The following is a 72,089-nucleotide window of genomic DNA, read 5'->3' on the forward strand; positions in this document are numbered from 1 at the left end:
GATATATTGTACAGCCAGTATATTCAAAGTGGATTTATGTGCACACGTGTGCACATATATGCCTCCAGAAACACTCACATGTGTATACAGGGTCAACGTGGAAGGAGGCAGAGTTTTGGATAAATAATGATAATGTGTAGGAATCACATTTTAAGTCAGCCACACTATGCAAAAACACATTAGTCAAACCACATATAGACAATTTTCTCTGCAAAGTATATATCAAACTCCTACCATGGTCAAGCCATGTTTGTTGGTTCTGTTGGTCAAACCTCCCACTAGCTGTGGTTGACCAGTGAGTCAGCCACACACAAGGTGACCAGTTTCCAACAACATCAGCTTTGCACATTTGAAGCTTTAAATTGCAATAAAGAGTAACTGTGTGAACTTGAGCTTGAACTCTAGATCCCAGAAATTGTGTAACACGATGTGAGTAAATTGCAACCAGCTTTCTCCTGTTTACAAAATTTGTAAGTTTACTGTATAAAGGGTGTGCAGAGGTCATATGATACATATTGACAATTTCACAACTGTTGCAGATATGCGTGCAACAGTTAAAACTACAAATTCAAATCAAATTAAATTAAAAAAGAACAACAAAGTGTGTTTAAAGTCACACTCTGGGAATAAATCTTTAATTTTCGGACTCTTAAAGATCCAAATTTGAGCATGCAGATGTGGTTTAAGGTATTGGCAAAGTTGGCTTGAGATCAGTAGTAAGATAATAACATAAGAGTTGAGCTTAGACCACTGTGTAACAGTTGAACATGTGGAAGCTAAGGTTTTATTCACCAGAAGCTTTGTTTGTAGTATGCTTGTAGTCTAGGCTTGTATGTCTCCAAGTAAACAATTATTCTGGAGAACCGTAGGTTCATAGTGCATTTGCAAAAGTTATGGTAATTACCTACTTGAAGATCTAAAAATTGTGATAGTTTCTAGCTTAATTTTGAAGTTGCTAGCTATATTGTTGTGGTACATTCGATAGTACAATCTACATGTGTTTTGTGGACTTGGAGAAGGCATTCGACCGTGTCCCTCGGGGTGTCCTGTGGGAGGTGTTGCGGGAGTATGGGGTGTCTGGCCCATTGCTACGGGCCATTCGATCCCTATACAACCGTTGCAAGAGCTTGGTTCGCATTGCCGGCAATAAGTCGGACTCGTTCCAGGTGGGTGATGGGCTCCGCCAGGGCTGCCCTTTGTCTCCGGTTCTGTTCATAATTTTTATGGACAGGATTTCTAGGCGCAGCCAAGTGGCGGAGGGCTTTCGCTTTGGTGGCCTCAGAATCTCATCTCTGATTTTTGCGGATGATGTGGTTCTGTTGGCTTCATCGGGTGAGGGCCTCCAGCTCGCACTGGAACGGTTCGCAGCCGAGTGTGAAGCAGCGGGAATGAGGATCAGCACCTCCAAATCTGAGGCCATGGTTCTCAGCCGGAAAAGGGTGGAGTGCCCACTCCGGGTCGGGGATGAGTTCCTGCCCCAAGTGGAGGAGTTCAAGTATCTCGGGGTCTTGTTCGCGAGTGATGGGAGAAGGGAGCCGGAGATCGACAGACGGATTGGGGCTGCAGCTGCAGTAATGCAGACACTGCACCGGTCCGTCGTGGTGAAGAGGGAGCTGAGTGTAAAAGCGAAGCTCTCAATTTACCGGTCGATCTACATCCCTACCCTCACCTATCGCCATGAGCTGTGGGTAGTGACCGAAAGAACGAGATCGCGGATATAAGCGGCAGAAATGAGCTTCCTCCGAAGGGTGGCTGGCCTCTCCCTTAGAGATAGGGTGAGAAGTTCGGCCATCCGGGAGGGGCTCAGAGTAGAGCCACTGCTGCTCCACATCGAAAGGAGCCAGCTGAGGTGGTTCGGGCATCTGACAAGGATGCCCCCTGGGCGCCTCCTGGGTGAGGTGTTCCAGGCATGTCCCACTGGGAGGAGGCCCCGGGGCAGACCCAGGACACGCTGGAGAGATTATATCTCTCGGGAACGCCTTGGTATTCCCCCGGATAAGCTGGAGGAGGTGGCTGGGGAGAGGGAGGTCTGGGCCTCTTTGCTTAGGCTGCTGCCCCCGCGACCCGGCCTCGGATAAAGCGGATGAAGATGGATGGACATTTGATAGTGTCTTATAATTCCACCATACAAAATCGTGGACTGTGTTTTTTAATGTATTGACCAGGCCAACTCGGCATGCGGGAAGTGTGTTAAGCAAACAACCTTTAATAAACAGTATGGATCAAAATAAAGGAAATGATTCATCTCGCTTCTTAACTGGATTACGTGAGAAGAGCAGCTCGCATTATTATTGCTTTTGGAGGACTTGTATTTCCCTGTTGCCTGGGAGAATGGAGCCCGTTGACCTGTTGGAGCTAAATCTGTTGACTGCTTGAGTTTGATTGGCACAGATTTCTCATGATACAGGGATAAAGTGCTTATTTTACTCTGATAGTGATTATTGAATGTTGACTAGTGGAGCCTGGTTGGTCTGATTTAATTTATTTGTAACATTTTTTCACCCCACCTCATTTCCTGGTTAAGTCATAACATCACATCTCATCATCATATGACTGAAGAAGACTCAATACCTGGACTAGATTTTGTTAACTGTGTGCGTGTTAATGATTATTACATATCATTGCTCTTGGTTGGTTGTATTTGGTTGGTTGAACCAGACAGAACCATTGTTAAAAATAATCTATGACACAATTATCACTTTGGTATTTACATAGTGTTAATAAATTACTATCTTTTTACCATTCAAGTGTTACCCCTCAGATATTCTGCTTATTACTGGGATATATTATAAAGTGCTACGATTTAGCCTTATAACTGTTTTGGCTAAAATATGTTGTATTACTGCATTAATTCAAATGTTTTCTCAAGAAATAAGGTGAGAATTCAACTACTAAATATAATGTAATGTGATGTATCATTATAATGTTGTTCAGCAGCATGCATGGAAATGCTTACATTGTAGCAGTGCAGGTCTTGTTACCACAGAAAGCAGGCAGCCTGACATGGTGGCCAATAAAATCAAAAGTACAACAACCCCTATTGAGTTTCACGGTCACATTTGACATCAATCACTGATGTCCAGGGTCAGCAGTGTGATTTTATCCACATGACTCCTCTGATCACTCCCTGACACTACTCAGCAATGGGCCTCTACATCAGTTCTTTACTGAAAGGGCACTTACTGGACATAAGGTTGTTATTGCCAGAGGTAGTTTGAAAAAACCCCCACAAAGCGGTAATACCACTGGAGATCTCTTAAACAGTGTTCTTCAGTCTATGAGCGACAAAACCTGTAAGTGTGCTTTTTTTTTTTTCGTCAGAAAGAGAGAAAATTGTGTTGACTTTGGAGTCTCTTTTGTTTCTCCTCATCACAGGAGTGAGGGGTCCAGTGAATTTAATAGGCCAAATGGCTGACATTTTGATTTTGGCAGTGGGCTTTTGACTTTGATGTCAACCCCTACAATTTTTCTTGCAAAACAGGTTGTGATACGTCAGAGCGGTATGTGCAATATTTACTGTATTTCCCTCTCTTTCTCCCGTGAGACCACTTTAAAGTGAGGAATCAGAATGGAAATGATCAATCACAAAATCTCCTAAAATCACATATTTACTGTTCAAATACTGCACGTTGTGTTCACGTATTGGCTTGTCTTCCACTCTCTTACTTAATCTGTTTAGTTATCTGGCTTATGAGCAACTTTTTGAGTCCCCTCACAGTTCTAACACACATTTAAGTTGTTTTTCCTGCCTTCAGTCTCTGTCCACCAAGTTACATGGAAATTCCCACCATGCAACGTGATAGTACAGCAACAAATCGAAAAGGACGCATGAATTCTGCTTACGAACATTAAAATCAAAGGTCACGCTGCAAAATGTTCACTACTGGACATATTGTACTCACGTGTGGTATATTCATAAAAGCAGCTAGTTACTCATTTCTATGCAAAATTAATTCTGATTTGACATGTCATGCTCTGCTGCCAGAATTCTGAAGCCAGATTGTGCCATGTGTTTTTGTTTTTCTTTTCTTGCGCATGTGAAAGACCATTTGGAAGCAATTTTTCTCTGTTAATATGAGTATTATTTTAATTGTGGTAATTATAGGTTAAACTGTTCAACCACTCTTAGGTGCTCAGCAACTTTTGACAACAGGTCAACTCTTTTTAGTCTATTTCATCTTTTGCATTACTTCTTTTTCCCTAAAATATGAGCACACACAATAAAAATCGTAAGACTGGTCATTTTTGATCAGTCTCTAAATACAATTAAAATAGTGGCATTTTTAACATTCCCATAAGAAATCTGTGCTCTGTACTTTTCAGTAATCGTGAACATACATAAAATAACATCTAAAGAATAGGGCTTGTTTTTCAAATAAATAACCTGTCTTTGACACAGATTACCACTGTGACAAATCAGCACAATAAGCAGCGAGAAACTGAGGAGAACGTTTTTAGCAGTTCGGGTGTTTGCTGACTAACTTCTTTGCGGTTTCCTGTTTCCGTGACCCCTAAATCACAAGAAAGATATAGTAGTCTAGCTTAAAGTCTGGCAAAATTTAACCTTGAGCAGACCTTAGTGGTGGGTGGTACAACATATTTCACCTAAATGAAGCCTACTTACAACTGAATTCTGCCAGCGCCTACAGTCTGAAATGTGACAACATCGTCATCGTTGTTTGTCCTTGCTAGTAGAGTAATGTCTGAATTGCAGAGCAGATTCTCTGTTTGTTTGAGCTGGCCCTAGAGCCCGATATAGCTCTTTAAAGTAGAATTTTCAAGAGAATAGTTTATGTAAACTGTATTAAGGTTTTTGTGAGAAAGTGAAAGTGGTAATTGTCCACATTCCAACAGTTTCAATCCATAAACTTTGGGACCATCAGCCGTGAACAATCCAGCTACTAGCAATTTGTGTAGCAGATAATAATCAGGCTACATGCAAAGCAGCGTTCCTTTGACAGGCATTAAGGCTGTGGCCCATGCTGTAAGGGATTTGAGACATTTAAAGGAATGGTTGGTTTAGTTTAAATAACCTTGGACAAGAGGAAAAACTAGACCTCCTCTGGCCACATTAACAATTTCCCTCCAAGAGAAATCCAGATCATTTATCAGGATAAACCAAAGTGTGGATACATTCATACTTTAGTCTACACAAAGAAGATATGTGGCACTCAGCTTGCATTTCATTTATTACCTCTTCTGCACTTCCAATTTTCAGAGGCTACAAGAGACAGCTTGCAGAACCCAAGTGTAATCAGAATAATAACACAAACACATCTAACGACAACTTCTCCGAAGCAGCTATGGCAACAATCTAATGTCTTCACCACATGCAGACACACGCAACAACTGCAGCGTCCTCAGTTGTGATTTATGCCCCTTCTCGCAAGTCTCTCAGGGTCCTCTTCAGCACATGGTCACCTCGTGAACAGCTGGGTGAGATAATTTGACTGGTACTGGTAGACTGGATTGCATGTCCTTTCAATGGGTGCTCTATTCTTAAATGAATGATCTGGTTTCATTTGAGTCAGATGGCTCACTCAGCAACGCTCTTACAGCATCAGGTAAGAGTGTTGCCCTAATCAGGCTGCTCTAATGTTTCCAGAAAAACTACGGGTATTTAGAAATGTGCACCAAATTGCTATAAAATAAAGCTGATGGTGTGTCTATAGATGGAGTAAACATGGTTAAGATGGGATAAACTTAAATTATAGACTGTGTCATTCTAACTTAAATTTTGCAAGCACAAATTTAGTACAAGTGATGTGAATTATATCTATATCTACATATGTCTACATAAAGTTTTAATGGAGTCCATCAGTCATCCTGATGGACCTGACGACTGGTTTTCAAGTAGCTGCCAGCTGATACATCGGGGGAAGTGTATCGGGTCAACAAAGAGCTGCCACTGATCTTGGTATTTTCTTCCTCATCCAGCGCTGCGCCAACAGGTGCTACTTCATTCAAAGAGATTAGGTGATCTCTGTCCTCAGATTCCTGCCCACTTGGAATGTCCCACATGCAGAGGGAGACAGACTTCTCTCTGCTAAGGTGGGAGGAGAAAGCATGAAAAGATCAGCCTTTCGTGCTATAATGCTAGAGCAAAAGCAAAACTTGCTATTCACTGAATCATTTAATTTTAAGGTAAAATAAATATTTCAGCTCATAGCTTAGCTTTTACTGGTTTTCTTTGTCTAACTTGTGATTGCTTTGGATTGCTAGTCACATAAAACTGTCAATCCGGATCAAGATGTTAGATGTTGAAGAAGTTGTCTACTTGCATTTATTTTTCCTGTTGATGGTTTTATTTGTCTTCATGATAATATCCTCGAAATAAAACAAACGAGAAGAACTCAAGCAGATGAACAAATCTGATGGAAAAGAGGTGGCATTAAATAGGAGGTGAAAAGTCAGCAATAAACTTAGACTTACAAGGCAAGGCACAATGTACATTCCAATTCCTTTAATTTTAAATATGTTTATATTGTCTATCCTGTAAAATAGTCAGATATCTATTCATATTAATGTACAGAATTCACCTGCTTGCTGCTACTACTGCACATTCACCCAGTGTATATACTATATGTGTGTGTGTGTGTGTATATATATATATATATATATATATATATATATATATATATATATATATATATATATATATATATATAAAAACACCCAGCACGCCCCTGCGGGCGGTTTATCCTTCAAGCTCGGGTCCTCTACCAGAGGCCTGGGAGCTTGAGGGTCCTGCGCAGTATCTTAGCTGTTCCCAGGACTGCGCTCTTCTGGACAGAGATCTCCGATGTTGTTCCTGGGATCTGCTGGAGCCACTCGCCTAGCTTGGGAGTCACCGCACCTAGTGCTCCGATTACCACGGGGACCACCGTTACCTTCACCCTCCACATCCTCTCGAGCTCTTCTCTGAGCCCTTGGTATTTCTCCAGCTTCTCGTGTTCCTTCTTCCTGATATTGCTGTCATTCGGAACCGCTACATCGATCACTACGGCCATCTTCTTCTGTTTGTCTACCACCACTATGTCCGGTTGGTTAGCCACCACCATTTTGTCCGTCTGTATCTGGAAGTCCCACAGGATCTTAGCTCGGCCATTGTCATTCTCCACCACCCTTGGGGGCATCTCCCATTTATATATATATATATATATATATATATATATATATATATATATATATATATATATATATATATATATATATATATATATATATATATATATATATATATATATATATATATATGTATATATATATATATAATGTTCTTCCTCTACACCCCCCCCAATTTTTGCACATGTCGAGGAGCGTGTCAGGCTACATTTCACTGTGTGTTATACTTGTATAACTATGCATGTGACAAATAATAAAGAACCTTGAACCTTGAAAGAACCTTGAACCTTGAACCTTGAACATGCCGGAGATGGAACATTTTTCCTGTTTCCATCCCGTAGCTTCTGTCTATTATTCTTTTTCTTTCTTTCTTTTTTAGCACAACTGCAATTGTCCCCCATCATCATTATTATTATTATTATTAGTAGTAGTAGTAGTAGTATTAATATTATTATTATTATTATTAGATATGTAACATGGGGGCCTGTCTTGGGGTCTTGGAGCAGGCTGTAACCTCAACTATACTCTACTTTAAAAAAAAATCTGCCTTGTCTGATTAATGGCTAACATAAACCTTTTCAAGTTGTTTTTGCCTATTTTTGATTGAAACACTGAAGAGAAGGGTACAAAATAAAGAGGGAGAGATTATGAAATTTTGGTACATGACTATGCAGTTGACTGCCAGACAATAGCTGGTGAGACAATGTGGCAAGCTCCTTAATTATATTTAATTACAGTGTTTTGATGCTTTCAGTGCTGTTGAGGTGAGAATAGGTGAGTTGTTCTGTGTTACATGTTCACTTCATGCTCTTACTTCCCATATTGCTTCATAAAAGAACCACAGTCCCATGCAAACGTCAGGTAGAGACATAATCACAAGATATACTGGACTTATATGAATTAAATGCTTCATGAAGTTTTATTTTATGTCCACTTTTCCACTTCAGCCAGGCTTAAAAAAATGCATTTAATAACAACACTGTTCAAATTTCCTCTGATATTTCTCTTATTTTTTTTTGGCAAAATCTCAAACTGCAGAAATTACCTGTAATAATCAAAATAAAGTTATCTATTTATTCACGGGCATATTTGGATGTAAAATTAAATGGTATATCTTGATAAATGTTGAAGTATGTCACTACAAATTAAGAATGGGACCATGGTGATACAGTGAGAGTAGTTTGTAGATGGGGTGCAGCCTGGGTAAAAGGAGGTCACACATGCTTTGTGTCCCCCAGGGAGTCTTACTGGGCGAGACATGAGTGCAGTCTGCATTTTAGGTGCAGCTCCTGGGCGCCACACAGATGAGCTCATGAAACGCTATGCTGTCCCCCTAACAGGGGTTGGGGCGGGGAGGGTGAGAGGAGAGGGTATTCTTGCCATCAATCACCCAGGGTGGATCTGAGATCTACTGTTCCTGGATGAGTCCAACAGGCAGGAGGAACATGGGGCCAAGGCCACATTAAAGGCATTGCGTGTCACGCCTCAGCATGAAAGGGTTGGGATGGAGTCAAAGGAGAGAGACCATCAGGATAACAACCAGGAGGTGTGGTGCCACGCAACTGGAGAGGTGTAGCAAAGCAAGGAGACAAAGTGAAGAGTGGAGACTGGGGTAGGGGAGGGACACATCTGAAGGAGAAACTTGTGAAAATTGAAGACTGAGGCAAATGAAAAGGGACAAACACTGTCAGAACACCAGCTTACAGCATAAAGCGGTATAGTCAAAATCTCTATCGTTGGCCAAATTTATATAGTTTCTATCGTATATCGTTTATATCGCTCACCCCTAAAACATTATTTGTGAAAGAATGTGTCATTTTAAATCGCTCACTGAATTTGAGGGTGTTACCAATGCGGAAAGTTTCTTACCTCTTACCATCGACTGTAAGTGGTAATTTTGCAAAGTGGAAGCATTTAGAAGCCACAGCAACTCAGAATGGGCCACCAAGTGCAGACTGCTAGTGTGTAAAAGTCACCAGTGCTGTCCTGGTTCAGTTCCTCTTGCATTCATATCAGCACAAAAACTGTGCAACAAGAGCTTGATGTTATGATTTTCCATGTAGCTCCTGTAGGTGTACTGCGTAGGCGGCCAACTACTTTTTTCCATATAACTTATCTTCTTTTGTTGCACCAGACTATGGCCATCCTGATTTTTGCCTTAAAGTGGGGAATTCTAACATGTCTAACATTCATGTAGCTTCCATAAAATTACCCACTAGATAGTGATGTTCTACTAAAATGCCTAAAGCTCAGTGTTTTCACTGCTGCTATCCTGGTGTTTTGGAACCACGAAGGTGAAAAAAAAAAAGAAAACAACAATTGCTCAGTAAAGAATAACCTGCTCATTTTTCTCAGACATTAGAGAAGCATCTTCTCAACTAACGTTCAGCAAGAAAATGATTGCGTTTCCAAAAATGTCCATGTATTCTTTCAAATCCTCAAGGTATTTTAAAGAGTGCCGTTTATTTGTCTTTATCATCTGTTCTCTGAACCTTACAGGTCATCAAACAGCTGCCTACCCAGTTAGCGTATTGCCGTCCTTCCAGGAAAACATGGCAGCTGCAGCCAACAGTGATAGAGAGAGCGGGAGAGAGAGGAGGAAGACAGCAGGAGAGAGCATAGCTATGTGCAAGGGAACTGGGGAGGCACTGGGGCATAATTTAAACAGGAGACGGCTGTTTCACAGACAGGAAATGAGAGGAAGGCTAGTTCCTGGGATGGGACTGAATTGGATGGTTCAGACCCAGACCGGTATCAGAAGGAGACTTATGTGGTGTTCATAAGGATAACAGTAAGGTCATTGAGAGCAGCATTTCCTTTTCTGATCATTTGGCGAGCTTGTCAGCACCAGTATCTCAGTTCCCACATCCCTCTAGAATCATTTCTATGGGCTGGATTCAAACTCTGAAATTCAGGCCGGAGCTGAATAAGACCTCCTGTTGCTGTGCCTGTTTATAAGTTCAGCTCCAGTTCTTATATGCTGACTACTTTGATTTGAAGTTTCGGGCAGCTTCCATCCGATGGAAGGAAGTCAAGTTGAAAAGGCACAATATTACATAAAAAAACAGTATAAAAATATGCTTACAGCTGAGAATGCCCAATGCGACCTGATCTCTTTGAGACCGCAGTTTTGATTTAAAACAGACACAGTACACCATAGTCAGAACCCCACTCTACCTAACGGTTCTCATGTCAGTGTTCTGGAGGAGCAGGCAGTCCTAAGCTGCTCTGGACTGTGTAACATCCAGCCATCTTGTGAGTTCTCACTGATCAGACTCATGAAGAGCAGAGTCCTGTGCCAGCCCAGCAGATTACTGCCCCTAATCAATCTGATTAGATTGAGAGGGTGGACACCTTGGCTCACATCTGGGCTACATGCTCTAACTCCCCACAGTTTAGTCTGACAGCTAACAGAGCCAAAGCATCCAGCTATGCAGGAAGCTGATCATTCAGTGATACTGGTGGTAGCAAACTTTTTATGCTTATGTGCAGTTCTGCAAGATACAGAGCGTGTGTGCCACTCCGTGGTATTAAGAGACCACCGAGCCGGGCTTTGATAAATGAAGCAGAGTAAATACAGTAATGGAGGAAATTCTCACATGTATTAAATCTTACTTTAGGTTAATATAATGCTTTGTTCTGGTAGATGACAATTTCAGGAACGTGTAGGAAGTGAGGCATCTGAACATATTAACTGCTGTCCCAATCTAGCTGTTCAAACACATCAATTTCTATAGTAACATTTCATAACACTCCCTTGTGAGGTCATTTCAACCACGCTTTAATGATATATGCGCGTAGGCCGAGTTCCTCTCACTTTTCTCTGCTCACAGGCAAGAATAACAGTCACATAAATCATCCCAGGCCTCCTATTTTAAACAGGTGTCACTTTGATGATAAAAAATGACATCTTAATTCAGAGGCGCAATGCTGTGTCAGAACGGATTAACACATCAGAAGCAATTTTTATTTTTTTTGGTTCCAGCATCATTTGGGTGGCGGTTGAGCGTGTCAGTAAATATTGGCCTCCGCTTCTCCTGGGAGGTCGCAGTGGAGTGACACGGTCAGCCTTGATGTCTCTGGAAGAGGAGTCATCTGTCAGGTGATCGCTGTTGGAGGGTCACCTCGAGGAACAGATGAGAACATTTTAAGATGTGTTTTAAATTATGTTGCTTAAGGTTCAATTTAAACAGTCATGCCTGTGCTTAGACTGCAGGACAGTTTGAGCTGCGTATCGTTATTGTCTGCCAGACAAAACTTTATAGTACCACTGTAATTTCAATTGAATGTCATAGAAGAGGTAAAGCTGACAGTATCAGGTTAAAATTACAAATGCGTGTTTGCTGTTCCAAGCTGGCACCAGCTGTGTGAATAGATTGCTAATATATATATATATATATATATATATATATATATATATATATAATATTGCTAATAGGTATCAGCGAAGTGACTGCTAATACAGGCCAAGGCAGTAAGCAAGGCCCATTTTGAGTAACATTGCCTGCTAAATCTAAAAGACTTCCTCATATTTAGTAAGAATATCCCATTTCATGTTCTTTAATGATACAGCAAAATAAATGTCTGGTATTTATATACTCTAACTAAACACTCAAAGTATTTAAATACGACAAACCAGAATAACGTTATTATTGTGGTAACGAGCACGGTAACTAGTTATTATGCCAAAATCAGGAACGCGTTACTCGTTACTGGGATTTAGATAGGGTCGTTACTCGTTACTTCGTGTGGTGGCTATCGCGGAGCTTCCACAGATTCAGTAACATTAGCAAGTGGTGAGGCCAGCAGGTGGATGAAGGAAAAGGGACGCAGACGGAAAAGAGACCGAGGCGGCCGCCGGTCCAAGTGTGAACTGAACTTCAGGTAAGAAGTTATGACCTGCAGTCTCTCTGGGTCAGATATGAACCAAGTTTAGGTGGAGTTTATTTTCGTTATTCTGACTTTTTCCGTACTGCGTGCTAGCTAGCATGACGGAGTTTCTATACAGCTGGGTGGTGCTATGATGTTAACGATGTTAAACTTTATTTTGTTCATAAGTTATTAGAGTTGCCAACCGTCCCGTCTGGTATTCAGAGAAAATATTACGCGTTTCTTATTGAGGTGACAGTTTGTCCCGTAATTCAGCTACAATGGAAAAGGCACAAAGCTGGAGTTATTCTGTGTCTTTACGTTGCACAGCTGCCTCTTCTTCTCTCATTCTCCCCCCTCCCTCTCCCGTTTCTACTTCAATCATGAAAACTGATCAGTGATCAGCTGATCGTCTTTTCTCTCTTGTGTGTTTATTGCCCACTTTGCGCCGAAAGAGGAAACCAGCGGATGTCGCGCTAAACAACAGCAGCACGTTTAAGCTTGATCAGCTGTTGTTAGAATTTATTTAATATTAATTTCTAGTATCAGCTGATGTTTGCTGGAGCCACAGCTGCAAAAAAGCTGCTGGTCATGATATGGTTTGGTTATGTGGTGAGAGGGAAACATGAAGATGAAACCAGGAGATGTCCTTACTGGATCATCAGAGCTGAACAGGTGATGGAGAAACAGGTTTACCTTTTAGGTGACATGAATGAGTTGAAGGGAAGTTATGAACTGTTTCTGAGAGACAAATAACACCAGGATCCTTTTCTAAGTAGCTGACAGCTGGTAACTGTGCAGGGGCGGGTCTAGCAAAGTGTTGCCAGGGGGGCAGGTAGGGCATTAACAGGGAAAGGGGGGCACAAAGAAATACTTTTCTTTCTTATTCTCATTTAAAATGTCTAGCTTTTAAAAAAAAATTATCTGAATCTTACAACAAACGATTGATAGATTGATGCATATATACCATCAGACGGTGTACATCACTGTCACAACAGTGTTTATTTTCATTCAAAGGCTTTATGATTTTTCCTATAATGGTGGGCCAGTCTCTAGTCAAAATGCCCGGGATGATTTTTTTGTCCCAGTCCAGCTCTGTATGCAGCTCATCTGCAGTCTGGTGTTGCCTACATCTTCCTATTCGGAAGGCAGGATTTCCGAGTTCTGAGTACAATCGAAAGCACCACGACTGCAGTTTTTGTGTTGGATGTAAAAGGCGCACATGACACTGTGACGTAGGCTAGAATCATGGCAGCAGTCAATGACGGTCCAGGCGTGGGATTTCTCTCGTGGAAATATGCACATTATCTTTTTCTTTCTATTGGTAGGTGGCACAGTGCACTTGTGGCAAGTAAGCAAGCTAGAAGATTGGCAAAGTTATGGAAGCAACACATTAACAAGAGAATTCTGAGTAAAACCAAAGTTACTTTCCCTAGTAACTAGTTACTTTGAAAGTAACGAGTAACTTGAAGTAACTGAGTTACTTTTGAGAGAAGTAACTAGTAATGTAACTAAGTTACTATTTTAAAGTAACTTACCCAACACTGATTACCACATGCCGATAGGTGCTTAGGGGACAGTTTGAAGTTCGGTATCTTGCCCAGGAATAGTCCAGCATGTGGACATGGAGTACTACCTACACGGCCTCTCAAAGTAAAGTTTAGTGATCTGACAAAAAGGTATTAAAGTAGTCAGTCAAATTAACCATGCTTTGTAAAAATGTGTTTATATCCTAAAAATGATCCTAAGAAATTTGAGTAAATTGAATAGTTCTAGTGAGGATAGTATGAGAGAACTGTATAAATTTTAAAGATATATTTCATCAGTATATGGAACTATGGGCTCACACTAAGTTTGACTTTTTTAAATATATGGTTAATGTTTAAGTCTCCATCATAATAAAAGTGTTGGAATAATCCATCCTTCATCAGCTAATAGCACAAGGGAACTGACATGCAGGGGTCTCTGCAGACTTGCGCTTTCAGTGTTTATGGACACACCCGGTAGTTACCGTCTGTTTCTTATAAAGGATATCAAAGAGGGAGCGCTGCCTGAGCCACAAAGCACCTGTTTCCTGACACTTCCATAACACGTGTTTGCCGCCGTCTTCAAAAAGCTTTCAAAGGATGAAGACACCGGCCGTGCTGCTTTAGCTTACTACATTACATGTTAGATCTAAATCACAGAGCTGCGTTCATTTAGTTGCTGACTGAAAAGTTACATTTGTTCTACGCTGTCACCACACTCTGAAATCTCTCTTAATTTTGCTTTATCTTTGCAATTATCTCCTAAGGTATTCACATGTTATACATTTGGAGTTTTTACTCTTCCATCTGATAAAACTACAGTCACAAATGCAGAGATCAAAAGTACAAAAGGACACAGACGGTGTTGTATGCTTTGATACTGATGGTCAATTTAGTCAGTATTGTGGCCGTGATAATGCCTGAGGACAAACATTAGCAGGAAGACAGGAGGGTTTTTGGTCTTGCTGTATGAATAGATAGTTCCATTTATAAACACACATGTAAAGTGATAAAGTCAAACCCAAAGGAAGGAGAGGAAGCAGTGTTATCTCCCTTGTTGCTGGTAACAACAGGGTGTCTCAGGTAGGATGTGATTGTTTCTCTCTCCATGTTTGTACATGTGTGGTGTTTTTAGAAGATCTGACGCCTTGCCTGCTTGTATTTGATCTAGTGACTGTAATCATGCCTAAATTAACCTTACTTACTACCAGGGGTTAAAGTCGGATTTGGCAGGTGGGGGGAGCCCTATGATAGATTTATAGGGGCACACTCTGAAAGAAGAATTGCTTAGGAATAAATGAGAATAATTTGTTTTGCAAGCTCCAGTGAACATTTCTTTTTGTATGGACTGTGATCAGTGCTGCTCCTATTGTATTGTGTATTTAGCCAAATGAATTCAACAAGATATAAGAATATACCAACCACTAGACACTGTAAAGTTAGTATAAATGTCAGTGTTGGGCAAGTTACTTTGAAAAAAGTAATTAATTATAGTTACTAGTTACTTCTTCAAAAAAGTAACTGAGTTAGTAACTGAGTTACAATATTCTAAAAGTAATTAATTACTTGAAAAGTAACTATTGCGTTACTTTAAAAAAAAAAAAAAACAACCTTTAACCCTCTGGGGTCCAGGGTATAATTGGCCATTTTTAACTACTTTTGATTTTCCCTCCACATTTTACCTTTAAAATCGATTTACTTTGCCTTGTTTGGTATCATCCTTTTCAGCACAACCTCACGTGTCTGAATTTACAGTTATGTTTTCATTTTGACATACTGTATTAACACAACTGATCTAAAATCAGATAAAAAACATAAAATCAGAGTAGAAAAAGTTATATTTTTTACTGTAACAACCACAAACATGTTTAACGAATCATATTTCATAACTTTAAATGCAAATATAAATTGTCAATTTTAAAATCCTATGCTCAAGTTTTGCAAACAACAAAGTTATTTGCATCCATTTACCTTTTACCTTAATTTTTTAAATAACCATTTCAAACTATTTACAGAACAATCAGCTGTTCTGCATTCAATATGATGCCACACAAATTATTTGTGCCACTCCAAATATTTCTGTCCACTATAAAGGAGAACATCACAGCCTGATACCTGCAGGTCTGACAGCAGCAGGTGTATCACTCCTTTTTCTACCTGGAGACAGCAGTCGCCTCATTGTTTTGACACACAACACAAAACTATCCACAACACTACATGCTAACTACACAAGACAACACATTAACTACACACTCCAAACACGCTAAACGTCACAAATCTCTCACATCTTAAACCTCGCTCTCTCTGTCAACTTACATTAAAATTGATGTCTGCTGAACTCGATATAACCAAGTAGTAGATGAAACCAGTGCAACATAGTGCATCCCTGTAAGTTTTATCATAGTACTGCAAATTAACCAGTTTAGCCTGCACTAAAATGAATTAGGACACTGTATTACAGTTTAAATTTCAAATTCATAAAGATCCACTGGCTGAGCAGTGCTTACCTTTCAAAATAATATCTTGTCTTCCTCTCCTTTCCTCTCTTTCTTACATCTTTCCCCATCTTTTAGTGTTGCACACTTTCTCTCTGTCCATGTGAAATACTAGCAGGGAAAAACATGCGCACAGTTGGTGAATTTGGTGATATTTGTTGAGCTGCTTGAAAAGTTGTGTTTAAAATTACCTGTGAATTTTAAAAAACGAACAAGATGTTTAAGTACCATGTCCGCAACTTTACAATTGCATAATGAACACATCCCGGGAATGAGAAGGAAAAAGAACATGTTTAAGGTGTAAGCTCACAATGAAATGTCATTTTTTGGTCTTTTTTTACTGAGCAAATATAACTATGCTGTCATTGGAAGCAACATCAGGCTGCACACGAACAACAAAGTCAACTCATTCAGCAGGAACATGCATGAACCTGCCTATTGGATGTAATAACTCATTAACTGAAGGTGCCAGAATGCTGCTCCCCTGCTTTAACCCCTGCTTACTGCCTTGTGGTTGTGTGCCACTAATAATCAGTCAAGGCGCAGTTTAATTCCATGTTGGACTCATAAAATATGTAGTGAAGACTTTAACAGGTGGACACCAATTCAGTATTTTACCAAATATGAGATATGGTCATAATCTTTCCTTCTGTTCCTGAATAATTTATAACATTGCATAATATTTTTTTGCCAAACAATGTAATTTAAGAACAGCACAGTGGTGAATGAGTTTGCATGTTCTCACTGTGTGTGAGTGGGTTCTCTTTGTATAGACCGTCTTCCTACCACAGTCTAAACAAATTCAGGTTAGTTTAACTGGTGTTTTTAAACTGGCCATGAATAGTCATCCGTCTCACTGTGTTGGCCCTGAATTAGACTGGTGACCTGTCCATGATGACCACACAGTTTCACTTCCATTATATACATAAACTGTTAACACTTTGTAATTGATCAGCATTAACCCAGCAATTCCTGGATTATGGTCAAAACACATTTTGTGAGCTCACAGTTAGCTTAAGTATTTAGCGACAAAAAGTAATCAGTTCCGAATGAGTGTGAAGTTAACCCCTAAGGGTGTTGAAGAGCTATCACATTCCCAAAATTAAGATGGACTGAAGCATGCAAGAATGATGCTGGTGTAGAGGCATAAAAAATCAACACTGTGTTTAGGAAGACATTTCATGATGTGGCAATCCAGCTGTCACATCATTAACATCTACTTGTTAGATCTATTCACACACTGCTATAATGCTTTAAATAAATTCTCCTCATTTTAAATACTAAAGATGGATTTCTGCTGCTTATCCACCTGACTTGTAAAGACCTAACCAAATTACCCCGAGAAAATATCAGACCACATACTTTACATGCTGGTCCCACTAGTAAAGCGTTAAGAACCTTATGTAGACTTTAAGTCTGATGTTTTGATGTCACTGTTTTTGAATCTTTTCATTTTTCCACACTTGTGTCCCATCAAATTCCCCAATCTAAAGTCTAATTTAAAGTTCTTGCATTGCAGTTTCCTGATTTGAAAATGTTCCCAAAATCCAGATACATCAAACAACATGTGGCCACAGTCATTCATGCATATCGAGTGTAATATAAACAAAACTCTGGATTATGTTCAAGCTTTAAGTTAGGCACACTCAGACAGTCTGTAAACATGGCAAAAGCATCTACTTTTGCAAGAAAAAAAATTGGCTGAATTTGCTTTTCAGTAATTCTCCACTCTTAGTTGTGGAAATTGATTTACATATGGGATATTTGAGAAATTAGGTTACATCTGTAGCCCAGTCAGCTATGTGAATGTGTCTGCACTGAGAAACTCACACTTATAGTCACCTGCTCCTTCTTTTCCAGTGAGAGCATGTTTAGCAAAGCAGGGTACTGCATGAAGAGATTTCCCCCCCAGTTTCTGTCTGGCTGTTCAACTGCCAACCCCATCAACAGACATTACCTACCTAACTTTGTAAAAGTCAAAGTATTTCGTCTGAACAACCAACCAAGCCAAGGGAATCAAAGTCAGGCAAACAAAAGGCAACTTGTGGGAGCAAGATCACTTAAAAGTAATTACAAAAAGTAATGAAGCTACATTAAAAGGTGCTATTTGTCTTTGAGCAGTGGTCTTGCTTTAGAAGTGAACTGAAGGGTGTAAGTACATGAACCAGTTCTTTACAAACCAGGTCTGTTGAAAAGTCGGCGGTTCATGAACGAAAGCGGTAAGGTGGTGAGGTCAGGCGAATCAGGAATCAAAGGTTTGTGTACAGTATGTGCATTCTGGTGTGGTTCACAGGCGAATCTTGATTGATGACCACATTATCAGAGTGTTCATACAAAATGCTGCTCTGTAACTGATTCAAACAAGAAGTTGTCCCAGCAGATGGTAAATGGCCTGTATTTGTAGAGCGCTTTTCTAGTCCCTAAGGACCCCAAAGCGCTTTACACAACCTGTCATCCACCCATTCACACACACATTCACACACTGGTGATGGCAAGCTACAATGTAGCCACAGCCACCCTGGGGCGCACTGACAGAGGCGAGGCTGCCGTACACTGGCGCCACCGGGCCCTCTGACCACCACCAGTAGGCAACGGGTGAAGTGTCTTGCCCAAGGACACAACGACCGAGACTGTCCAAGCCGGGGCTCGAACCGGCAACCTTCCGATTACAAGGCGAACTCCCAACTCTTGAGCCACGATCGCCCAGCAGAAACAAAACAGGATGCTTAGTAATGTCACATGAGTTAGCCACAGTTCCTTGATGACAGATAGCTCTGCATAAAGGGTGATGTTTTGTCATCTGGATGTCATCAGCTCTGTCTGTCTTTGTCCTCACAGTCTCTGATCCATCTCCCTACAGGGCTAATGGCAGTACTTGTGTTGACCATTACATACAAAACATATTTACTGTTCACATGCACACACACAGACACACACGCAAAAAATCAGATAAAACATCCACATTAAACTACTACCTCTACTCCCCTTTCTTTTTTTTCTCTGCCCTCCCCCCACCCCTGCCTCTCCAGTAATGAAAACAAGATGTTCTTAGTCTCCATAGACAGAGAGTAGTAGCAAGTTAGGGCTCCAGTCTCCGCTCCACAATTCTCTTAAACCCTCATCTGACTTTCTTAAATATGTGACAAAAATGCATTAACGGAGACTTTAGGGGCAGCACCTTGACTGCTGTAAATAAAAACGTGCTGCTCAATGCGAACTTTCCCTCGCCTGTTAAAGGTGGGGAAGTGGCTGAGCCTCATGGAAGTGGGTACTCTGAAGGACTGAGATGAAGCTCGTTGAATAGAACATGAGAAAATTGGGAGTTTCTCTGCCGGCAGGCATCTCTCTCTCTGCATATTTGTGTGTGTGTGCATACTGTAAGCATCTGAGTGTGCACTTTCCACTAAAAAGAGGTGAGTATTACTACCAGACTCTGCACCTGACTTTCATTTTTCAATTTGTAAACCAATCTTCTCACAATTGGGCACCAAATTAAAGGATAAACACAGAAGATATTCATCGTGTTTACTTCAAAGCCCTAAACATCACTATACCTTCCTTGCTCTGTCCCCTTCACTTAAGCCCCCATCAGCAGCATTCCCACCCAATCACTGCTTCTTTTCCTGCCATACATTAGTCCTAATCACGGTCAGTCCTTTTTTTTTTAAGCCAGTTATCGCTTGTCACTCTGTAGCAAGCGTGTGATGAAGACATATAGTTGTTGGTGCTTTCATTTTACATGTACTTTCTCATAATCAAAGTGTGTGCTTGTGTCCTCCTTCTTTAAGACTATGTGCAATTTAAAATATGTGTTAATTGTGACTGATGCACACTGTTAATGGTTCCGATCAAATATTCCTATATTCCCTGTGTTGCATGTCACTGTTTTTTTTAACATGTTTTTTATATATGTAGCAATGTTGCTTCTTTCATGTGATTTTATCTTAGCAGAGGTTAAAACAAGAGAATGACTGTTATCATGTAGTTGAGTAACCCTGTGTTAGCAAGTTACAGGTATCCATGTTTATCCAATTTTAATACAGGAAATTCGTTTTACTTTACTTATCATTAGCAGTTATTTAAAAATTCACTAACAGCAAAGTTAGCAATGTAATATCCTCAACCCAATGTTTCACTGTGCTACACACGACACTATTTTTCCTTATTTGACACAGTTTAATATAGGCCTGGCCATTTTAAAATTTGATTACACTACAGAAATTGTAGGAAGATATACTACATAACACAAAAGCAAGTTGTGTTATGTCTAGATTGTTTCTGATTTGTGAATGTCTGCATGTTGTTGTTTCCCTGTTTCAGAGCTTTCAAGCTTGAAAGCGCAAAATGTGCGTATGTTTACTTGGACTGACACTTGTGTTTAGTTAGCTGCCCCTCAACACATTTTGGGCAGACTGTGTGAGTGGGTGTCTCAGGCCGCCAGTTTTTCAGAGCTTTCAGACATTTTAGTCTTAAATTAATTTAGTACTAGTTTACATGGTAAAAGTGTTTGGGAGAGACATTGATCTCAGTCAACAGTTCATTATCTTTAGTGGGCAATTATCCACATTGTCACGTTTGCATTTATCCCTGTGACTCTAAGGTCACAGGGGTCTAGTGTAATTCAAGCTGCATGGATGACTCCATGGCCTTAGTCTTTAGGGTAAAGTACACCCAAGGGAACTGTCTCCACAAGCACACAAAAAGCCAGTTTGGCTCAACCCATTTTGATACCTTTGCATTTTTTTTAGTGTAGGTTATTTATCTTGCTTTTGTATTTGCAAATACAGATGTGTTCAAAGTCACCTTCACTGGTGTTTTCCTGTAACTATAATAACTCACCATACCATAAATGTCCATCTATCAATTTATTTTCTGCTCGTCTAGTTCAGGTTGGTGGGATGGGGCTGAAGTGTACCTCAGCTGTCATAGGGTGAGAGGTATAGCACACCCTGGACACATCGCCACTTTGTTGCAGGGATAACACAGAGAAATAGACAACCATCATGCATATTGTGAAGAAGCTGAAGGAGAGAACCCACACAGACACAGGGAGATCATGCAAACTCCACACAGAAAGGACTGGATTCAAACCTAGGACCTTCTTGTTGCAAGGCAGTGGTTATTCCCGTCACACCACCATGCTATCCCGTGCCATAAATAATTTTGTAACTGTTGTTTTACATACTTATCTACAAGTTTAAATACCCAATCTCTACTTGCTAACACTTGTTTTATTATGTGCAAATCATTTGCCAAAAAGAGAGAGGGAGTTAAAATCATTTGATTAAGAACTCATTTAAAAACTTTTTTTTTTTGGCGTAAATACTGAACAGATATTTGATTGATTTGTATACATGATTATAATTAGGACATTATTTGAGTTGCAAGTGCAACCTTTAAAATGAAAACTGTTGTAGCAATACAACATCATAGGAAAATTTATAATAAGCACTGGACTTGTATTTCTAAATCCACCAGATGAGTTACGGATGTATTTAATATAGAAATGCACTTGAATCACATACTTGTTTCTTTTGGCAAGTTATCGAAGATAATATTCGTATGTTGATGATTATGAGCAACCATGTTGTGGTTTTGCCAGGCTAGATGACTCCCCCACCACCACATGTGGCATTTGGCCTTCAGAAACTCCTTAAACAATTTCTCCCTATGACAATACACAATACTTCATACCATAACTGACCCATATGTGTGCAAGTTCTACAGTTGTGTCTGGTAAACAAGATCAGATTTCGATTTCCCTGATTTTGAAGCCAACCATATGTGTTCAGACAGAACGTGCACATTTTCTGATGTGGTTTGATTGCACATGAAGTCAATGAAAATACAAGAGAGGCATAACCAGTTAAGATCAAAACAAAATTAAAATGTTACAGCTTGCAACTCTGGCAGACGCTGGCATGCTGTCAATGCATTTATCTCTACCTCGATCACTTAGTATGCTGGTTGTTCGAGGTAAATATGCTCAAAGGTCAAGCAGTAGACTGTGAACTGCAAGAGGCAATCCTATATAATCAACAAATCTATACACTGGGCCAGCTTTACTGACTACACAGCAAATTTAAGGATAAACAAGTTACTTTAAGCTACATCATGAACCTGAATGCATAACTAAAACTCTGCACAGTATGTATGTGTGAGTTGTAATAGCACAAAAATAATATCTGTGTGTACAAAGCATTTTCTCTAGGTCCAGAAGCAGATTATCCCCAACATTTCCAGTTGTTTTGCAGGTTTTCAAGTGAGATCATACTAACAGCATAAGCTTATGAATGACTCATTTTTAGTTCCAAAGAGACATGAGGGGTACTTACTAAATCTGACATGCACTGACTCTTCAGCACAAACTTCTCAGTTATGTTACATCAGTTGCTGCTGCTGTTTAGTTTATATGGATCCTTATTAGGTACACCGATGCAGCTGCTATTCTTCATATGGTCCACAAATAGCTTCACACTATGACAATATAATAACTTAACAGAGAACACAGAGACATAAATTCTCTGTGTTAAGCCGTTACAGTGCACTGCTGAAACACTAAACTACTAAACTACTGTTAACTGAATAATTAACTTGAGCAGCAATAACTTAACTATAACTTAATTTGCTTACAGCTGTAAATGTATACCAGCAGAACTGAACTCCCTGCCCTGGTCCCTCCCACCTGTAAGTATACATGCACTGGCACGTAACTATCAATCCAATTATTCATCCATCTATCTATCCATCCATCCATTTTCTGATGTAATGTAATTCAGGTTAGTGTTAGAGTAAGGCTGGGGCCTGTCCCAGCTGCCATAGGAGGAGAGGCTGTGCACAGCCTGGACAGGTTGTCAGCCTGTCACATTCTGACACATAGAAACAGACAAGCATTCACGCTCATATTCACACCTATGGCCAGTTTAGAATAACAAATTAACCTAACGCTCGGGTCTTTGGACTTTGGAAGTAAAGCCAGAAATTTCAAATGTAACTTAGTTCAAGGTTAAAATATAGCAGCTGCACCTGAAGGCAAATACAAAGGTATAATTTGCATGTATAACGTTTAAGGTGTTGAATGATGCTTGGTTATGCAGGATGGAAAGGCATTATGCGGTGCACTCTCAGAAAAATCGCTGTGGCTATATTTCATTAAAAATTTCAGGGGAATATTTAAAATAGAGAAAGGCTATCCAGCACAAATATGAATGGCTGACTTTAAACACCTTAATGGCCCTCAGACCAGAACTTGGCAGTCACTGGAGTTGTGAGTAATATCCGTCTGCAGGCAGCTAGTTCATTTAAGAGACGAGCAATAAATGGCTCAAGTGAGGGGGAAGAAAATACTGTGGTTCATTTTAAACAAGGTATGGGCTTGTCCATTTCCTTTGTTTTTCAGTTCCAGAATGGAAATCATAAATAATAAATAATAGCGACTTTTTTTGGTTTTATATATAGTATGGCACAACAAGGGTGCACTAACAAATAATGGCATCAAATAACTTGTAAAAGATTAACCAAATCCAGATTTTAGGTCACAAGTTCAAATATGCATCACTTATTTGAAGCTTTGCATTCCAGCTTTGACCTTCTAAATGACTTAAAAGTCACAATGAGAGAATGAGTCACAGCGTTAGTACTAAGCACCATCTCCCTGCAGTGACACATTTTTTAAGCAGATCCTCATGTTTTCTTAAGCATTGCCTGTCTTAATCTTGGGAAAAAGGCCTATTTCCTTCTGGTTCCAAGTTCTCCCACTGAGGGACAAAGTGTGTCCCTAAGTTCAAGCGGAACCTCGGGCAATGTAAAGGGGTGAGGAGGACAAGAGGTAGACCCATGTTAGAGCCAGGATATACTGTGGGAGTGTGTGGGAGAAAACTGAGAGGTTACTGACCTTACAGGGAAATAAGTAAAGCTTGAGAAAATACACAATAAACAAGAGACAGATTACAATCATCTTAAGTCATGGAACTGAAGAATATAGCCTCCATGACATAGAAAGGTTGCAGCAGAGAAGAAGCAAAGAAGAATATCCTGCACAGATACAGCACTGCCATCACTACTGCCACCATCCCTGGACTGCGTGTTGTTGTAGATTTAACAACATTAAAACACAATAAAAATTGTATGAGTGAAATGTCTACATAACAAAGCTTAACCAAACATTTAAACATGCTAGCTTAAGTAAAGAACTGTTTGCTGGTGTGACTTTAATGACAACATCTCCCAACAAAGAGACCATGCTTCCAGCAAAAATTGATGCTTTTACAAAATCTATTGAACATTTGATTAATAGTTCATCATTACAAGTGTTCATAAGAAAAGCAGTTATTGACGAGGAGATCTTTGCTCTAGTTCACACAAAAATTGTTTTTGTGTCATTTGGATTCTTACTTGAAACAAGCAAACCACAATTTCAAATAAAATTCTAGATAACAAAACAGCTCAGCGCTGTTTCTGATGTAACAAAACCGAAACAGTTTCCTATTAGAGTTTCCAACAATTATGTGTCACCACTTCCCTATACCTCTTATCAGAGCCCATGTACACAATGGAAGTGACTGACCTGTGCAGCTCCGATGACATACAAAATGCTCCCAGAGGCTTTTGGTCATGTAGCAGCACCAACAACCTTAGTGGACGTACTTGGGAGGTTAGCTGAACTCCGCGCAATTATTCAGTATCTCTGGGCATCTGTAAGACATTTTCTATGATATTACACAACTGTAATATTTTCTGTTAGTCGGAACGTGATCAGATATAAATTACACAGACTTCTTACATTTCACAAATTCATGTTTAACCTGATACTTTAAATGAAAAATGTATGATTGTGAAATATAAATGGAATCACTGCAGCACACACAAACACATGCCTGGATGCCCATTAGCAGTTTAGCAAAGGAGATAGCCCCAGTGTGCAGAAGGGTAGAAAGAGAAATGTTGTCACAGGCCAAGATTAGAAGGTAGGTTGATAGATCCTCTCCTGCTTCTAATGAAGCCCTGCCTCATATTAGCCCTGGGTGAAGGAAACAAAAAGGGAGGGTAGCGTAAGAGGCTACAATAGGGGCCAGGAGGAGAGAGTTATCTCATGCTAACTTAGTTAGCTGATAGGCTCCAGGGATACAGGAGAAGAAGGGTCAAGACCCCTACCAACATCCCTCTGGGGACCAAAGCACAGAGAAGTCAACATTCCTGAGAAACTCGGAGACTTTCCTTCCCTGGAGAGATGGAAAGATGAGGGAAAGACTGATTGAAGGGGGAGACACAGTGGGCCTAAGAGAGCAAAAGAATGAGAGAACTTTGCATGTTCTTTCCATTTAGCCTCCTCACAGAATGACTGCACACACAGACACTCACTTCACTTTATGCATCACATACGTTTTCCAAGCCATTTACAATCCCAGGCATTGTTAGTGACTCATAAACTCACATTGACCTATGTACACTCATTCCTGTCATTATTTGTGAAATATTTTTAGGCGAACTCCTAAAATAGTCTTTCTCTCTCTTCTCCCCTTGGGTAAGTAATTTCCAGAGCAGTGGTGAATGGCGCCTGCAGAAGTCTGAGGGCCAGGAGGAATTCGTACTCTTTGGCAGAGAGCCTTTGTTAAAGCGATATATCAGGCTTATCGGTTGCATGTGCATGCAAAAACAATTTGCATGATCTGTACCTGTGTTTGTTTACAGACAATATGGGGACGCAGCTAAAGTACCAAATACCATGCGGGGGGCTGATTTTCACTTAATCATCAGCCTTGTGTTAGACCTCTCTCAGCTGATGTTCAGCTGAGGCATGAACTGCCAAATATGTGAACATTAAATTTTGGAGTTCTTGAAATCAAAAGATTGAAAAGGTTTAAGTTTGAGACTTTCCCCTCTGTTTCCTTAAGCCTTTTTTGTCGATTCAATGAACAGTGAAAACCATTATAATCAGGGGATTATTTTGACCACAACCCCCCCCCCCCCCCCCTTTTTTTTTTTAAAAACAAATTGTAATATTTTAGTCTTTGAAGAAACTACTTAGCATGAATGTGGCCCAGACTGTGTAAACTGTGCCGGAGCCAAGACCTCTAAACACAGCAGATTTCAAGGTCTTACAATGATGCATTTTAATGGCACTTTTTCTGACCTCCCAACTAAATCCCCATCACTCCCCCTACTGTACAGATAGCACACAGAGGAATTTGAATCTCAGCTTCGTGTGGGTTTGATCGTGTTGTGAAATCAGGAACACTTAAGGAGAGTACGCACACTGACACAATGGACATTTGTGTGTGTGTGTGTGTGTGTGTGTGTGTGTGTGTGTGTGTGTACTGTTTTCATGTTTTCAACATTCAGCTGGCAGAGGTGCAGATCAGAAGGCCAGTGCAGAATAACAAAAAACCAATCTTCTGTTTCAGAGTCATTTCCCATTCCAGACTGAGTAAGCACCAAAGAAGGGAACTCCGCCCTGACAGACTGAGTGAGTAAGTCACCGAAAGCAATCATTTGTCTTTGTTCTGCACAGCAGGCATTATTTTTTCCTGTGTGTAAGCATTTGTCTTTCTTCATCATCATCTAATACAGCGAAGCTTTGACAGCCCTCATTCTGCTCTAGAACCCAGCTTGTCGTCTGCATCTCGCTCATGACAGCCCCCACAGCAGAGTCCTATGCAAACATGTAGGAATGTATGAGAAATATACCCTCCTGGAATGCCCCTGGCAATCACTGCTGGCCAGCGAACGAGCAAGAAGGCGGTCACATGTCTTCACAAAGGTCCAGGCAACTTTACAGCATTCTCAATCACTCATCGATGGTCCCTTTTTTTTGCAGTCATCTGTGGGCTCTGTGCAGCGAGAGAAAGTAAATGTAGCATTGCCAGAAACACCGCACAGCGCTGCCGCGCTGCTCCGAATAGGAGCAATGCCCTCCAGGCACCCCTAGTCTGGGCTCAAAGCCTCCAATATCTGGCAGCAGTTGTTAGTGTGCTCAAGGGGTGGAAGGATATTCAAACTTTCATCCCTGGTTAAAAATAGGCTGGCCCTCACAAAAAGAAGGCCCTGCTAATAATCACAGCTCTGTACTGGCTGTCTGAAGCATCTGGTCTGAGAATGTGTCATTTTTTAGGAGGGGCCTGGGAAACTGTAGACACCATGCTTGCTGCCCAGAATAAGAACCATGGGAATGATTGAAGGGGTCTTTTTTTGTGTGTGTGGGCCGCTGAACTAGGACTAGCCTGTCTGCAGGATTGGACAGCCTTCCTTGCTGCCTCCCGGCTGCCAAGTCAGGCATAACTCACTTAATGGCTGGTTTGCCAGAAACAGATGATTTTATGGTAACACATAAATGGCTGGGGACACAATGAGGTCAGGGACTCGTGGACATGGGAGCGATGTCAACTCTTGAAGGTCAAAAAGAAATCTTATATCGACAAGAGAGCGTTTCAGCTGGTTGCGGCACATGTATTCATGTAAATTAAATACTGGGACATTAGATTTGGGCTATTATTCCAGATATTTCCTTTAAACTTGAGGCTCACTTGACTTTTACATGGTGAGAGTTATTTTCTTCTTTTGAATATGTTTAGACAAGAGTTCATTTAGAAGATCCATGCCATTGTCATGTTTATATGTGTGGTAAATGTAGTTGCTAGCCATTTAGGGAATAGAACTGCATTTGATTAAGATTAAAAATATGTATTTTTTGTATGTAAATATGTAGATTTATGTATGTAGATTCTTTTATGTATAAGAAAGATAGCTGTTGCCCTTATTTCCAGTCCTCATATCAATCTAAGCTTTTTGGGGTCTACACAAAATCACATAAAATAATAAAAAGGTTCAATTCACAACGTACCAGCCAACTTAAAAAAGTTTAAAAAAGGAAGACAATTTGTTTTTTCCTGTGTTTTAAAGTGGAATGTACTACTAAATAAATGTGTCACTGTTGCTGACTAATTCCAAATAAACCACTTTGTCTGTTTATATTATATATTACAAAGTGTGGGAATGCTCAAGTATTACCACTATTCTTAATTTACAGGAAATGTGACAGGTGCACTGTGAATTGCCTTTTCTTGAGGAAGCAAACTTGCTGCTGTCATTAACCTGGCTAACAATTAGCTTTTAAAACAGAGAGAGGTGTTCATGGGAGACAAACTGGTTAATGAGTTGTCAGACCAGTACTTGGCTTGAAAAGCTTCCAGAGCTGAACCTGGGAGGGATGAAAACCATCGCAGAGCAAAATGTCACAAATAGTCTGAATAGAAAATCCGTGATCTGCAACTTACATAACCTGTTGTACTTTTATTTATTTATATTTGTGACCCAGTAGTTGTTGCTCTGAAAATAACCATTGCAGAAATGTGTTAAATTTTATAAATAAATGGCATTAATCTGCAACCTAATGCGAACAATGCATGAACAAATCCATTTTATTAAATCCATTTCATCGTGTGAACGAGCCAAAGCTTTTCAGCAGTGCTGCAGTATTAATCAATCCAAATTTCGGTTTAAATGGATATAATACTTGTTTGTTTTTGTAACTGTATATTACTTACCCCATTACTTGTGTTTAAATACTCGAGATCTAAACAGTTTTTGTATTTTTCTCTAACTCTAACATCTTATATTTTAAATGAAACTTTGCACATGTTTGCCAACAGTTGTATCCAATATAAACCTGGCTTGTTGCTATACTAATCAGTTATGATCTGTTATGGATTTTCAATTTTTCTCGCTCATTATGGAGTATGGCCATAATGAGCAAATGACAAACTGTGAATGAAGTACTTGATTTATTTTTGGATTATGGCCCTGCTGAGTATAAAACTGTCATAAACGAACAGAGGATGACCACAAAAGCTTTGTGTCCGTAATTTGTGAAGAATTAACAAAGACACATGCAGTCTCTGTCACGTAGTGAAACTCGTGACCTTTGACACCCGCTGACCCACAAAAGCACAAGCACACTTGGAGCTGCTGGACTTCTGGCTCGGTTCTGGAAAAAGGTGTATAATGATTGGCTGGGTGAAAAGTTTAACATCAATAGCACTTTAAATGAAAAATGACCGAAGTAGGACAAATATAACACGACTTAAAAAAATTGCTTTTGAGAATATTCATTTAAAATCATGCCTGAGGATGGTTTTTTTTTCTAAATCTGTACATTTTGTACTTTCTTGGTAAATAACCTTGCGGTAATGTACAACTTTAAAAATTTATCAGCTTGTTTGTTTGACAGTGAACATGTGTGTCAGTACTGCCTGATCTTTTTTCCAATAAAAATAAATCACATATAAAGTCCAAATCTGTTACTCCATGGTTAGTGTATAACCACAAATGAAGAATTCACAGGAGGTGAATCAACACACAACACCTTTATAAGAACAAAAAGTACATTTCAGATTAAAGAAATACGAATCATTGGTTAATTAATCAATGAAAATTTTTACAGCTTTTGTTGAGTTTGTAAGTCTGTCCTTATTTTGATATTTTTCACTTCTAATAGTTCTGCAGAGGTGAGGAAGATTGTAGTACATTGAAGGAGCTCTGTATGTGTGTTTGTAATGTGTGTGTATCCACTTACTACTAATAAAGCTCCATTACTCTTGCGTTTTAAGGCATTAGAGATGTCAACATTGTTAAGGCATGTGTATTGTTTTCTCAGTCAAGGAAAATTAGAAAATGAATTCCTCTGGGCTGAAGTGGAGTGTGTTCACAAGAGAGGGTAAGTGAGGGTGGTGCTCATGTGTGGGGGTCAGAGGGGAGGTGGTGGTGCTGCTAGGAAAGGGATGCCAAATTGTGCTCAGTCACTGGCAGATCATTTGCACTGAGACAGCTGAATTGTGGGAAAAGAGGAAGCATGGTGGCTCTGCCATTTGTTTTACTTGTTTTAGCCTCTTACCCACACATGCTGAGTACATCCTGGCGTAAACTCACACTTTTCTATTCGATTTAGTAGTAATTTTATTAGATAAAAATATTCCTGGAAACTGACTTCATCAAACTCCAACCCACAGTCTTTTTTATATGATATTGCAGTACATTGTAGTATATGTGTAAGTAGCTTAAAATATTTGTCTTTGCAAAAATGGTGCATTAACTAAACCATATGCTCATTATGTGTTATATTGGTACTGACTGACTGTATACAAAGAAACTCTCTCTCTGCATCCCCTCCTTTCTCCATCCCTGGCAAGGAAAGAGCAGCTCAAGCACAGTTGAGAGCAGTTATGGCATTAGGACAACAGAGGCGTTGCCTGGCTTTAAATGAGGGGACTAATTGTAGCACAAGGAGGGCCAGGAACCAGCAGTGGCACATGGGAGGTGGCCCCTGAGCAGCTCGGCAGGGTCAACCCGGCCTCCCAACCACGTGAACAGGAAAGGTGTGTGAACTTTTGCCTTGCCTCGCTCAGTCCATCATCCAGCAAATGGAGCACATCAGCCACACTGCAGGAGAGAGGCGGGCTGGGGTGGGAGTAGGTGAACACCTCACACAGGCTCCCTTTGTGCTTTGGGCAAGACTTCGCATTACTGTGAGGGGCAGCTGTGGACTTCAGTTAGGGACATGGGCAGGGTATTGTGAAGCAATTCAAGGAGAGGAAAATACTGCTGGAACAATTACCACTTTGGCATTATGATACTCACATGTCTTCTCCATATTTGTTCATTTTGTGTTTAAGATGAAAACTGATCTAATCAGATCTGTGGCTTTAACTACGACCACCTCAACTGACACATACATAACAATTAGACCAAGCAGGAAACGTCTGTGCAAACTCATGTGTTGCTTTCTGTGGCTTTAGATGTTTCTACCTAAAACTCATTCAAATACTTGCCTAAAATAGATCGAACTTTTTTTGCATGTGTACTTAAATCAGGTCCTAAGATGGATTATTAGCCTGTATGTTTATTTTGTATAACTTCTCAGACTTGTTGGTGAGATGTCTCAAACAGCAGCCATCCTAAAATTACTCTGACTTTTCACAGTTTGACTGTCAAACACTGGCATCTTACAATAATATATGAAATCCATTTTTGTCTGTCTGTTTGTGTGTTTCTTTGTCCAGTAACCCCTCCTAGATGGTCAAAAGTTCAGTAACCACTTGGAATTCAGGTACATGTTAGACCTATGAGGGTCTTTATCTATATCAGATGTTATGGATGTAAGGTGCCTAGCAACTACCTAGAAGTGAGCTAGAATTAGCATAGATTTAGCATTTCTACACCTAAAACACCATATAAAAATCATATCATTTTCATTTCACAACAGTCACATCTAATTTATATCCACAAAAGCTGAATGATGCCTGATGTACTATGACATATTGCCTGGTAACCACCTATCGACAGGCTAAAATGAACTGTTTTTTAACCTTTATTCACCTACAGCAACTTATGAAAGTAGGTTGTTGTTTTCATTTCCCTGCAGTAACATCTCATTTACAGCCTCAAAAGAATGATACATGCCTAGCAACCGCATAGCAACAGGCTACAGTAAACCATTTTTTGCCATATCCACAGAACTGACCACTTGTAATATTTTACTTTTCTAAATGCAATTAAGAATATCAGTTTGCTGACAATACCAAAAGCCCAAATAATACTACAGCATGGGAATGTACAAGTAACAAATAACACAAATTATGGCATTTGCAATGCAGTTGTTCAACAAAAGGAGTATTCTGCAAATGGCTCACAATACATAGTTCACTGGCACACCTTAATAGAACATGGCCATGGTTAATGTTATTAGTCGCTTTCCTTCCACAACTGGTGAGTAAGTCCTGCCACGACTGGTGAGTAAGCCCTCTTTTATGGACTTCTAACTTTTAATTATCTGTAGTGAAAGTACTGGTAAAGTATGCAATACAGCCAGTTTATTTTACAATGCCAATTCCTCCTCCACTCAAACCAGAGACGAAATTTGTTAGTTGTGCACCTGTGAGCAGATTTTCAGACTGTGAGACATCAAAATTAGATTAGAAGTGAATCTTGAGCCAGTCTGATGTGGAAACTATAATTTTTCATCATATGTACACTAAAGCCATTTTGACACATCACCTCTGGAAAGTATCTGGAGAATCGGTTCAGGGCTTTGTCCAAAGTTAATTTTCTTACCACACAATGGGCGCTTGCCTGAATCAGACATGTTCTCACCACTGGAAAAGCATTCTTTAGTTTACGGCGTGTACCTCAGTAGAGCGTCCAGAGCATTAAGAACACATAACTCTGAATTTATGAAACAACAGGATCCTGTGCTATTACACTGGCTCAGTGTGACCTTATATGGCCTTTGTATTAGGGAGCTGGCATGGTAAAATCGATCTACTGTAATATTCTACTGATTTGGACATTAACATTCTCACATAGATCTCTGCCAGGTAGATATTTTGGGCATGTCATTATATTTATAATTTCATGCCTGGGACTGGGGGGTACAATGCTAGCATTGTACCACGTTTGCATTCCTATTTGGTGCTTATATGTTGTATTAAAGTTGGTAGATTTTGTAAGGAGCAAAGTAATAAACTTGTAAAAATGACTCAAATGATTCTTCTGTTCTATGTAGATCAACTGCTGATAATCTATTTATCACATTGCCTCCTACAGCCCTGTGCTTTAATAAAATCAGGGATAACTAAGCTTTTAATATGGTCTTTATAAGTCTCTGATTTAAAAAGGAAAGGAAACAACAACTGATTGTGAAATTTATTTGTGTAATCTAATTAAGATGTCACTGAACAGACGGAATATTGGAGGGGGAAAAGCCACAGATTTTGTCAATCTTTACAATTGATTTAATTAACTGCAAATCTCTTGCTGTGACCCCTATAATCCTGTTTTTTTGCCTTTTTTCACCCGCTAAAAATTAAAGTTTAACTATAAATAGAGGTGGATAATGCAGTTGACCCGAGGGGTTAATTCTCAGGCTTTTGGATGCTTTCATCCCCTAGAGGCCCCCGGTCTATGCTCTCCTCATGTTACATTACCATGAACTCGAGAACCACCACAAGGAAATTAGTTCATATGAAGAAATCAAGCCAGGATTTGGTCTGCTTGGGTACCTTTGCAGGCGCTCCTAAGACAAGAGGCCCGAATGGGCTGTGCCTAAGTCCCGGTTAATGCTCTGACTTTGTGCAGCGTCATGAGGTCAAAGGGAATTCAGACAAAAAGAGAAGCTGGGGAATAAAAGAGGCGAATCGCTGATGAGACTACAGCACACAGGATTGGTGTGTTAGAATGTGGAGTAGCTTTCTTCTCTCAACGCCTGTCAGAAAGACAGACAAACACACGTGTGAGATGGAGAAAACTTAAATGAAATATCTCAATTAATACCAGATGAAAGTTCTTGGTGAGTTCAGCCAGTGTGAGCAGCCTCTGTGAATACTGCACAGCCAGCAGCATTGCTGACTAATTGCTCCTTTACATAATCTTAAAATGTTTTTACATAATCTCCAATAGTGTTTACACGTGAAAACTTCTTAGGATTAGCGTTATAAAGGACTTCCCAGTGCCAGGATAAATATACATCTTGTGCAAGCGAGCCAACCGTTTTAGCATTTATCTTTCTCAATTTGTTCACCTAATCAAAATAGAGTTGGATAAATAGCTATATATGGCCTGAGTATACATACAGAAGTCAAACAGCAGATGACATGTCAGTCAGTCCACACCTTTATTTGCAGTATTTATTTGACCGTGTTAGTGACACATAGAACCTGAGGCCATTGGATTTATGTCACACCAATATGATAAATGCATCACGCTACAACACATTCGCACACCACAAGCTACACAGAGTCACAGTGTACAAACAAACACACGTGTGTGCGCAGCTACAGTCAACCCAAATTTAAGAAACCAAACTGATTGCCTGAGCAGCTGAGGTCTGGAAGCTCAATTCAAAGTGCTACTGTTGGACCTCCTGGAGTGCTGAAGTCTGGGAAAAATGGCCACTGAAGATTTGTTACTGAGGGCATCGAGTGACACAAGACATTGGAACTTAATGGCACGTGCGCTTTTTTATTGAGTACATAATTTTACAACAAGCTGGAAAAAAAACCCTGTTATTTCCCTTGTATTTTAAATGCAAATCCAAACCATGTGTTTTACACATATATACTAGATAGTCGATCAGAACGGAGAAAGGAAAAGAAATTTTAACTCCCAAAAAACTTGAAAAAATATAAAGAGAGGTCAAATAAAGTATGCATTAATTCCATTAATACAATACGTCCATGCTTTCTTGATTACCTTTAAAAAAAGAAAAGCTTTTTCATTTCTTGTTTTTGTTAATGTTTGTAATGCTGTTGGTCATTTTTTCAACACCAACTTGCAGATTTCCCTGTTACTTTGAAGGCTTCAATTCATTTTTGGGGGGAAACGTGTTATAGACAAGTTTTCTTCTAAATCTAAACATAATGTGAAGAGTTTAGATTCATAATCTGATTAGAAGATATTCTTAGTAAATGATTGCCTGTTTTATGTTCCAGCCCTGTGATTAACCTGTTCTCATATCAGCTGGGAAATTTCCTTTCCCTGCCACTACTATCTAAAAGATAAGCAGGTATATTTGATAGATGGATAGATAAAACATTTTCGTTATACTCCTTACAGTTGCATCCCTGTACTACAGCAAGGGGGAATAAAAGAAGGTGTAAGATTTCTTCATCCCTGGGTTGTGTACATGTGTGGGTGTGAAAGCAGTGTTGTGATGCCCAACTGAGTCAGTCCAGCCCTTGCTGTTTATCCATAGCTAACTGCATTATAAATGGTCTCAACTGCTTGTGCACTCAGTTACAATGACTTATCACGCTTCAGACACCTTATGGACAAAGCCTGCAAATTCTTCTGCCATTGCAGGACATCCTATATGAGCAGCTCACAGTGTGCAGAACTGTCTTGAATCATTCTTGGTCCAACTGCACATGCCCCCCAAAGTTCCCCCCAGTGTCTCAGAACCCTGAAACCCCCAGTGCATGCATTAATCTTGTACACCCGGGAGGGAAAAATCCAGCAGCTGCCAATGTAGTCCCACCCAGCAAGCTGTATCCCAGGAGTTCTACTAATTTCAAGGTCATGTGGACACCGCCGCCCCTTTCGCCTTACTTTGCCTGCTTACCTCAGCTGTGAGGATAGGAGAGGAAGTGAGAGAGCAAACAGCAGAAGAGCATGGAGAATGCAAGGCCTTCAAAAGTAGCACTGCCACACGGAGCTCGTTGGCTGTCAAGTGAGAAGTTCCCTCATGCAACAAATCCGAGAGCACAGATTACTGGGGTGTGACAGGGCATGTATTTCTGGAAGAGGGAGGACAGGGGAGGCCCGATGCTGTCTTCAGAGTTCTCGCCATATTCAGTGATTGAATATTTCATTACTGGCGCCCAGACCAGTACCAGACATTCCTAAACCTCCCTCCTCCTCAGTGACCCCTCTCAGGTGGCAAAGGCAATAGATGTGGCTTCTATTAACCCTTGTGTGGTGTTTAATGTTTTTGCTACTCATTATATTTTTGGGTTTACAGCTATAAAAATATATGTAAAAATACTTCACAGATGTTTGCTTTATTTCACCTCCAAGCAGAGAACATATAAGAGTCTACTTATAAATAAAAGTGCATTTTTTACGTGATATGTTATTATAAAATAAAAAAAATGATCATAATGGTGGTATAAGTGAATGAAAAGCTAAAAATGAGATTTTATGTCCTGTACATCAGATGTTTGTGTTGGTCCTTGTTGTAAGACTAATTCCTTGGGCAATGAGACCATTAAACCTGACAACTTTTTGACATTCATATTTCTCCACTTTGTGACTGCTGAGACTAGTTTTGGAGCTGACTTCTGGTCAGGCTCATCCTTGTCTTCAAAGTCACTGTAAGACTCGAACTGATGGTGCTGAATTGATAGGTCGAGGCTGAGTACTGAAGGTTTCAGTCCTGGGGTTCTGGGTTGCCCCAGACCATTTCCTGTGTTTCATTCCCCTTCACTATCTCCCCACCTTCTTGTTTAAGTTTCCTGTCTAATAACAGAAAAAATAAAAATTTTGGCATCTCGGTGAATAAGTGGCTGCATAGGCAAAGGTGTTTATTTATTGTGTCCCATCTCCGATATGCAGCCGGTAGGTAGTGTGAGAAAAAAATCGAATGGTTCCCACAAGACAGGATAAAATGTGTGGGAAGAAGCAGGTGTAGGTGCCTAAAATGTAACAATGTTGGAATTTGTGCGGCAAGAGCAGGGACGCACACACATAGACACACAAACTCACACATAATATTAATGCGGAAAAAAGCATTCTAAATGTGTTATTTTATATGTTCTTCACAGAAAATAAGTCAAAGGTAAAGACTCTGGGGTTGAAAGACTAATAAATCATATTTTTTTCTTTTGGTAAATGTTGAAACGGGTCCCAAAAGACACACAAGAATTAGTCTGAGTCCACGGTGGAGACACAGAGGCCTGACCAAAATCTGCCTTGCTTTTGCAGATGTCTGAGAAAAAGCAGAAAACAAACGTGCTATATTGGTTAAATATCAACTGTGTTTTGTAGTAGTTTCCAGTGTTCTTTCGAACAGCTGTGTTAGATGCTACCCAGTCAGGATGCTGACGTTTAGAAATGTTTATATAACAAATATGTACTAAATTAAAACACAAAATAGTAGAAATAATATACCGATAGCATGGGGAATGGATTCACAGAGACCCATTACATGAAAATTTTGCCTAAATTACATAATAGCAAATAGAATTACTTTCATTGTTCTATTATTATATGCTGTATGTATGCAAAACAAATATTTCTTAGTTCACTTGAATCCAAAGAAACGTTTTTTGACCTTTTTGAACAAATTTGACCCTTTGATTGTTATTGACTGCTCACAGTCACTGTACCGTTAAATAACATTTATAAGTTTATATTACCAACAATGTCTGCATGGAGAATGCAAGCTATGTAACAACAACCCAAGACAGTGTGTTCACAAAAAATTTATTTTGCCTGCTGTAAGTCAAAAGGAGATATTTAAAACAAGAAAATAAATGTTTTATTTTGGTGTAAGCCTTTCTTTGTCGTTTCGAGCCAACTCTTATGACTCTATGCTTACATGTTGCCATGACTCACATACTTTGTTCTGCATGAGTGAAGTCTTTTAGCCCTGTTTTCTCAACACTTCTTTCAGTGTAGGAAATGTGTTGAAAGGATGCCTTCTTTGTCTTGGATATAAGTGAGATACTCACAGTAATAAATAACTCCTTCTGTCAGCAGGATGAACTTTCTTGTCGACCTGGGATGTGCAGCAAAAAGTCAAACTTTGGACAGAGGTCTGCGACTCCCTCTCTGCAGAGATGCCTGCTATTTTGGCATAGCACAATATAGCGTTCCGAAAAAATGGAATTACATCAAACTTATCACCTGTTTTAAGTCATGCATAGAGAAAGAGTGTGCTTAACATGTACCGTGGCTAAGCTTTTGTTTTTGTAAGTAATCAAGTACTTTTTTTGTCCATTTGCCAACCCTATGTTTAATTCTAATTCAATCAGCAGGTCCATATGTTGCAGCTTTTTTCTCTTTCAAGAATGGGGCCTATGAGGCTGTTTCATTAATCATGCCTTTAAGTCAGCTCTCCCACCACTGTCCAGCAGACTCATTAGCTGAATCTGAGATGTGGTAGTCATAAATTGTGCTGGGTGGGTAGGCAATGGTATGTGACAGCCATGGGAGGAATTATAAGCTAGGTGATCCTATTGTTAAAAGAGAGCATGGTTACCTCCAAGAGAGGGATGTAGAGGCTGGAAGAGAGACGTTAGGTGTCAACAGACCCCAGTACCCGATTCTCAGCGCAGGTTGGTTAGTAGTAGGACACTGACAGTGGGAGATGAATGGGAGGGAATTATCTACTCACTCGGTCAGATAATTGCTCCATTTGGCCCTGAGTTAGAGAATAGCTTCTAATTAGCTCCCTGCAGTCCCCTAGACCTTCACTCCTCCCCCAAAAGTAAACACTCTCACACATGTTGGATATTTAACCAACTGGGTCACTTTGATGAAACCTACAAAGATGCAACCTCCTCAGCCACTTGGCAACATGTCAAATTTAAATGATTTTCCACTTCTTAAAAAAGTGAGGTTATTTGTTACTTACAACTGATTACCAGTTTGGTGCAGGTTTACTTCCACAGTAACAGAATCCGATAGGTGTGAATGATTTGCAGCTCTGCAATCTCATCTGCATATATGGGAAATGTGTCAACAAGGTGCCAAGTGATATCAAGTAAAATAAAAAGCTTTCTTTGCTTTAAAAGGACTAGTTTAGGGTAATGCTCAGAATTTGGTGTTTATATCATATACTGCAGAAAGCCATTTTCAGGTGCTCCCTTATTCACAACAGGTCCGCACAGCGGGCAGCTATGCATATTTGATTTTGCATATTTATTTATTTATTTAATATACTGGATGCCCTTCCTGAAACAACCCCCAGGGGAGGATCTCTTGCTGGTTAGGTAAATGTGTAAACTACTACACTGTAGATTCCATTTATATCGTTATGGTAAATGTGAAGCTAGCCAGCAGCCAGTTAGCTGTAAAAGAAAATGTTGCACTGGCCAAACCCGGCTCCACCCTCCAAATTAAAAAACTAAATAAAAAAATCTGCATGCCAGTACCAGTAAAACTCACCAATTACTAGCTTTTATCTTATTTGCACAATCCTTATAAAACCATGTAGAAATAACTTCTGGTCTGAGTCAGATACTGAGTCATCCACTGTCTTAATTTTAGATTTTCTCATCAAACCAGAAAGTATTTTCCTCTAATGGTGAACTAGAAGAAACCTCACTTCTGCTCAAATATAATTCAAAATTAATCACCCTTACTATGGAGCTATTTTTTCGTCACCATTAGCTATTGTCTGTGATATGCATACACCTATCCTCTTCCGTTCAGCTGAAAGATTTAGAAAGAAAAACAAATCAAATTTGCTACAACAAACTTGCATGACCTTTTGGGCTGTTATCACATTTACAACCGCTGAATGGCCGTTTTCACCATCAGCGGGAGGCCATTTACAACTGAACTTCTCTAATTAGCATTCTGTTTATTTCTTCTCACAGTTCAAGAGCAACAAACCTCGCCCATTTCCTCCTGTTGTTGATAGGATCCATAAACCCACAGTCTCATCAGTAGTCTAGGCTTTACACTACAACCACAGTCTTCTTCAATATTTGTTGCTCTGTGATTCAATACATCTCACTAAATCCTGACCTCTGTTGAAAGTTGATGAATATCTTTGTGTGAATTCAGATCCCTTGCTTAACCCTTCGCAAATCTCAAATCTTGATTTAAAGACATTTTAAAGCAGAGGAAATAAAAGTCATTCAGAGGGCCATTTGGGACTTCTGTGGGGAAGATAACCTCAAGCGCTGCTGCAGTAGAAGGCGGTGACAGCTTTAGTGCACATGCCTGTGTCCCTGTGAGTGGACTGCGTAGGGACCTCTGACATGTGCAAGCCTGCAGAGTAGCCCAGTTTTGTGCTGCTGCTGCTGCTGCTAGGGTTGAGTGGGGTTAAAGTGGGTGATGATAGCTTCAAGGATTAAAAAGTCAGGAAGGGTTTATAGCACTGTGATAACCACCCTGACAACTTCTCCTGTTAGCTTGAGATGTAATATGGACACCATGCCACGAGAGGCATGATGTGAGTGGGACACTACATCAAATGTAGACATGCTACATTAGACAGACTATGACATTAACACTGTCACTGATGCACCGAGTGCTCTCAAAATGGTTAAACCAGGCTTTGTATTCATGAATTTCTCATGACAGTCTCAATTTCAGGTTCATATTTTTATATTTGTGGAGGTCCATCTCATCTGTCAAATGTTTATTTGAAGTGACTTCAGATATCTCAGGGTAACACGGGAACTACGGGCTTCGGCGATTTCTTTGGCAAATGGGTGGAGATAATGGGGAAAGCACCCTGGGAAAATAAACTGCTGCCAATGATCCTTGTGTGCAACAAAATCCCTTCTCAAACTCCACTGTTTATGGATGTTGGGATTTCTTTCTGCAAGTGTGAAATATTTTTTACCGAGGTCATGTGACTGCTTATTAAAGCAAAGATGGCTTTAAGGCAGGGAAACAACAAAATGCTTTGCTCATTGCCAAAGCTGACATAATTGTCCCAATTTGTGAGTTTAGCAGACATGTTCAATTGCAGGCAAGGATTCACTTCTGACTACAATTAATGAGGGTTCGGCAGTGGTCCTTAGAGACAGGGGGATATCATTAAGTCATTAGTATTGTTTGACAACTAGGAATTTATCACTTTTCCTTTGGAGGACAGTTGGAGTAAATAGGGGGTGAAAAGAACATAAAGACTTAATATGCCTTTAGATAGGAAAAGTGTAGTTACCTGTATTGATAACATTTTCAAGTCAGATATTGTGAGCATGTGCAAAACTCTGGATAAAAATTAAAATAAAATTAAAACATTAGCAGGACATAACCTAGTTTTGGTTGCTCAAATAAGCATAAATCATAATTTACAGAAGATATTGGTGAGTTGAGAATGTGTCACACGTCACCTGTGGGAGAATGAGTGTAGCAGAGCTCAGCAAAGTGGATGGAGCTGATAAAGCTGGATTGTCTGGCTGTAATCAGAGCCAGATGTGGTCAAGCCCCCACCACGGTGGTCCAACCACATCTGCTGTGTCAGAGGGACAGGAGAGGGGGGGAGGGGGGCACAGCTGGATGACCTCTAACCTAAAGAAGGGAACCACGAGCCTAGGTTGACAGCTGCCATGGATGAGGCAGGCGACCTGCAATCATATCCGTTGTTTGCGTGTTTTATGAAAATTTCACTTCAACGGTGATACTTTAAATGTCGAAGTTTAAAAAAGGAAAAAAAATGAAAGGAAAAAGAAAAAGTGAAAACATGCTTCAAATGTGGACTGAATATTATGTGTAGCTTGTAAACGCACATTTTTGGCCATTATGATTTAAACTGTGTTTCCATGCCATTGTTATGGGTATATCAAGGTAGTGTCCTTTCACACTAAGTCGGCTTCCTGTTGAAATGCACATAGAAGCGTTTCTTTAAGTTTTTGTCCACTGAAGGAGTTGGGTGCAAACAGCAAGAGGAAATCTATCACTACTGCAGCTAAACTGACTGACATTATCTCCACGTTCACTCTAGCCCAGAGACGAAGGGAACTGTAGCCGGGTGATGGACAGCTTTGTGCCTGGAGCTATTAGTAGATCATGGGAGAAGCGTACCCTTCCTATTCTCAGTTCTCACTGGGAGGAGGGGGAAAAAAAGATACTGATGTGATTTAGCTTACACGACCACATTGCTGCTGAGGTTAGCCATTTGTTCCATCTCCATGGAAGGTGAAATCCTACATAAGCATTCATTTGTCTGTTCATTTGTTCTTCAAGTTTCTCTCCATGTTTATCTTTCTAATATTCTGTGTGTTGATTTTCTCCACCTTTTTCCCCCTGAATAAATAATAGGCACTAATCCTCTCTGTTTTTTAATGTATTTTTTCCCTTTAGTGTGCACTGGACTTTATGTATTTTCATTGCTAAACAGTCTTACCCGTATACATGGAAAATATTTTTTGAATGTGTTTAACATGTGTCATCAGAAGCCCACAGTGTAACCCCCCATTTCAGCCAAAAAGATGACACAAATCAAGGCCTTTCATATTTGGTCTTGATTGATAAGAAGGGCAGGCAGTCAAACATAACTCCCTATACTTGAGGTCTGTGAGGTGCAGTGATAGGGGTGGGTCGTCATCACCGTGGCAGCGGGTGCTCTATCTCCTATGCCTGATGATGGAATTGCCATAAAAAAAGAGATTTATCTGTCTTCACAGCACCAGAGATGAAGGAGGTGGTCCATGAAGTATCCCCACCAAAGCCTGTCTCCTTAGTTTCACTGCTTCAGGTGCCTCATATTTCCTTCTCCGTACCCCCTCATTTTACTCCAGTCAAGGTATGCATTTATCAAGAGGAAGAGAACTAAATCATTTCTTCCACCCAAGCTAGGGGTTGGAATGCCATGGCTGATATGGCTGAACACACTTGTGCTTGAGTGTGCATGCCTCTGCTTATGTGCAGTATGTCTTGTTGCTGTTCAGGTTTTCTCTTCAGTGTGCTCTAAAGGACACTGGAGATGACTCCAGGTTAGCCAGGAATTACATATTTACATTTCAGTTTAGGATTTACAGCCTTCATTTAGAAATAATCTACAATGTGTTTGATGCATTTTGGGTTATTCAAGCCCCCCTTTATGCCTGATTAAAAGTAAAAATGTTCCAAAACTATTGGTCCCTGTTACAGTATCCCGAGTTCAAGTCTGCCCCAGGTCATTTCCTGCCACTCATCCTTCTTGTCGAAGCAGTGGAGGGCAATAATAGCAATAATAGCTTGCTGTACATGTAGAATTTCTCCATTTGCTGACGTCAAAAGTCTCAGTTCAGTACAATATCTTATTTGTCTGTCACCAGTTCTCTCGGTGCCATAATTACCAACAGTAATTGTGTAGGAACAATAGGAAGAGAAGCTCAGAAGGGGTGTGATTTTTTTCCCCTTCCTGTTATCAGGACCCAGCACTCCATTACATAAAAGCAATAACACCCAGGACTATGCTAAAAGTAACAGAAGGAGGAGGGCTTGGGGGTGGGGTGTAGAAACCACATACACCTCCTTTAGAGCTCAGGTATTTCCTTCTGGGATATTCCCCTATTTTGACCTTTAATGGTAAAAGAAGAAATGGTGTTAAGCAGGGAAAAAGTGAGTGTAAAAGTTGCAGTGTCCATTAAAATGTTTCCTCCTGAGGCTCTGAGGGTTGGAGGGTAGCAAGCTACACTGACCTTTAATGGATTTGAGTGACAAGCAGTCAGCGGTGGATCAGCCAGAGAGGAGTGGCTGGAAGGAGGCTCTTTGTCCATTGTTCTCTCTGTGACGTTCCCTGCCATGCTTCAGTGAGGGCAGGTGCTTTAGGGTGTCAAAATAGGAAGACCCACGGACAGGCTTGGCTGCAGTCCATGCTCCTTTGACATATGACAAAAGCCCCAGTCTCACTTCAGTACAAAAGGGAGACCAAAAGTAAGAGCAGGTCATTTACAAAGAGCTGCTGGAGACTCTCTGTGCTGTGCTTAAACGGGAAAGGGCTGACTAACCTTTGGACCTAAATGAGAGCATTCTGGAAAGATTTTCTCATCTCCTTTTTTTTCTCTCTCTCTGTGTGTGTATGTTGTTGTTGTGTAACTTTGCCATGATACAGGTCACACTGATATCTGTTTCTCCATGGGAGATGGATGATATCACCATCTAATAATTGTTTTGTTTCTTTTTGACTTTCCAACAAAGAGCTTCCCTTAGTAACTTTAAAACATCGTCAGAAATCAAGTGACCAAACCACACTTTAATGGCTTGTGCATGTTTTTATTGAATCATTAAAACACATTAAAACATGGCAAAACCAACGCAAGATAAATAAATAAAAGTCACAGATAATACCAAGCCAGAACTGGACACTACCCAACTGAAGACTGCAAGAAAAAGCCAAGTTGTTATCAAAGCCCAAGTTATTATTTTCCACAAGATTTTCCTGTCAGGATGTTATGAATGTCTCCATGCTCAGTGGTCAGTGATAAATAGTGTCACTTTTGCTGTGCTGATGTCACCCGCAGCCTAAAGCCCTCTTGTCCTGTCCAGGGCAGATGGTATATATGTGTGTGTGTGTGTGTTAATTCAGCATGGTGTAGCTTTGTGCTTCCATACTTTCCACAACTGTATAAAGCCTTTAGGAGGATTTTAGCCACAGCTAACCCGCACAATCCTCACTTTTTTCAAGTATTAGAAGACTGAATGCAATTCTGTACAGAAGCAATTGGATCTATCATCATTACAGCTGCTCCAGGGGACATTATTTACACTAGTTATTACATTATTGATTGTATTTTATCCCTAGTATGTGCTATGGGAGAGTGGAATGTATTTTTGTTGGCAGTGAAAAATCCTTCCACCGCAATAATGTATGCCATGGCATTGCATTAACAAGTCTCTATGCATTGTTTGTTTTTATAGGGTATCTGGCCTTTACTTTGCATTTAGGTAATTGGGGTTAGGTTTCCTGCTGTGTAAAGAAAGACATGGGAGGAATGTGAGCATTTCACTGATGCACTGTGGAGGACAGTCACATAAAGCATGTTGAATGGAGATTTCAGTGGATCATGTCACTGCCTTCAAACCGATCTGCTAACTTTGTGCGCTCTAATTGTGGGAAAGGAGTAAAGGTGTATTATCATTACTGTAGCATTAGTAACAAGAAATCCCCTAGAACCCACTTTTAAGTCTTCTGTCCTTTTGAGATAGTGCATTAGTTATGTAAACTCCAAAGAAACAGAGGGGAATCTAATGTGTGCGCATGCATGGAAGTGAATATTCCAGGATTCCTTTCCCTTATTTTCCTCTTAACGTTATCTCTTCTCTCAGTGCCAGCGAGATTGCAGGCTGAGTAACTTTTCCCGATGCCATGGGAGTCTGCGGCTATTGTTCTAGGCCCTGACGGCAGCATAGCTGTCGTTGATGGACAACACCACTGATTCGCCTGTGTTTCCTGTGCAGACCCAGACAGAGCACACAGTTTGCTTCGCTGGCCTTATCATACAGGTCACAGTGCCAAGAGAGAAGGGGAAAAAAAAAGGGGGGGGGGGGGGGGAGTCGGGGGAGTATTAAGAGCAAGAAGAGGGTTTTTCCTTTATTCTTCTTTGCTGGACAAAAAGTCCACAGTTAGCCTGAGTTGATGGCGTATTAGTTTCAGAATATCCAATATTTATGGCAGAGCAAGTAGCTAAAACGCTGCTTTCATTATGATTCGGTTTCTCCCTGTTTGGGCACGATGAGGTGCAAGATTGTTGCTGCTGATAAGATAAGAATGTAGCAGTCGCTTTGCTGGTGAAGAAGGAGGAAATTCCTATCTGATAGGATTTTCAAATTGGATTTTGAATGGCCAGACAGGGAAGGAGAAAAAATATTTACATAAGTGACATCTCCATCAGTGGGAGCTGTAGGCATGGGCCCTGGGCAGTATTATAAACAACAGAAACACATAAAATTAAACTGCTGAAGTTTGCAAGATTAGGTGACACTTGGCTTTGGGGGATTTGCTGATGTATTTGTCATAGTTTGACTCACTTCTCTCCTTTGTCTTTTAAACTCATTTGATATATGAAGTGTATTTTTTAAAGTGTTGACATGTGCTAAAAAATCCCCTAACTGAACGTTTAAGGTGCAAATTGTATCAATATAATTCAATCTGATGAATTACATTCCATGCTATGATAGCATAACATGTGACGAGAATATTAACACCTAACCTGCATTTACATAAGTCTGAGCATAACTTCAACCCTGTTTTAACTTTAACAATGTCCACTAAAATACACACAGTTCTTCCTCTTTATGAAAAAATACCAAGCTATTTTCCTCACAATAGAAAAATAGAAAAAGTTTTGAATTGCTTATATTTTTGTAGTAAAAGATATTGTGCATAAAGACTCCAAAAGAGAGGGGAAAAAAAGTTTATTAACTCTAATGAAATTTTATGGTTACCCATCAACTGCACTGACGCTGGAAGCACAGCCATGGAGCCACCAGCCCGCATCAGGAAGGTGAAACCTGTGTATACTCCCACATGGCCCCTGTCTACCTGGCCTTACTGTCCGCTAGCATTCACCACCCACCAAACATATCTCTTTCTTTACTCGCAGAGAAAAGGCACTTGAGTTGAGTTGTCCAGATCAGATATGCAGGATGAGGCTTGTGAAGGAAACGGGTTCAAGCATATGTGTACATGAACAAAAGCAAATTTTGTAACAAATAACAGAGGAGACACAAGGCTTCTATTGTGTCTGTTTTCTTTAGAAGTAACATTTACGCTGCGCATTATCCAAGAGTGTTCAAATGCTTCTCAGTTGCTTTGCTAAATAGCAGAAAACCACCAACAGAAGCTAAATTAAAGGCACTCAAATGTGGACCTACTTACTGGACTCTTGACCAGTTGTCAGACCCCATATGTCTGCCCAGTAGTACAGCAAATGCAAGTCAGTTATAGAAAAAGTGCATGAACAGAGGGGTCAGTGTTTTTTGAGAGTTTGCAACCTCCGCACGGCAGATTGATGGCTCCCTCACAACAGCCAATGAAACACGCAGCCTGGGACTTTTATAAACTTCAGAGTGGCCAGAAACCCTGGCGCTCAATTTGAAGAAGGTGCTGTGCCAGGTGGCTCAGGAACAGAGCTGTTTGTTTCTGTGAACTGCAGGGGACTGCGGTCCTGCAAGCAGTCCCAGAGCCTTCATGTTTCCCCCGTACACCACATGCCCTATGCAATCCGCCTGTTATGAGCATGAAGTAAACAAAACATTAGGTCATCATAAATCACTGGCCAATGACATGTCTGGAACTGAGATTAGACAACCAGAGTAGAGCAGTGGAGCACAGGGAAGCCAGACTCTCCTCCTGCAGCCTGCAGCTCCTTCGCTCCTCCTCGGTCCCAATGTGTAAGATCATTATTAAAATTGCAGCTCAATTAAGATAAGACTAAATTACTTTCTCTGTCTACCTCTTTGATGTACAGGGGATTTTTCTGCTTTCTCCAGATGAAAAACAGGCAGTTTAAAAGGAGCAGGGGCAGACAATTGTTCTGGCTGTGCTTTGATGTTGGAGTTGTAGCATTGCATGGGGCTTGGATTTGATTGGAAATGTGCATGATTATTTTTACCAAGATTATTTTCAGACAAAGCTCTATTTTCAAAAGTGAATGTTACATCTCATTTGCTTCATTGCAAAGACAATTTAACCTTCTGGCAGAATTGTGCATTCACATGTGTTTGCATGTGTGTGCATGTGTGTGTGTTTCATTCCACTTTTCCTGAACTCTTCATTTTGGTGGCCAAAGGCTCTGAATGCTGAAACGTGACTTTTTTTTTCTGGGTCAGCCCCTGGCTATGCTGAAGTCATGTAATTGGGCATGTTTCCTATTGCTTGTAGAGTGTGGTGTGCAGACCAGTGGGTGTAGAGTGTGGTTACAGCTCCCACGATGTTGCAAGAAGGGATAAGAAATAAAATAATAATATTTTAAACAGAAAGGAATTTAGCAACATTGGCAGTGTTTTTAAATGTTTGGTAAACAGAATGAAAAATTAAAATTAGATTTTTTTATGCAATTACTAATGTTTTATCATAAATAAACACCCATTTGCGCGATGGAACAATTATAATGTTTCTCTATAATCAATTGAAGCATTCGGCCACTCAGTCTATTGTTCGCCCTTGTTCTCTTTGTCGTAAAGTTAACATATTTGCCTGACTTCTCACTGTAAACACAAAGGCCGAAACATCAGAGGCCCATGAACTGGGGATGTTTATATGAGCTGAGAACCTGGAGATGGAACAGAGATATGAGTGCTGATCTGTGAAAGGAACCACCGCTGTATCGCTGTTGCTCGCCATCACACACAAACACCATCTGGCTGTCTCTCACCGCACAGAGAAAGCCTCACACCTGCGCACATAACAGAAATTCATGGAAAACCACTGGCAATATTTGAATTTGTCCAAGCAGTTGGCAGTGCCTTTTGAGTGTCAAGTTCTGACTTTTGGGGTATGTTAGGTGTTTTCTAAAGTCAATACTAAGAATGAGAGAAAGCAGAAAGCCTTCACCCCTGCTCCTACATATATGTAGCACATTATATATGTGTGCATGCGTGCGTGCGTGTGTGAGTTAATTTTCTTAAATTATCATACTCACCCCTGTGTTTCTATTTCGAATTCTGCTTGTAGCACAACCAAGAATGAAAACGGAGAAAGGATTACTTAAAAAAGAAAAATTGTTAACTGGCTGAAAAGTAAACAACTGACTGCTGAAACGGACCGTCGGGAGGAAGGCTTTCCTTCTCAGAGGTCAGGGGGCAGTTTGTCTGCTTGACACAAACTCAGACAGCTGACATTTGCACTACATTTCGAATCACTGTACACTTCAAATGTAAGAGCACTGCATTTTCCACAGATGGGTATATCGTATTACGAATTTTGCAAGAATGTGTGAGAATGATGGAAGTTTACTTTGTGATTGTAAAACGTTTCATTGTTCTCTGTCTTCTAATATTTCAATTGACTTGCTTCAGGTCACAAATTACATGAATAATGGAGGCAATAGAGCCACTGTTGATGAAACTTCAAATTTGTCCTCATCAGTTACTCTTTTCAATGGTAGCGATTTGTTTTTACTTGCCTGTGTTTGACTGTGTGTGTGTCAGTGTGTGTGTGTCTGGAGGGGGGGGGGGGGGGGGGGGGGGGGTGCAGGTAAATCCCTGCTTCCTACTATTCTGGTTGGAGATGTAACAGGAAGCAGCATGTGTGAGTGCAAGCCTGTCTCTTGAGCACAGCCACACCAATGGGTCAGCACATACTCTCTCTCTCTCTCTCTCTCTCTCTCTCTCTCACACACACACACACACACACACACACACACACACACACACACACACAGAGTTAGTGAAACATTGTGTTGTATACTTTTTTTTTTAAATGCTATTTTGACAATTGCTGTTTCTGACCTGAAGGGAAATTCATTAATAAGATCAAAAAAAACATTTAAAGCTTGATTATGTTTCAAGCTTCAAATTGTGTTTAATCATGATGCCAGCTATCATCACATAAATAGGAGGAATACAGCCGTGCAATTACTGAGTGACTGAAATAAATCCAATGATTACTCTAAACCTCATTTGCCTAAACATCACTTAACAAATCTGTCAGCAATATTAAAAAGGCAGGAAGGACTGAGGATAAGAGGGAGGAAAGAGTGGCGTGAGATTTTCCCTAATTACATGTGTTATTGTTGACATTCTGATTAGCTGTAGTAGCTCTGAATTGTCAGCACTTTTTAATCAGATAATTTCATGACCTGTTGACCACCATGTAGGCCATGACTGAGAGAAGCAATATGCTATCAGATATTTTCATCTCTGACTCGATACATTATATTGGATTAGTGTAACCTCAGGGGCGCAGAGCTGTTGTCAGCATTGTAGTCTTTTTGATTTTAAGATTTTATCTGAAGATATAGCAAAGACCCTTTATAAGACCGTAGCAGACAATTTGGATTGCCATGCGTTTTTTACAAAAACAAACTCTGAATTAATTATTACACACATACTGAATATTACAGAAGAGCGCACTCTGCCAAAGTCTAAATGGCAAAATGATGGTTTAAAACTATGCACTGATTTACCTCTTTAGTCACGTTTTCTTCAGTGATCTACCTCCTGTGTGTGTGAAGCCACGCTCCTATTTCTATTTTAAGAGAGATAGCTTTTACTCTGAAACCTAATTCATCACTGTCTCTGCCTCAGTTGGTGTTACAATCCTTTTTCTTCCATGGAAGTACTATAGAAGAGGTGGAGTCGCGAGTGGGTTTGAAAGAATCACTTCCAGGACTGTCCTTTTTGTGTGTGTTTTCTTTTGTTTTTTTGGTCACCCACCCACCTTCCTGAGTTTAAAAGATGTGAGGAAAAGGTAGGAGTCTGGAGAAAACAAATGAAATGTGTCTATTTGGACTGATCAACTGAAAAGAAAATAAATATTTTAATCGGCATTTCTTGAAAATAATATTTATATTAACCTTCAATTATTTTTGGAATGTCATGAGCAAATTTATTTCAAGAAAATAGCGTTGACCTTTGTTTTTCGGTGTCTTTTTATTTTCCAAGTTTCAGTTTCTTTAATTCAATTATTTTTGACTGGTAAAATGTATTCAATAAATGAACAAAAATATATATAAGGAAAACTACGTTTGCCTTTTATAAACTATATTTTATTCAAATATTCCGATATATTAGTTCAGTTCTCATGATAAAAACAAATATTGTAGAGTCATAATAAAAACAGTTGAAAGATTCCGTTTGATATATATGTATATATACATCTATCTATCTATCTATCTATCTATCTATCTATCTATCTATCTATCTATCTATCTATCTATCTATCTATCTATCTATCTATCTATCTATCTATATATATATATATGTGTGTGTGTGTGTGTGTGTGTACATATATATATGTGTACATATATATATATCGGACTTACAGCAGTTTAAGTCTCCTGGCCGTGTTTTCATAGCTCAGTGGCCGCCTTGCGCCATAAATGAGAAGAGACCCGCGAAAGACACAGACAACTGCTACTGTGGCTCAAATAGCAGTAGCTCGACAGCTTTGAAGTGTCCCTCTCTTGACACAATGTTACGAAGTTCAAGTTGGTGCACTTTACTGCCTGCCATCAGAAACACTGCAACCGAATCCGTTCTTCACAAGAAAACTTTTTTTTTTTCTTTTAGCTAAGAATTGTTTAAGTATGCAGGTATACATGTATGAGCGTCGTATTCACCCCTTGTAAATATAAGGCCTGGTTTGTTTGTTAACAGACCGTTGAGAACTTCTTAGATAAATATTGTTAATTTTAAAATTGTGTAAACCGCTTTGTTATAACGTTTCAACTCCATATATGTGTATATATATATATATATATATATATATATATATATATATATATATATATATATATATATATATATATATATATATATATATGACTTCTTTAAAAACACATTAATTTTCATCATAACCTGCACATGGCACATGGCAATAAATCAATGCAATGCTCCACTTTTGATTAGGACGTTCAAGTACTCGGTGTCTAAAATGTGCTATAATTAGAAACCGCAGGCCTGAGCGGCAGAAAAGCATGTTTTGTGTAACTTGAAGGCAAGTCTGTTCGTTTTTTAGGTATTTCGCCAGGGCTGTCGGGTTATTCGCAGGTCGGCCGTTTCCCAACGGTATGAATTCACAGTACTCCATTATCCCACCCTTCCAGTGGTTATGAAGTCTGCACAAGTACATTTCTTTTTTTATTTGAGGATGCTTTACGATTTCAGGATCATTATTTAATTCAGAAGCTTTGTTTACAGCTCGCTACTCGGCCTGTTTTGACAAAGCGGGGTGAATCATTTCTTTGAAAATTATCATTTGTCTCGAAAATGAGACGTGCAGGATGAGAGGCTGCATGCGGCGGTTATTTTTCCCTCAGAAAGACAAGTGTTGGACCTCCAACCTTTCACTCTTTTGGCCGCAGAGCAGACAGAATTTGAGTCTATGGGCTCCTAATTAGAAACAGATGGCGCTTGTAGCAACCGAGAGCTAAAACACAGCATTTTCCATACTGGGCTGTGCTCACTCAGCCATACAGGTGCACAAAGTTTTCAGGGGCTCGCTGAGCCTTTACCTCATTTACTTTCTCCTTTTCTGCCCTCCCCCCTTTAAACCCAGCGGAACAGGGGGGAACAACTAAAAAAAAAGAAGAAAAAAAAAGAAAAGGTGCATATCCGAAATTACGCATTAGTATATTCCTGTTTGCAGGTAGTGTTAGGAGGAAAAAGTTCAGTCAAGGTAGACCTACTTTACGCTTTATACACAGCTGGTCGCAGTCGAGGCCAACGTAATAATCCAGTATTTAAATAGTAGTTGGTTCATGAGTTATAAAAAACAACTGCAAATTTTATAAAGGCCACTGTTTTACGACCTTAAAAATACTATAGAGATGGCGAAAGGAAAGTGAACTGTCTTTTGTCCTGGTAAAATATCCGTGTTTATATCAAAGAAAACTTCAAACTTTTATCCACAGCCATAACAAGTTATGATAAAACAAAATATAAACCTCTAATCTGCCATTCTGCCATCACATTGACTGAGACAAGTCAAATCTAAAGCTGGAGTGAAGCTTTGCCTCTGACTTGCTACCTGCATGCGCATCACTGTTTTTCGTTAGCTGTAATCTATACATTGAGGAGAATATATTATGTAATGTTGTTGCATGTATATATATATATATATATATATATATATATATATATATATATATATATATATATATTACTCGTATATCAGTTGTTTACTTCTTAGGTGTATTTGTTGAACTTTGACCTGACCCACAAACAAAACCTCCCGCTTATGGACGCCGTAGTGTGTCAGTCAAACCTATGAAACATAAATTACGACCAAGCTGTATTTGACAAAAATCATACTCTATAATATATTTCAAAAGAGGAAGCTCGTGTAACACGACTTTTATCTGCTTTCAAATCAACGATGTAACATATTTAATTTTTTTTTAAATTCTTTATTGTTATATTAAAGACAGGACCAGCACTGACTCTTTTATCTTTGCTAGATGACCCAAAGCAGTGAGGGATGTTGTGCATTTTCAGGAATGTAGCGGAACGTTTCAGGGAGAAGCAGACTAAAGCCTCTACACAGACTCAGACAGTAGTCTCCAAATGTCTGCTTGTTAGGGAGCCATAAAAAGACGTGCCATGTTTAATGACAATGAGCTCTGAGCAACATCTGATTAGAGTGTTTTGCTGTGAGAAATAACGGTCACAGCCATCTCTACTGTAGGTGGAAATATAGCTGTAAGCAAATGAATAAGAAAAAAAATTCATTCTAGTCCTTCCTTCGAAAAAGGAAATGAAGGCGAAATTTAATTTGTACCTATTTTGCTGTGGGAACCCTCGGGATGGATGAAAGCCCCCGGGCCCCACGTAGGAAACTTCCAGCATGCTGCTGATTCCCCTGCAGTATCATTCTAGTACCACCTATAATCTTTTTCTTTTCTTTTTTTTTGTGGCATGCCTAAATTCTGCACATTTGAAAGTCGTTTCTGAAACATTTTGTTCACCATGTTTACAGTTTTAAGCAATCGAAATCATATGGGATAAACCAAACTAACTCATCATCCTCTCCCTCTCTCTCTTTCTCTTGCTCTCTTTGTATGTGCTATGTCCTGTTATATTGTTGATGGTGCTCTGGCGACCGACATCCTCCTCATTGACCCCCGTCTCCCTCTCTGCCTTTTCCGTCTCATGAAAAACGATTCCAGCTCTCTGATTGAATTTTATTCCTTCCTGACCTGGTCCATTCTGTGAGAGCGCCATCAATCTTTTGACTAACACGACGTTTGTTTATTAGGCCTACACTTGAGAAACTATCTAATGACTTTTATGAGCCTGATTATGGTGCAATCGGAGACCCGGAAGACGCACATAAGCAGGCTTTTGTGCTAAGTTGGACTTCTATTCATAAAAATATAAACATGCTTTAAGGCCTCATATTATATTCACGTGGCATGCAGTTATTTTGTTCTATTATCCTTCATGTTGATCTAAAGGACTGCAGCTGCCGAAAGAAAAAGATCCAAACCATTTTCCATTTTAGAAACTGGGTTTTAAAACATGCAATAAGAATTGTCGTCAGTCACGGAGTTGTAGACGCGTTGTCCTCCGTTTCTGTTCAGTGGGAAACTATTTTATAGAAATCCTCTAAATTATCCTCAAAAAGTAAGTAAAACGGCGTTAACAGAAACTCGAGTAGAAAATCTGTACTGTAGCTTATTACAAGTTATTTGCCAGCTAAAGGCTGTCATTCCTGTTTCATTAAACCATATATATATATGTATATATATATATATATATGGTGAGATGCCTTTATTATTATTATTATTATTATTATTGTTGTTGTTGTTATTATTGTTGTTGTTATGCAAACTGTAGATCTTTATCAAGGCTATTTCATAAAAGGCTACTAAAGTAGAAAAATATTTAAAATAAATTTGTCTGCATTTAATAAATATAACTCGCAATAAATTATAAAGTCAAATAAGATAAAATGACGCTTTAATCATAAATTAGAGCAGTGGGATACCTTTTTTTTTTTATACCTTTTTAAAGGAAATTCGTGAGCTGCATTTTAAAGCATGTAAGCGACTCTTACCATTAATCCTACTAAGGAAAAACAAAACTTATGCTATTAATAAATATATATTTACATCACCTTTCAACAAGGACTACAGTAAAACCTCAATTGGACTAACTTCTACTTATTTGTCTTTAGTTAAATACCAACAACCTTTTTAAAATAGCGGTTTACATATATTGAAAAAAAAAAACCGTGACGGTTATGTTTGTCAGCGTCACGTCAGACTAGTCAGAACTCAGACATCAAAACTGAAGTGACAACGGCACTATCTTTGGCATGTGCGGTATGATATTAAGTAAGCGCTGGTATGCGCCAGTAAACACACAACGCAGTCCAAAACAAAGTTGTGCTGTGTGCAGGCTCTTTCCAGGCGCTCTGACTAAAGATCGTTTTGAGTTCTAATCATCTGTTATAAAACTCAACGCCTCTTGCTTGAGATTGAAATATATATATATATATATATATATATATATATATATATATATATATATATATATATATATATATATATATATATATATATATATATGTATGTATGTTGTATGAAGTACGAACAAGAAACAGTACATCCTAATATTTTTCATAATTTCTACATCTCTCATGAAGAAGATATAAGGCGACCTCCAGGGAAGTTTTACTTTTATGTGTAAATAAGGTCGTGTCCTTGCAGCAGATCACAGTACGAATATATTTAATTGTCTTTAAATTATTTGGGAAACAAAACACACACACACACACACGCACACACACACGCACGCACACACACGCACACACACACACACGCACACACACACGCACACACACACAATTAAATGAATTAAATCCGAGGGGTCACTTCACTAAACTAACAGCTCGGGTGTAAAATATCGCGAGCCTGTTTTCAAGTCTGCAAGAAATGAGGCGTAACTTTAACTCTCATAAAATGACAATTTATTAAACAAACAAACAAATCCTTCAGAATATTTTTTTCAACAAATGAAGATTCTTTGAAATAGTACGGCGATATACACGTTCCTTTTTCTTACTTTTATAATGGAACAATTGTTTAGGACACTTAAGGCAGTTCAATTTAGAAACACTTTTTTGGTGTTTGGTCCATAATATCCGGCTACAGTTTAGAAATAAATTACTATATGCATTTTACACGTCCATGAAAAGTGACATATATTTAACACATCACATAAAGCCACAAAAGCAAAGGGAGACTTACGTGTTATTTGCAGTAACACTGTTCTTTAGAAAGATCAAGTCTTTTTTTGTTTTCTTTTCTGTTTCATATTAGTCCATGTGGGAGTGAGGGAGGCAAGGAAGGGCAACAACGCTGGATTTAACTGAACGAGTTCAAACACCGTGAGGGGGAAATACTGACCCTGTTTTTGGGCTGTTTTTGTTTTGTTGGTCAGAACTTGCTGCAGTCGTACACGAATGCTCCCGATGTGCGATAGATGGACTGGCTTGGTGGGAATGACATCTGACAGCTGCTATTCCCATTCACAGGTGAATTATTCAAGCCAATTCTTTGGGATTCAAACATCTCTCTGACCGCATGGAAGTTCTGCTGTTGTGCTGGGTAAGCTGCACCCAGATGGCCCAGGTCCCCGGCCTGGTTGAGGTACCATGAGGTCAGCCTTCCTTGGTGGGGATGGTGGCTTTCCTGCCCAGAGTTTAGATTACCGTGGGTCAGGGAGGATGAGGTGGTTGTGACTGAGTAATCTGGCAACGTTTCGTCCACGGTGGTGCTCGGTGCCAAATGGCTAGATCTGTCCCCAGCGTAAAGGCTCATGGCTTGCATGTTACAATGATAAGTTGCATTGGAGGTAGTGGAGATGGAGTTTTGGTTACAGGGTGAACTATAGACAGATGTCTGACTTGGAGAATAGTTTAAGGACAAAGACGGTGTTATACCTGTCCTGGAGGAGGCGGTGAGGCTGGAGTTGAGCTCAGTGGCCCCTTGTGGAGATCCCCGGAGGGAGGTCATGATATTGTCTACGCTGAAGCCCTGCGTCGAGGCCTGGCCGTGATGTTGGTGGTGCTCGGTACTGTCCATACCAATGGACCTATTGGAGGGGATGCTGTGGGGGCTCCCGCTGGACATGCTGCTACTGTCTGGACTCTCGATTTTGCGAACGGAGCTCAAGGAAGGCGACTCGGCCTGTGGTGGCGTGACCGCCCCGTTCTCGGTTTTTATATCCTGGATCCTCACAGGCTGGGAGCCCTGCACCGGCTGCTCCTGCTCCCGGCCCTGTTGCCTCGGCGGTATCTCCTTCTGCAGCCGCTCTTCTTTCTCTTTTAGTGCGTCCTTCTTTTTGAAACGCCGTCTCCTTCTCAAGAAGCTCCCGTTCTCAAACATGTTGTAAGAGTCTGGGTCCAAGGTCCAGTAGCTGCCTTTACCGGGCTTTTTATCATCACGGGGCACTTTAACAAAACACTCATTCAGAGACAGATTGTGTCTGATACTGTTCTGCCAGCCCTGCTTGTTGTCTCGGTAAAATGGAAACCTTTCCATGATAAACTGGTAAATCCCATTCAGGGTCACCTTTTTGTCAGGCGAGTTTTGGATAGCCATAGTGATGAGCGCAATGTAACTGTAAGGGGGTTTGACCATATCCTTGGGCTGAGGCTGGGGTGTGTAGGGTCCATACGCCCGGGCCATGCTGGCAGGGTACTGGTCATGAGCCGCGTGAGAGTACATGTTCATAGGTGCTGGCATCCCCGTGTATCCCCCAGTGGTTGCGGCCCGATAGTAGCTCGGGTCGCTGCTGATGTACGGCACGACGCCCAGTGAGTTGGGACTGGAGACGGAGTAGCGAGCCTGCATGTCTTCACTTTGATCCGGCCAAAATAACGCTCCAAAAAACGCAGAATGAGTGCTCCTCTTCTAACTCCTTTGGAGATAGTGGCGCTCAAATCACAAGACTTCGTTCCTCACTTAAAAAAAAAGCAAAAGAGGGAAAAGTCTTAACCGCAGTGCAACTTGTTGTGTTTAAGCTGTCCCCATCCTTGTGTCCCAATGAAACGCACACTGAAAAACTTCTGAACTTCGGACATCCGTCACTACAGAGGACTTTTGCGCAGTTAAATTCTTTCCTCCTTTTTTGCTGCCAGGGAAGCTCCGCCTACGAAAGCGCAGGAGCTGTCCAATGGGATGTCCGGGCGTGCAAAGGGAGCAGAAAGCTGCTGGCCAAACTCAGGGATTTTAGAAAGACAAAAAGAAAAAAAAAAGAAACCTAGGAGGTGTCGCTAACTCCCAGTCCGCTCCAGCCAAAGCTTCGGACACGACAGAGCAACATGTACACAGTCAGCTCATGGAGTTCATTTCCCCGCACTCTGTGTTAAGATCAGACATGGTCTACAAGACATTTAATTAAGCTGAAATGGCACAAACATGGTATTTATATTTCAAATGTAGAAGTGCAGTAACTGTCCGCTATTTTCAGTGCCAAAATATTTCTGATCCCTTTAAAACAATCACATTGTATTTAATTTACATTTTCTCCTACGGTCATTGCTCTGAAAAATAAATTATTTCATTGCAATATTTCCTTTTTGTTTTTGCAGAAAAGGCGCTGACACCAGCGAACCAAATGGTGCAATTTAACATCTTTAAAGTGCATTTGATTGGTTAAAAACATTCAACACCAGCAGTAGGTCAGTGTGAGATCAAAGCGGGAGAGAACCTCACAGTGCTGGCAGTGGGCGTTAAGTGCGACCTCATTACAGCGAGAATCAGAGACAATTTGGGCTTCAGGTGACCAGAGTTGTGAAAGTTTATTCAGGGAGAGCATTTAGGACCGGGAACCAAATGGGACGACACCTTCCATGTGTGGCTTTTCATCAAAAATATCTGAATATTTGTTGCGCGGTGATGGTGAAAGCTCATCTGGAAATTATTATCCTAAAGAAAACTGGACTGTAGAGAATAATTTTAGCATCAGCAAACAATTATTTACACGCACAGTTCTTCCGTTTCTTTACCCAGATTTAATTCTTTGTGTAATTAAAAAAAAACTCTAATGAGTTTATAATGTAAAAGGTCTGAAGCGCAAATCAGATAAATAAGACATTTTGACCAAATATAAAAAACAGTTCAATAAGTCGACCCTGAAGGGCCATAGATGTCCCCTAACTGTCAAGAGCGACGGTGCATGAAATTGTTAATGATCATTTTGAGACAAGGTTACAGTCCCAATATCGCTGTAATCCTTCGCAGGTCGTCTTAATTAAATATCCGTGCAGTGGCCTGGTTTCTCCTTACATGGACCCGGGCATGAACTTTTTCCACCGCCCTGGGCTGTTTACACAATTCACGACGGGCCTTTTACTTAATACCACGGCCTGCTCACCCACTCCTCCCTAACCCTTTATTTACAAAAAGAAAGAAAAGAATTCACGGCTGGATCACAGTGAAAGACATGATATAGTGTCAAATCAATAAACACAACTTCAGGCGCTTTATGTGTGTCTTTTCTCGAACCAGTGGCAGTACAAGTAATGGAGATGTTATTCTCAATAAAAAAAAATATATTCCTGATATAATTTGTTTAAAAATTACATTTGCCGTCAGTTTATCATATTTGTGTGTTTATGTTGATCATCACTTTCTGTCTTTCGCCTTCATAATTACTAATAACATTATACTAAGGGCCGAAATCATAGCAAACCACATAAAGAAAATATAAACAAATATAATGGCAACAGCCTAAAAGTGTGAATTTTGAATGAACTAACTATATTGTAAGCTGTATCGTTTTGCTAAACAACCGATGTTTCAAAACACAAATACAATACTGTGAATATGAAAAAATATGTATATCAAACTTGAATTTTTAGTGGAGTGTAAAAAAAAGGAGAAACAGAGCGGGGGGGGGGGGGGGGGGGGGCGTTGGAGGGTTTATCCCAATCACTATGAACGTGGCTCCCTCTAGCGTTCAGAAAGGGTACAGTTGCAGTTGCAGCCTGTCGTCATGTCAGTCTTAGCTGAGTTCATGAAGTTCAGCTGATTTCTACAAACGCAATAATTTATTAATGAGACAGTGGCGACACTGAAATAAGAGCTGTTTGTGATCACACCACATTTCCCGCATTGACAGGGACTTGCTGGTGTTTCGAGGATCAGGAGAATCACAAACCAGTGAAACAGTAAAGCAGTGCCAAGAGACATAACCATACAATTCAACAATGTCGTCGATGAGCTCTGAAACATATCGTTTCCTAAGGCTCACACCGCGCACGAACGATTTGCCAGTGCGATGAGAAGTGCGCCATCCGGTGAGCGCTCTCGCAGTATGACGTACGTTCTCCCAACCAATAAAACCGCAGAATGACAGGGAGCGAGCGTGACCGAAAAAAGTACGGATAGAGCACAGAAGCAAGCGCAACACAAATTTCTGGCCATTCATCCAGTCTAGCGGTCAGTGCAGCGCATACAACTTCCTGTGTGAAGGGGCTACAAGAGTGGTCATGGTGCACAGAAGGCAAAGAGGTCATATAGGGGTCAGAGCTAACTGAGATTAAACTAACTGACCATTACCTCAGAATAAAACAATGATTAATGGAGAAGTTGGGCGGTGACCAGGTTATACTTTTAGGGCGCCTGAGCTGCCATTTCACTGAGTGTGGGAAATGCATGAGAAAGTTCCACAGACAAGTTTTTGGGGTTTTTTTTACCACTCTTTGAAAGCAATTTTTATGTTAATTAATGTGTGAATTAATATTGGTAATACTATGTAGGAGTTATTAGATTGTTTTATGATATAGCAGTGAGGATGGTGTTAAATCTTTGTAACGGTTATACATAATAAATGCCAACAGTTCCAGTATGTTCTTACCTTGTCATGTTTTCAGGTCTTGCTATGGCCTCTGGATCACACTGTGAAGGGATGAAATATGACCAGTATGTAAGAATTATTTCAACTCTTGTCAGCTGTTGCTGTTGTGGCCATCAACCCTTTAACGTTAAACCTAACTTTTCAGAGGAACTATAATAAATATGAAGAAAGAAACTTCCTAAAAATCACCCATAGCGGCCAACGAACTAGTCTGTTTATTTTTTTGTGTACATGATAACGGTATATATATTCAGGATATTAATTATATTCAGTGATCCACATGAGCCCCCTGAGCAGCACTGACATGGGTTTCAGAACATTTTTTAGCGGCTGCTGCCATCTCCCGATTTAATTCTGTACTACAGTTGCTGACTGACTGAGCAAATCAGAAAATACAAACAAGCACCTTCAGTTATGTGAAAGGAACAACCTTAAATACTATGAAGCAAAACTGATCATAAAAGCCTGCTTGTTGTTTTCATGCACTAAATGTGCGAATAAACTAAAATAATTTCCACAGGTGTTTCAGGATACCAGAGAAGAGCATTTTCTCTGTGGCTCTCTAATGTTCCAGGTCAGCGTGTCAAGCAGGACTAAAGAGATTCATTAAATGGCAAACAGACAATTTTTGTTGGCCTATTTGAAAGAGTAAACAGGTTGTATATGGATTATGTGTATTTAACTTAGTATGCATAAATAGCATACTAAAGAACCGTTTGGGTTGCGGTGTATAAGCATGACCTTTTAGGTTAGTAAAACAATTCCTTCATAAAAACGTGTATTTTTATCTTTACCTTAATTTTAACAATGACAAGTGTAGTGCCACAAATTCCTTTAAATATTCAAACAAATAGAAAAATAAAACAAAAACAAAACAAAAAGCTTCTTACTGTAGCCAAAGCATTACGATCAGTATTTCACAAGTCATTTGCCTAATAAAGTGACAAACGAAACAAAAGAAAACTGTAAAATTTTACAGTAAATTACTGGCAGCATCAGTGATTTCCTGTAACTTTACAAGGACCATACTGTAAACATACTGTTTATTTAAACATCTTTAATTTAATTAATTAATTTATTTACAGGATGATACCCGATTGTTTATTGGAAAAAGCTGTACAATTCTAATGACGTTATACTTTTATATACATCTATCTGTCTATCTATCTAGATAGATAGATAGATAGATAGATAGATAGATAGATAGATAGATAGATAGATAGATAGATAGATAGATAGATAGATAGATAGATGTGCTGTACTTTTTAAAGTATTTTCTCGGGTACTACTGTATTTCACTTTTTTTCTGAATCTAGACTTCTTTACAGTGATATTCCGTTTTCTGCTTTTACTTTCTTTGCTTACAATAATAACAACAACGACAAAACTAACAATAACAGTCATTTATATTTTGTAAATAGTTATAGTTGTTAATGATAAAAAAAAGTTTGTCTTATTGTAAGTACTGTATTATGGTAATTTGTTTATATGCAATTGAAATATCTCATGTCAATAACTGTGCTTGTCACTGACACTGACTGTTTCAAGGCGCAAACCACTTCTCTGACCCATATAAATACAGCGGCTCGTAGCTTGGACCATTGTCTCTTGCGGTCTTTGGTCTCATTCCCTTCAGTGACATGTTGAATGAAATTATTTTCATGCGTTTGATGAATTTTCTGCTTAGACCTTGTTTTATCGTCTTTAGCTGCTCCGACGCATGCCTTTCATTCTCTTGGTCAGTTAGCAGTCACTATAAAGAGTAAAGTATAAAGATGTCAGTCATGACTGAAACAAACTAAACCACATCAGAGCACTGATCGAAACTGGAGTCCCAGAATTCAAAATAACCATGTAGTTAATTTGTCATTTGCTGGGCTAGTGAGGAGAATTTGACTGTTCCTCCAGAAATAGAACAACCTCCTATTTCGGTTTTTGTTTGAAATGTTTGTTTTTTCTGACTGCATGTTACGTTATGTTAATTTGTATTAAAAAAAAATAAGAATAATAATGCCAGAATTTTAATCTGTGACTTCCCAATGAAATTTAACCTTGAAGTGATTCATTAGGAGAATGCTTGGATAAAGGAATACGCTTGATGACTCTTATGCTGTCAGCAGTATCACATAAAATCACACCTACAAACACCTCAATATTTGAGATGCAATTTAATACAGTTAACCTTTGCCTTTATCGGGGCTGGACTTGTAAACCCACCAACTTTGAATTACCGATCTCTATATCACATAAACACAGTGTGTGTATTCTTATATACCGAGGGAGTATTACAATCTTAAAAATACAGAAAGTGCCCCATTACTTTTGCGTTTATAATAAAAAACGTATCAAAATAAAAAACACATATTCAGCACCATGGACAGCAGAGCCGTTAATAAGGTTTATGTAGGAAGAAGCCTTTGCTTTTAGGAAATTTAAAATTATGTAGTAACTTTCCAAATATATATACATATGAACATGTACTTTCATACTAACAATGTGGATTATGTTCGCAATAATGTGATATAAATCGATATGTATGACGATAGAACGAGACCCACGTGTGGGTAATTAAGCGAGAGTATGGCTGTCTAAAAAAAAATCAGGGTGCGTACACTGTCATTAGTCTATGTGAAATATAGTTTATTCACCTTGTCACGTTTTTATGTCTGGAGGTTCTTTTGGTCTGAAGGTTCAGTTTATACCAGAAGAATTGTTGGGTTTCTTTTCATGTTTTCATGTTTATGTTTTTGATCGATAAATACCGTTTCGTATACCGTCTGCTAAAGTGACTGAATGTCCATCTGGCTGTTCTGTGGGACCTTTAGAATCCTCTGCAAATACCAAACGCAGAAATTTTATTTTAGAATTCCAAAAACTTTCACTTACCACAAGATGGCAGTGCAAGTCAAACCAAAAAGCACTGAAGAAAAATGTAAGATTTTGTCACTTCACTGTTGCTCACTGTACGTGGCCTCCTCTCCCTCTTCTTTCTGGCTACTAATTATGTCAGTATTATATTTTACATCAGTGATGCTGTTGTGGCAGCAGTTTAATGCAAAGAAGTCACAACGTATACATAAATTATCCTCAAAATATGAACAACCTTGAAGATGAACTACTTTTCATTAAGCCCAACTTTTCACAATAAAAAAAAGTGCAAAAGTCGATATAACATTAAATAAAATAATCTATACTTCGTTCATATTTATGAAACTGAGAAGAAAGCACCCATAACACAGCTGGTGTTCCCTGATGAGTGTGTCTTTTACTTTTGCTTTCTCATGGTTTCAAATTTGTGCCTCTGCAAAACTTTAAAGACTACTGTTCTGCTGAGCTCCTGAGAAACAAAACTTACTTTTTAAATCCAACATTTAAAAAAGATCTATACTGTTTCTAGAAAACACGTTGTCTACCCTTTCTTATAGTCATTTAGTATTTAAGACATCACTTCGAAATGGTCCTTTCAAAAATAAATCTCTTTAATGATTAGGGATTATTACAGGCGGGAAGCAACAGTTTAACCATCAGAAAAAACACAAAACAAAATTAAGTGAAAGGTTCAGATATATTGACGTTTTTGGTACAATATAGATATTGCTTATCCACGTGTGTGACGTCAGTCGCATAAGGAAAACGTGAAGTGCTAAAACAAGTCCCCACAACAAAATGATTACTAAAGAAATTGAAAGGTCAAAGTTCATTGGAAAGAAAGATGTGCTTCATAAGCTGCCGTATAAGGAAATGTTATGTTAGAATCACTCCGCCAAGGGCTTAACTTAAATGAAGTGGATTTGTGGGTTTTATTTTAGGAACCACTTTGCCTCTTCTTGTCACATTACACATGGCTTTACGTCCTGATAGACGCTTTGATGATGATGATGATGATGATGGAGCTGATGATAATACGATCCACTGGTGTTGGGATGAAGGTTTAAAACGAATTCCTTCCTGTCACACACGGGAGCTGAGTGGCTGGAATATCGAGACAATCCCACTGTAAACAAACAGGATACAAGAGGTCAAGTAGTCATTTCTTTGGTCAAGCTGTAGATTTATAGAAGCACGCAACCAAAAAAGGAAAGAAAGAAAAAGGGCCACAACTTTAGAGCATTTCCTTTTAGACAATTTTAGACCTAAAATTGGTTGGCGCTACTTTTGAACAACATTTATTTATTTCTGTCTTTCTTTTTATCTTTTTTCTTTTAAAGTTGTCATATTTTCCATAGCTGCCTTTATCCAAAGGATATAAGAGCAGTTCATGTTTACACTGTTAGGCAGTTGATGATGCAAATTCTAGTGGATTCCTCACTCTAACATCCTAAAGTCACAAATCGTAATAAAACAACAGATTTTTCCCATTGCAAACAATAAGGTATTAAACGCATTTTGAGACAGATTCTGATAAACAAATCAAGTCTGCTGATTTTCCTAATTTTATATTTCTAAAAAGAACTACTTGTAAAAAAAAAAAAAAAAAAAATTATATATATATATATATATATATATATATATATATATATATATATATATATATATATATATATATATTAATGAATGTTTTTCATTGTATACAAATGTGCCTTTTAGCGTATTTTAACAAAAAAAAACGTGTTTACAGACTAATCAATAATACAATAAAAGCAGGTTTGACATTTTTAGTGAAGTTTATGAATCTGCTTGAAATTTTTAAAAAAGGTTTGTTTTCATAATTAACAGTTTTAATGAGCTGCTGTTATTGTGTATTTAGACCTACATTTGTGTAACACGGGGACCTCTGAAAAGGCTTCTATGCAGACGCTATGGCATGATAATAAAATGTGAAATAACAATGATAGCAATAAATCAGTTAAATGAAACAAAAGCCACGATTGAACACCAATATTTTGATGCGTGATAAAAAAATAATAATAATAAATATCAAAAAATATTTTATAGCCTTAAAAACTACTTTTCTGTTCATCTTGCTGCTTTTCAATTTTAATTTTAAATATATTACAAATTGATATGTTTTATGTATAGATTTTTAAATAAACCTGTTCGCATAAAAAATACATTGTAAAATCTTGATTTTTCTATGTATTTTTTATGTGTGTGAAACATGAAAATCTGTTTTTTGTTTTGTTTTGTTTTTTGTTTTTTAAAAAGAGCGTTGACTTTATCTGTGATAGATAAATGATCAGTTATTCACGGCCTCAAGTGACTCACTGTGGTAAGCAGAGAATATAAAACAGTGTAGGTAATAAAATGCATACCTGAAATGTCAGAATCTCGTGCATTATGGTGCAAATAGCCCTGGTCCAGCGCGTAAGACGTCATTCCCGCATGTACGGCTGAGGAGTTTGGACTGCTTGATCTCACCGACTGCTGTTTGATGTACGATGACACACCAGGTGTACTCCAATGTGAAGCTGCATTTGCATATGGAGACTGACAGTCCAAAGTGCCTATCATCGCTTGGGAGGACTGCAGGGGGCTGCTGCTACTGTCGGGGCAATAGTCTGCGTTAGAGGCCACCTGACATGCGGCCATATATGACGACCCGGAGCTCGATGACATGTGCGGGAGGTGATGTCCTCCTCCGAGTCCATCGAAGCCACCTGGAACTGTATTACCCATTAAATCTAAGTTGTAGCTGTTATGACATGCTAATGAGCCTGCGGGTGATTGGAAATCAAAGTTCTGGGACAGCATGGATGCACCAAACCCGATCCCATTCATCATCCTGTACATTGGTTTTAAAGCTTGGCATTTCCTCCGGAACCCCCGGGGTCTGCGACGAAACGAGCCCTCCTCAAACATAAACTCACTGCCAGGGTCGATGGTCCAGTAGTGCCCTTTGCCAGGTCTGCCTAGACCCTTGGGTAGTTTTATAAAGCACTCGTTCAGAGACAGGTTATGTCTGACAGAATTTTTCCATCCCTGGTATGATCCCCTGAAGAAAGGGAATCTGGCCTGGAGAAACTGATATATTTCGCTTAAAGTAAGTCTTTTAGTTGGCGAGCTTTGAATAGCCATCACAATTAAGGCAATGTATGAGTAGGGAGGCTTTTCGGGGCGCCTCAAGCCGGAGTTTCCCTTTTTCCCTTTTGCTGATTCATTATGCGCGCTCTCCATCACTGGCTGTGGGCTCAGCCCAGATGCCCTTAGAGCACCGGCCGCTGGACTTGCGCGCAGAGGACTGGGTAGATCCAGATGTTGCTGGGAATTCTCAGTCGTCATAGCCGTGCCTCTTTCTGGTTTCATACAACATGCAACTCTCTTTTCCTGTATTTTAAGCACCGTTAAAGGCTTCCTAACGCAGAATTCACGGAGGTCAGTGTCCCGTTGCGATGCTCGGTAAGATTATAACCGTGAAAATCAAGAAACGCAGGCGCTGAGCCTCCTTCCTCTCTCTGCCCATCGCTGGCAATAATCCCATCAGAGAGGGGAAATAAAGCTCCTAGACTTTGCTTGCGCATATCCACCCGGCCAAACACAACTCGACCACCTATCAGTACTTAAATCTCTCTCTGCCCCTCCATTCCCCCAAATCCCTCCAAGAAATCGCCAGGAACTACTCCCTCCCCATCTGGCAAGTATCCAGCCTAGAAGCCGGACACTGCACATTGGAGTAAGACAAATCTCCTCCCACGACTCACTTTCCAAAACACTTCTGTCCACATTTGACAAACCGGTATTTGTCACGACATCATGATGAATGAAGTCTCAGAGTTCGATTAAGATCAAATTATTTCCTTTTACCTCCCTTTACAGCAAACACTGAAGGTGCCCAATTGCAGCTTTAGACTGTAAAGTTGTGCGGGAGAAGCACCGACTCCTGATTTGGTTGGGATCTGTTCAGGGTTAAGGGCTCTGACATGAGAGGCCAGAGCATGTTTTTTCCATCAGAGCGTGCCAACATACCACACACAGCGCCCAAGTGTCAGTTTACCTCTCGGAGCCTGGATTACATCCCTGGAGAAATGAAAGTAGCCACTCTAACAAAAGTCTTTGGAAGGATTCAGATGATAAAATATGAACATGTCGCTATGCAAAGTTCCTTTCTTCTGTGAAACGTTTACAGCAATTCGAGTGGCTTAAGACGTGAAATAATGTCACCATCAGTGAAGTTAAAAGCACAATCTGCGCAAGCTGTTACCAACACGAAACTCGTGCGTCCAGGATGCACAGCTGCTTTAGAGGAAATTTACTTTCTAGTGTCAGATGAATAGCACAAACTGGAATACCCTTCTTTCTGCTCTGAATTTGAGTTGAGCTCGCATTTGTATAAACCCTTTCCTGAGTATGTGTGGTGACTGAGGCGACAGCTATTTGCAGCGCCAGACAGAAAACATAAATATTGGATGCCCCTATCCGGCAGCAGCGAGCTTCATGAACATGAAAAAGTAAATACTACTATATGATATTTCTTTTGGCAGCATGAAGCAGAAAGAAAGAGGGAAAAAAGAACAATACCAAGTTTATTATTATTATTATTATTATTATTATTATTATTATTATTATTATACAAATATTGGGCAATGCAAGATTTAGAAAATAGTTTCGAGGAGGCGTCAGACGAATACGCCCTCATGAATAGTGCGTTCTATAATTGCACTGGCAGTTAACTATGCTTTTATGAAGTATCTATAATTCCAGTTATAGATATATACACAACAACAGGAAACAGATATCAGCACAACTTTTTTTTATTATTAATTTCACATTTCTCAAAATAAAAAGACATAAAAACAGTCAAAGTGCATATTTTTAACAGGTTTGTTAAAGAAATAAAGTTAATGCTCTGCTCGGTAACATTTCTAACAGAGTGTGAAATTTCAAGTTTGAAAACGCTTTAAGGATAAACTACTACAAAAATAAAAGGGAACCACCATCCCGCCACAGTTATGTCAGATTAAACTAGCGACTAACTCAAGGTGATCATTTTGAGTCACCGAACAGCAAGTCCACATTTCTTTGTGATATTGCAAATTGTCTATGAAAGAAACCCACCACCATAGGGGGTTGATATATGCTGGGCACTGGAGTCCACATGACAGGGTGACTTAACATATAGATATGAGGCAGGTGTGTTTGAATGATAGGTCATTAGTTCAGTGTAGTAGGGCCAGGGGAAGGCAGGAAAGGGAGGCAAACGTTCGTTATTTAAGTCTCTCTTGAACGGCTTGCTGAGGATGCTGTCAATAGCGAATGAACTGGTAAACTTGGGACGGGAATCAGTCTTGGTGCTCGGGGCAGACTGGTGAATGAGCTGCGGCTCCTCTGTGTGCTCGGGCTCCTCTTGTTCCCTGCTGAATTTTTTGTTAATGCGCTTTCTTCTGCGCCGGAATACCCCGTCAGCAAATGTGTATTCGCTGTGAGGATTGAGCATCCAGTAATTGTCCTTTCCCCAGGGTCTGGAAGGGTCCCGGAGCACTTTGAGAAAACAATCATTAAGAGACAGATTATGACGAACCGAGTTCCTCCAGCCGGTGTAAGTGCCTCTGAAGAACGGGAACTTTTTCATCAGATAGTCGTTTATCTCCGCCAAAGTCAGACGTCCACTGGGTGAGTCCCGGATGGCCATAGCGATTAGAGCGATGTATGAAAACGGGGGCTTGGGTCTACGTGTGTATGGCTTGGACTTGCCGCTGCCGCCGCACGGGGTGACAGGTGGAGGACTGTGGGCCACGCAGTCCCCATCCGACCCCAGCTCCTCTTCAGGAGGGAAAGGAGATCGCCCATGACCCTCAGCATCACTGGACATCTCAAAATGCTTCATGTCATAGTGACTCCCACACAGCACCTCCAGCTTCATTGTTAGTGTGCTGCTCGGTAGAATCTGTCCAGCAATAAACCTCGGAGAGCTCTTTGCGTAAAGTCCGAAGCTTTAGTCAAGCTTTAGTCAGCTGTGAGTCAAGATGCGGAGAGTCTTGGGCTGTATCCAAAGGAGTGTGTCTTCTTAATCATACCTGCCAGAGCGCTGAAGCCCTTCTCACCTTGGGTCCGTGTTAGCGGCACTTTATAGGCGGCTTACCTCAGACCCAACCCAAGGGGGCGGGGCATGTGAGTTTAAAATATTGAGAATATCACAAATACCTTCACATTGCGTTCCAGTGTCTTTAATAAAAAAAAAAAAATCATAATGACCATTTAATATAATATTCCGAACATTCCAACCCACACCTCATTCAAAGCCAGTTTAACAGTCTCACCTGTGAAATGTTAAGGAACACACACTGGGACTATTTTACCTGAGACAACCAGGGGGCGTATATTTCCTTTGCATTTAAGGTGCGGTGCCTACAGGTAGTTTTATTTGTCCCATTCAGGAAGCGCCGTAATCACAGCAAGGGCTATCTGTTTTCGGGTGTGTGTGTGTGTGTGTGTGTGTGTGTGTGTGTGTGTGTGTGTGTGTGTGTGTGTGTGTGTAATTATTTACTTCATCTTTTTTTTTTTTTAAACAACCGTTTTATGATGAAAACAATCAACTGCACAATCTTTCCATGCTGGTGTGTAATATTTAAACAACACTCGGGTCTCTGTGCCAGCACTCGTCACACATTCACCTGCTTTCGAGATGTCTCATATCAAAGCTCAGTGTTTAGGTGTGAACTTTTAATGTCATGCCAATTTACCAGCCCACATGGAAACTTGTGTTATTGTGTTTTTGTCACTTAAACAGTGCATTCTGTCCTTCCTGTTGCCCAGAATTCACCTACCAAATGATCATTAATTTTCTGTTTTTGGTAATTGCGTTGAGGTTTTGGAAGGCTTTAGAAATGTCTAAGTCTTGCAATTTCAGCCTGAGGAAATTGCAGTACAATTGCACCAGGTGTATCAATTGAATCATGGAGATAGGAACAAACAAGACAAATTGTTGATTTATATTGTACTCTTGTTGGATGATGCCAGTCATCTTCTCTCAGCTACTCCCCCAGGTCAAACTCTGACTTCTGCTGAACAACCCATCTTTGTGCAACATACCTCCGGGAAAAAGATGCAACCAATTGCCATGACAGGCTGTGCAGCCACAGTGTCATCACATAAACGGAAAAAAATATATATCCTTGTAAAACCACCTGGAACTCGGTGTTGACATTACCCTCATGCTGTCACTGTGCCAAGTACAAAATTATTCAACTGCTGTTTATGCAAACTGTGCGTTCTGTAAGTGTTTGTAGAAGGTAGGCCGAGCATGTTTGTGCTGGTGTGAATGTTTTGATTTTCAGGTAATAATCTGTTTGCGTTGAGTGTGACACAGAACCTGTAGTGAAGTCACTACTTTGAATGGTGGCATGTCAAGGATGGAATTCTGTAAGCTAACCACACAATGACAGCAACTCACATACCACCGTATTCACTCTGCTCAGTGCATGTAGTAGCTTGTGACGCCATGTCTCAATGTGTACATACATGGTGATATGTGTATAAAGCTTTAAATCATTTATTATGGCTTTATAATAAGATAATTTAAAAAAAAGTATACAATATCACAAGTGGAGTAATTAAAAGTTACATACAAAATCATAGATACGTATTTATGTGTGTAACTGTTTCTTATGAAGGAAAGACTGTAAATATTCATTTGATAGTATGGTGTACTTAAAGCCAGTATACTAATGAGCAGTTATAGTAATTCTATGCTACTCCAATATTTCTAAAGGCATGTGTGTGCAGTGTTCATACTTAAACAACATATAATTTTGTAAAAATACACAATAATGCAATAATTTAAAATGGTCTATTTTAAGATGATTAGATAATAAATCTGTTTTATAAGCTTCTTCTTTGTGTGTTTGTGAGTTTAGAATATAAAATTAAATGCATGTAGTGTGAAATATAAATGAATTGCATGAAATTTTATTTATGGTTTTAAAGCCCTTAAACCTGCAAAGCTATAAAATTGAAAAACCTCCAAAGAATGAAGAATGCTTTTCTCTGAACAGCACAATAATGATAACATTGTTCGCAAGCATGTTCGTTGAGCAACGGAGACACATTGGCCGTGAAAGCGCCATCTTCCTTTGTCAGAACGTCAACGTTTACTGCCAGCATGGCCCTGATGTTGTTGTTGAAACATAACCTGTTGATATGCTGGAATGAGGAACACGGTAAAGTACATAGCCAGACACTTAGTGACTAATGCCCTGATGGTTGTGAATACTGTGCAGTGATTCACTGGCACCATTTTCAGTTCCAAAACATTCAAGAATTCCAAACTTTTGCCAAAATAATAAAAATGCATGCCAAGATTTTTCAATTCAGTACAATAAAGTCACGCCTATTCACAAGCATGTAGTAGTTTCATGAGAACCCATTTAAGGTAGAGCATACCTGTGTAGCACATGCGATCACTCACAGACTTCATGTGGCCAAATTCTATGAAGTTTAAGTTCAGTCAATCAAAGTGTTGGTTTTGACTCACAAAACAGTCACAACCCAATGATTTTCCAAAGAATCGTTTGTTTAATTGTTTGTCAAGGAAAATAGTTTCCCACTCATTTGTCAGTGAGCACACGGAAGAAGTTAAATAGTTTTAGTTGACTGCACGATTAAAAGACAAAACAGCACATGAAGGGCAACAAATGTGTTGTGACTGTAGATTTAACAGCTATGTTGAGCGCTGCTCATTTCTCAGCGATACACCTGCTTCATTTTGCTCAAGCTGCTGAGTCACTAAGAGCTTTTGATTTTTAAACTAAAAAACAATGCACCCTAGTATAAAAAGACACGGGACAATGAACTAATAATAATGGATTGCATTTATACAGTATATTTATATTTTTAGACACTCAAAACGCTTTACAATTCCACTATTCATTCACTCTCACATTGACACACTGGTGGAAGCAAACCACAGTTGTAGACAGCTGCCCTGGGGCAGACTGACAGAAGCAATATAGCTGCCATATTGTGCCATCGGCCCCTCTGGCCAACACCAGTAGGTAGAGTGAAGTGTCTTGCCCAAGGTAACAATGACCTGGACAGACAGAGCTGGGGTTACAAGATGCACTTCCCAACCCCTGAACCATGGTCGCCCAGTAAAAAACAACAGTGAAATGTGCTTACCTTTGTATATGCATCAAGTAAATATGGCTTCCACTTATAAAAATATGATTGCTTACAGACAGAGTTGTCATGGTTTTCCTTAACTAATATTTATCAGTAGTCTCACTATTGTCTCACATGTCCAGGACAGATAATGACTCATCATTAAAACATATAAGAGAAAAACATTTAAACCCTTTTTAGAATCTCAGTAATCTCAGTGTGTGTGTGTGTGTGTGTGTGTGTGTGTGTGTGTGTGTGTGTGTGTGTGTGTGTGTGTGTGTGTGTGTGTGTGTGTTTATCCAAACACGTTTTAGTTTTTCAGTGCAAAGCTGCAGATCATTTGTGATGCGTT

At 39.7% G+C, this 72,089-nt stretch overlaps 3 protein-coding genes and 1 long non-coding RNA gene across 5 annotated transcripts; 1 reads left to right on the forward strand and 3 right to left on the reverse strand.

Annotated features, from left to right (window-relative positions):
* Positions 1–3,158: 3,158 nt before the first annotated feature.
* On the forward strand, positions 3,159–29,087 carry LOC146648052 (uncharacterized). Of its 2 annotated transcripts, none has more exons than XR_014908489.1 (3): positions 3,159–3,293; positions 22,651–22,702; positions 26,419–29,087. It is a non-coding gene; the product is annotated as an uncharacterized LOC146648052 (long non-coding RNA). The 2 variants fall into 2 exon arrangements; XR_014908488.1 differs by lacking the exon at positions 3,159–3,293 and adding an exon at positions 11,776–12,009.
* Positions 29,088–54,783: 25,696 nt separating this feature from the next.
* foxc1a (forkhead box C1a) lies at positions 54,784–56,951 on the reverse strand. Its single transcript, XM_085390108.1, has one exon. The coding sequence runs from the start codon at positions 56,692–56,694 to the stop codon at positions 55,276–55,278; it is 1,419 nt and encodes a 472-aa protein (XP_085246234.1). The 5' UTR covers positions 56,695–56,951; the 3' UTR covers positions 54,784–55,275.
* Positions 56,952–63,147: 6,196 nt separating this feature from the next.
* Positions 63,148–66,513, reverse strand: foxf2a (forkhead box F2a). The gene is made up of 2 exons (XM_085388791.1): positions 64,957–66,513; positions 63,148–63,698 (listed from the first exon to the last, which is right to left on the reverse strand). Exons 1-2 carry the CDS (start codon positions 65,945–65,947, stop codon positions 63,535–63,537), a joined length of 1,155 nt encoding a protein of 384 aa, XP_085244917.1. The 5' UTR covers positions 65,948–66,513; the 3' UTR covers positions 63,148–63,534.
* A 716-nt stretch (positions 66,514–67,229) lies between these two features.
* On the reverse strand, positions 67,230–68,670 carry foxq1a (forkhead box Q1a). Its single transcript, XM_085389330.1, has one exon. The coding sequence runs from the start codon at positions 68,499–68,501 to the stop codon at positions 67,680–67,682; it is 822 nt and encodes a 273-aa protein (XP_085245456.1). The 5' UTR covers positions 68,502–68,670; the 3' UTR covers positions 67,230–67,679.
* Positions 68,671–72,089: the final 3,419 nt, after the last annotated feature.

Source organism: Rhamphochromis longiceps, linkage group LG18 (assembly GCF_057381845.1).
Source record: "Rhamphochromis longiceps isolate RC_006_pf linkage group LG18, R_longiceps_female_GT1.1, whole genome shotgun sequence".
NCBI lineage: Eukaryota > Metazoa > Chordata > Actinopteri > Cichliformes > Cichlidae > Rhamphochromis > Rhamphochromis longiceps.

What these genes read in the sequence shown, in the direction of transcription:
- foxc1a (XM_085390108.1), bottom strand. Translation starts at nt 56,694, where the DNA reads ATGCAGGCTCGCTACTCCGTCTCCAGTCCCAACTCACTGGGCGTCGTG.
- foxf2a (XM_085388791.1), bottom strand. Translation starts at nt 65,947, where the DNA reads ATGAAACCAGAAAGAGGCACGGCTATGACGACTGAGAATTCCCAGCAA. An exon ending in ACGAGATTCTGACATTTCAG is followed by an intron (nt 63,699 to 64,956) that starts GTATGCATTTTA and finishes GTTTGTTTACAG; the next exon opens with TGGGATTGTCTCGATATTCC.
- foxq1a (XM_085389330.1), bottom strand. Translation starts at nt 68,501, where the DNA reads ATGAAGCTGGAGGTGCTGTGTGGGAGTCACTATGACATGAAGCATTTT.